A 72,089-nucleotide genomic window follows, 5' to 3' on the forward strand; every position below is an offset into this window, starting at 1 on the left:
TTCCCAATACATTACCTTCTCAATCTGAAAGTTGTGTTATATGGTAAGGGATGAACTGGGAGAAAGTGCAAGTGACTTCTAAAGAATGCAATCCTGATGACATGAAACTATAAATCAACACCCCAGAATCAACAGCAAAACAAGAAATGCAAGACTTCACGCCCTAGTTACGAATCCAACGGCATCATACGAAACGTAATGATTGGCTGAAAAGGTTCAGAATGTTTTTAGATTATCATTTATAGCAAGAGTCAGGAAAAGGAATGAACAACACTGGCTTCAACTATATTATTCTAGGATACTCCTGCCTCACAAGAAGCAGTATTTCTTATCTGTTTCAAAATGTTGTCCACTTTCTCCAAAAGAGAAACTTAAACTACATCTATTAAGCTCTCTTGCATTCTTGCCCACCTTCACTAGTTTATTGAAGAATTAGTGACTCTGGTCAACCAATTTCACATCTACACAAGAATGGGCAGCGCAATCTGATGATGCTACTTCACTATTTGAAACTGAAACAGATGTAACCACTGCTCCTGGTGTAGAAGGCACAGTCTCGCTAGCAGCATTCCTTAATGGTTCTTCAACCGACATAACTTTTGTCTCAAATTGTAAGTTCACATTTTCATGTTTGATATCAGTGTTCTTTTCTGGTTTAGACCCAGTGTTCTGTAAAACAGAAAGGTCACAATTTCTTCCATCCACCGTAGCAGCATTCTCTCTCGTTTTTTCTGATACTGAACCTTGTAATATGGAACCTTGGTGGTCTTGAGCCTCCAAATCTGAAGATGGAGGCAATGCCGAATTGGCCACTATTCCAATACCTAATACTTGATCTTGAGGTATAGCAGAAAGGGCTTGTTGAGTCAACATTCCCAGTATTTCATGAAGGTTGGGCTGATGACCTTGAGGAGCCATGGAAGTTGATGCACCAGTATTAGGTTGGCATAGTGCCTGAAGTGCTGGGTAAAGAGCCTGCAAAGCAGGATATAGTGCTTGGAGAGCAGCTTCGCCAACCATTGCTTGTTGGCCTTGGAAGTCCTTCACATTTGAAAGGTGTTTCTTTCCTGCCAGATGGCTTTGGAAAACAACTACTGATTCACACGTCACATTACAGAGTTCACATATTAAAGGAACCATTTTTTTGGGCTTAGGAGGCACAGCAGGTTTTCTTGAGCCATTGTGCAATTTCATCAATTTACCGCCTCGCCCGCCTCTTAGCATGCGCTTGAGTCCACGCCCTTGACCTTGAACACGATCCATCCCCAAATCTCTTGCTAATTCTTCCACCGGAGCTGCCTCTTCAACCTTTTGCTTCCCTGTTATACTACCATCTTCTAAAACAGCATGAGACGGAAAATTCTCTTGGGGCTGCGACTGTCTGTTTCCAGTTACTACCTCAAAAGGCAAATGACCCTGTGGCAGCTGCCCAGCCCCCCCAACTTCAGGCTGGTAATAAACATTTGGCTTAAAGTTGAAATTTGCTGTCTGGTGACCTTGCCCTCCATCCATCGATTTGTTCCGTTTCTTTAGCTCTTCATTGGCTTTTAGATTCTTTTTATGTTTCTTTCCATTCTTATGTTGTTCAAGAACTTCAGGCGTGTTGCATTCTACCCTACAGAGTTCGCAAACAGCCATACGTGGAGGTGGCTGAACAGAACCTGAATTACCTGAGGCAGATGATGAAGGTTTAACTTGGGATGGGCCTCCTTGGATCTGTGATGCTCCTTGAAAAGAATTTGGTTGGTCATAGCTAGGTTGTAGCTTCCCACCACCAAGATGGGCATGGGCACCTCCTCTATATGATCTGCCACCCCTTTTACCTCTACCTCTATATGGAGATTGTACATTCTGCAGAATACAAATAATGTTCAAAGATTTGGTATCTTCACATCAATGGATCAGATGGAGAGCTCAATGCCGATTGTAAGTTAAAACAGTCATTATACACCAAAAGAACCAGTTTCATCATCTCAAATAAGAAAACACCAAAATTAGACGAAAGCAAATTGAAAAGCATGATATTATATGAGCAGCAGAAGACATGAAGCAACCAAGAAGAGCTGTTTGAAGGAATGGTAGAGTAATTGACAAAATAAATAAATGGAATCAGTATCTCAGAAGGCAGGCCCTGCCATGATGTAAAACCAATTAATACAAGTGGATTCCTGGAACAGAAAAAAAAAAGTCTATAATAATGGAAAGTATAAATTCATTGGCATCATAAACAAAGTTTTGACTGACCCGATCATGAGACCGACCACAGAGATACCATTTCTAGATGTTACACGCTTGACATAGTGTTGTGTATAAGCAAAGAGAGCCTTGATAATATATGAGCTTGTGCATGCATCTTCTTTTTCCCAGCCCCCCAGAAGAAAAATGAACAAAAATGAAATACTGATCCAGAGATAATGATGGACTAACTAGCAGTTAAGGAATTTAACATAGCCACAAGTGTTTCTAATCGCTAATGAGAAAGTTAAAAGGCCAAGGGAAGCAGAAAACAGAAACCAGATCCCAAATGCTAGCCATCTCCAGCAATTGCAAGATAATTTCACCATGGTAAAGGATGGAGAGCAACATTCTCTTCCATTTTCTTATTCCTCTATTATATAATATGCATATCATATTCCAGCAGCCATCACTAGCATCCATTGAAAACTTAAGGCTACACCGTCAAGCAACTCTTTATCAGAATAATCTTTTAAATTTCACCCCAAACCGTCTGCTCTTTGAACGCAATGTGGAAGTACAATATCTGACTCCATATTGCAAATGATAAAAGACCCAAAAAGAATACGTTTATGAACATATCAAATGGCAATCTCTTAAGAGCTTAAAAATAGTTAACATATTTCCCCCGCCATACTAATTAACACATCTGCTAATAAATTGACAAAACCAGCAAGGGTGTCGACCAAAAGCTAAACTATGGAGAAACACTTTAGAGAGTAAGGATTTTTGGATAAGTAGAAATAAGACTGAATATATACACCGGAAGTTTAGTCAGTATGAGAAGAGCAAAGTTGAAGTGAGATTAGACCGGACTGCGGTGCCAAAATACAAACAACTTAGATATCTAAGCTCGTTGTTTAAAGAAAATGGAATGATAGATAAAGATGCTACTCATAGAATTGAACCGGATAGTTGAAAAGGTAAACACCTTCATTAACCATGGTTACCCACCTATTACCGATTTATCTTAAGGTCAACGTAGGACATGACCAGCTCATCTCAAGAGACCTTTCTCTTATTTTTATCCTAATGTGTGATACTTGCACCTTCTGCCGAATATGGACATTTTTAATCTTACTAATCTTGTATGACCACACATCAATCTTAGCACCCACATCTCTGCAACACTCTATGTTAGACTTTGGTAACCAACATTCACTCCCATATAACATTGTTAGTCTTACAATTATTCTATGGAACTTACCTTTCACTTTGGGACAAAAACTTGGGAGCAGTTGAAAGAAAATTTGAGCACTCGACAATCAATTTTGGAAGGAGAAAGTGATATGTTAAATTAGATGGTCACATTTGACTAGTGGAAACTTATTATATTGGAGGGAATTGTGGCCTATTAACTGTTAAAATAGATGAAAATTGTCTATGAAATGCTGCATCAACTTTTCAAAAACATAGATACAGTTAAGGTACATTAGTTTGATATAAAAAAATTTTAAATAGTAAGTAAGGATCTTATTTTTAATACAAACAGCCAAAAAAAGGTGGTGCTTGTCAATTACATAGTTTGATCCTCCTATAAAAAAACAAAAAGAAGGGACCTCATCTGTAAAAAAAATCTCCGTTTTCTATAGCGAGTTAATGAGCTTTAAGTTATTGTCTTCATCCTTCACATCTTGTATGTTGCACCGAAAAGCCAAAAGTACTTTATCAACTGTTCAGGGTTATTAAAACTTCTCATTGTCATGGATTTAAAGGTGGCAATGAAAATTATGAGAGTGCTTGATATTAGGTATGATAAATTTTATTATGGTTTAAAAGTTTTAAGATCCAGGGGCTAACCTAATGAAATCTCCTCTTATTCATTCAGGAGGGACCTAACTAGAGGTGAAAATCACCCAAAAACACACAAAGCACCCAACAAAATTATGAGTTGGGAAGGAGGAAATATAAAAGGAATAAAAAAAGGTGTGTACTTCTCTCGAATTAGAGAGATCTTGTACCATATCAAACACCAGCAAAATCTTCAGGGGATCCCAACTCTTGTGACTAAGCATTTCTGCAAAGGAGAAGAGCAACTTTAAGTAGAAAGATAGTTATCCATGTTAAATTGAGCCATCATAACAGGCTGTTCGAGCTTGGTTTGATTGACACTGTAACAATCCGTAAGCTGGTTTGAGCTCGAATGCAACCTTGAGCAAATTCCATGATATGTAGTTGAAGCTCAAGGTCACCTTTTTTTATAAAGAAGGTGTGTGTGACCAGGCTGTTTGCTCAGCTAATTATATCCTTTAAAGATGCTGGTTTATACCTTCTTTGACAGGAAACTGTTGTTTCTCAATCAAGAGATGATCTTACCCATTTCCTAAACAAAGCAGGTATAAGCCAGGTGAAGTACAATAGAGATCTTGTATAATTAGCTGAGCACAATGTCATAGCAGACCTGCTCACATTCCACTTCTTCTGGCAGGAAGCTTAGCCTTGTTATCAATTTCAAATGTACCAAGCTCAAGCAGTTCAGTTAAATAATCAGAGTGTTTTCATTTGTAACCAAATAGCTAGTGCTATGAAGGTCTAAGCAAAACTTGCGGGCAAAAATGCTTAGATAATCATAGTATAGCTTGTGTTTTACATAAAAAGTAATAACAAAACGAAGTTTACTATGTTACAGAGGAAAATTCACATATAGATTTACTGTCCTTCGGTCCCTGTCTTTTTGATAAAAATAAAAGAGCTACAATTTCAACAAGTAAAACTACTCCGATCATCCCAAATTAATCAATCAAGCTGACTATTCATATAACTGAAAGAGAACAGGCCTAACGAGCTATTATCAGAGTTTGATTGAGATATAAGCGAACAATAATTAGACAATGTGGAAATTGCAAAAATCGTCATATCAAATTTAAGACAATGTTAAGGTGCTCCCTCCATACTAATTCATGCAAAACAATTTTATTTTCTCATGGAGTTTAAGGTATTAGTTGACTTTATTGACTCAACTGCATGATGAGATAAAGGCAACAACCTCTTATAAATCACTTACACCCTTTAGTCCTTCAATCAATTACACTTCGATGGATTCTTAGTCACGAAATGAATTTTCAAATGCATAGACATTAGACAATGACGGCCACAAGAGTACTTGTACCAGACATAGTACTGGAAATCTTCTATGGGTTTGACATTAATGGCGAGAAAAAAACTCGAAAGACAACCAATCATACCAACTGAAAAGGATTCCATTTAATGATGCCGCCAATGGTTTTATCGATATAGTCCACAGTTAGTCATTTGAAAATTTGGCAAGAAAAAAATTATTGATCAGTAACATCACTCAACTATCTCCAAGGTGTTTAGCCTTATCTTGTTCAAACAATTCCTAATTTTTTGAATAACATTTTCTATAACGTAAAATTCTAAATGGGGCACAAGAGAATTGCCTTATGCCGACTTTGAAATGACTCAAATGAAACGAAAACTGTTACATAACTAGCAGTGATATAACCTCCTAATTTGAAATATGAACATTCGGAACCAATCCAAAAAGTATTGTGCTTGAGCTCCAGCAAAATGTAGTTATTTTAAAACGAAAATTCGTGCTCTGAAAATGATAATACAAACAATTAACTCCAGAGTCTCTTTGCATATAGGAAACAACAAAAGGAACAATATTCACAATTAACAGCCTTTTACCCTAGCATGATTAATTGGTATTTGATCTAACAATGTCAATGTCTAGTAAAAGCAGCAAAATTATAAGCAACCCCGCAATAACATTATCATTTTTGGCATCATTTGAATCTTGTAAAGTTGATAAAATGCTAGATTTTTTAAGTACCACTGGACTAGCAACATGACTCATATATAATTGTAACCAGCTTTTGTACATATCAAGCACAATCTTATACTTTGTTTTTCTGGCTACAACAACAACAACCCAGTGGAATCCAACAAGTGGGGTCTGAGGAGGGTAGTGTGTAAGCAGGCGTTACCCCTACTCTTGGCTATTTTTTTTGCTATACTTAAAATAGCAAGTTTACCAATCAAAATAAGAAAAAGCTAAAATCAAATATACTCAGATTGCATTCAAAGAAAACTAAAAGGAAATTCATACCGCAGGTGTGTGGGACACAATGGGCATTGACACAGTAGCAACCTCGCCGTAGTTAATTCCTTGTTGCTGTTGTTGAGGATAATACGAATACTGCGGTTGGGGTTGCTGCTGCTGCTGCTGCTGCTGCTGCTGTATGGAGGCATAAGGATCCGAAGAAGATGGTGGTGGAATTGGAACCCCAGGTGGGTGAATTGAAGTGGGTTCGGATTCGGGTTCAGGCTGTTGTTGTTGATAAGCAGCATTTGAATAATAGTCTTGTTGAGGATAATATGAGTATTGGTATTGTTGTTGATTGTAATCTTGATTGTATTGATATGATGGATAGTAAGGAGCTTGTGTTGTTGATTGATCATATGCTTGTTGGAATTGAGAAGGATCTGCAGATTGAGATGCCCCTTGATGTTGATTGATCATATGCATATGCTTGGATTTGAGAAGGATCAGTAGATTGAGAAACCGCTGGCTCTTGGTACTGGTATTGAGCGGAGTAATCCATGGCTGCGTTTCTTCAATTTCCGTTTCACTTCTTGCTTGTGCATTATATACAGGGTTTTCGAAGGGTAATTGGATGCTGTTTCCTCTAATTTTGGTATTTCTTTTCTTTTTCGATTTTTTTTGCCATATTTTTACTTCAAGAAATAGAAGAATTATAGTTAAATCAACCTATTTTCTTATGAATATCTACTTTAATAGGATACTAGTATTAGTACCCGCGCAGATATGCGGACACTAATTATATCAAATATTTAAGTTATTTGGATTGTACGTAAATAATCTTAAAATTTATACTTTCTCAGTAAATATAGATAATTATTGGATATTAACTACATGAAAAAATTTAACTATTTTTTCTTTTTTATATCATTTTTGCCGGTGTCATTGGATCCTAAAAATAGTTAGGAAGCAAAATAGTAACACATATTTATGGCAAAACAATCAAATGTTGAGACAATGAATGACTCTTTGGATAAGACTTAACTCTTTTACTACTATTTGAACTCTTATTTGGTATATTGATATCTCTTAAAAAATATTTCTTTCTTAAAATTTCAGTTTCTAAAGCATTATTTTTCAATAATAATTATTTTTATAATAATGTAATTGAAAATATGATTCTTAATTCAAAACTCATTTTAATTGGTTATCTAAAAATATAAAAAAATCTTTAGCTAGTGAATTTTTTTATTCCATTTTGATATTTGACATTAACCATTTTAAATATCTGAGTTTTTTGAATTATATGTAAATAACCTTAACATTTAAACCTTCTAAATAATTATAGATAATCGTCATATGTTAATTGAGAAATACTACATGAAAAAAGACTAATATTTTCTCAATTCTCGTAGTGATAATTTTATTTTTGCACTATTCTCATAGGTGTCATTGGAACCTAAAATAGCCACAAAGTGAAATAATAGCTCATATTTATGGCAAAGCACAAAAGTTAACACGATATAAACGATTCTTTCATTACGACGTGACTCGTATACTATGACTTGAACTCTTATTTAGTATGATTTTATCTTTCAAAAAATATTTCTATTTTGAAATTTCAAGATCTAAAACTTTATATATATTATAACAATAATTATCTTTATAATGATGCAAGTGAAGATATTATCCTTAATTTAAAATTCACTTTAATCGGTTATCTAAAAATTTAAATGATTCTTTGGCCGAATTTATTTCAGTATGACTCCACTTTAAGTTTATCGATATCTCTAGCCCCGGAATTTGAATTTTTAATACCCTATATATACAAAAAATTTGTTCTTTGAATCATTAAATGTTAAATTAGTTGATTATTATTATAAAACGTTGCATATATTGTTTTAAAATTGTCAAGTAGTTTATTTTTCGACACCATACTTGGCTTAACCTCGATGCAAACTACTCAAATTGCATTCCAATTCAAATTCGAATATCATATCAGTTTGTTAGTAATAGTGATTCTTAAAAAATGACACATAATGTAAATTAAAAAAATATTCTAAGATATCCTTATCTTATAATCTATGTATTTTAGTTTTAAAAAAAAAAATTGAAATCGATGAGATTAACTTTCAAATTTTTTATACTCAACAAAGATGAAACATAAGAAGAAATTTATTGTCATCTTTTATTTCTGGTTTTTAGATCTTTCTAACATTTTTTTTCAATATTTATTTTCTTTTATCTTATTTTTATGTCGTTATTTCTTTTGTTACAAAAATTAATTTATTTCACTATAAAATGATGAGTTTTAATAAAAATTGCCTGCATATAAACTTTAATTATATTTTTAGTCTTTTCTTGAAATTATTTCATATTTTTCTTTTGGTTTTATCTAATCAGCCTAAATAGGTGCTCACTCAACCACTTAAATTAAAAAATTGAATGATGTGTAATTTATATATAATCCATATATAATATGTGTATAATCATGTGTTGTCGATATATCATCTATTTATATTACCTATAAAAATTAAACAATAAATATGGCCGGATATTATGTAAATATTCCATAAGATTCCGGTTTTTTGAGTTTATCCATGATATAACTTCTATTATAATAATTTTAAAACTCTCTACTAATGTTCAAAAATATCTTATCTTTTTATTATCTTTGAATTAAAAAAAGTAAAAAGTTTTTTCGAAATAATTTATTTATATTTAAAAAATATATATTTCTCATCATACCAATTTTTTTTTTATATATACTTTTTGTTACATTTAAAAGTCGCTATAGAAACTATCAATTAAAAACCTATTTCTCTCTTGTCGCGTTTGAAAAAAAAAATCTTTCACATAATCTAATGATTCAAAACTAATATTCTTCAATGAAAAAAATATTATACCCTTCCAATATTGACTTGACTATAGCTAAATGAAGGGGTTTCAGCTTATACCCTTCAATTCCTTGAATGTGCTAAATTGAAATTAATGATAGCAATTGTATAGCCAAAGTTTTGTTATTTGTTTGATGTCCATTTATATAAATTTACTCTTCAAACAAATATTCTTCAAGAAGAAAAAAGATTTTTTTTTTAATACTGACTGATTTTGTGATGTTTCTTTCTCCAACATGTATGTTTACTTTATTATATATGTAAGTAAACTTTTATTTGGTTTTGTAACTCTTTTTTGTTATTTAGATAAACATAGACGTGTACCCTATATATTACATTTATTTTAAAAGAATTTCATTTTATTCAAATCTAGCTACAGTCAAAGAACTATACTTATAGGATTTTAAGAGAAAGAGTTTTATAGTTATATGGAGTAGTTTTTTTTTCTTTCTATAGACGAAGTAATATTTAATAATTAGAAAAAATAACAAAAGTTCCTAACATGATTAAAAAAAGATAAATTTTATTTTTAATTTAAATTTGAATTTTAGAACTTTATCTATAAATTTAAAATTTTTTTTTAGATCTACATATGAACTTTAATTATATTTTTAGTCTTTGGTTGAAATTATTTCATATTTTTCTTTTGGATTTATCTAATCAACGTAAATAGGTGCTCACCCGACCACTTAAATTAAAAAATTGAATGATGTGTAATTTATATATAATCTATATATAATATGTGTATAATTGTGTGTTATCGGCATATCATCTATTTATATTAGCTATAAAAAGTAAACAATAAATATGGCAGATATTATGTAAATATTCCATAAGATTTCGATTTTTTGAGTTTATCCATGATATAACTTCTATTATAATAATTTTAAAACTCTCTACTAATGTTCAAAAATATCTTATCTTTTTATTATCTTTGAATTAAAAAAAGTAAAGAGTTTTTTCGAAATAATTTATTTATATTTAAGAAAATATTTCACGTCATACCAATTTTTTCTTTATATATACTCTTTGTTACACTTAAAAATCGCTATAGAAACTATCAATTAGAAACCTATTTCTCTCTTGTTGAGTTTGAAAAAAAAAATCTTTCACATAATCTAATGATTCAAAACTAATATTCTTCAATGAAAAAAATATTATACCCTTGCAATATAGGCTTGATTATAACTAAATGAAGGGGTTTAAGCTTATACCCTTCAATTCCTTGAATGTGCTAAATTGAAATTAAATGATAGCAATTGTATACCAAAGTTTTGTTATTTGTTTGATGTCCATTTATACAAATTGACTCTTCAAACAAATATTCTTCAAGAAAAAAAAGAAACAACTTTTTTTTAATACTGACTGATTTTGTGATGTGTCTTTCTCCAGCATGTATGTTTACTTTATTATATATGTAAGTAAACTTTTATTTGGTTTTGTAAACTCTTTTTTGTTATTTAGATAAACATAGGCGTGTACCCTATATATTACATTTATTTTAAAAGAATTTCGTTGTATTCAAATCTAGCTACAGTCAAAGAAATATACTTATAGGATTTTAAGTGTGAAAGAGTTTATAGTTATATAGAGTAGTTTTTTTTTGCTAGAGGTGAAGTAGTATTTAAATAATTAGAAAAAATAACAAAAATTCGTAACATAATTGCATATTATCATTAACCGAATTACTTATGATAACATGATAAAAAAAGATAAATTTTATTTTTAATTTAAATTCGAATTTTAGAACTTTAGCTATAAATTCAAATTTATCTTTTAATTTAAATTCCGTGCGTATATATATATTATATTTGTATTTAACTAAAATAGTCAAATATAGAATAAAGTTACCATATACTATTGATATTTATTAGCTTGCCACTTGGCTTAACCATAATGTCAATTATATATGGTAACTTTCTTGCTTTAATATATATATATATATATAGATTTAATTTAAATTTAAATTTTAGAACTTTATGAATATAAGGCTTCGAATATAATTCAATTCTTTTCCTTACAAGAACCTGATCAATCACCCAATCTAAATGAATGAAAGAAATGTATAGAAGAACCATTGAAACATTTGATTCAAAAGATAAAGTATACTTGCCTTTCTAGCTTGTAGACCTGCGGAACTAATTAATCCTTGTTCATTAATTTGGAACCGGTTGATCCAAGACAATTTTCGTCTGAACTAATTGAGAAATCTCAAGATATTAATCTACTTAAACTGAAACAACAAATTTTAAAATCTCATATATAAAATAGAGGCGAATTAAAATTACAAAATTAGTGTTCGTAAAATCTCGTAAAAGTTCATTATCGATTTTAATTTCAATTTAAAGTGAAGTTTACTTGATGGATAGTGATATCAATCAATCTATCTATCTATATAAATATATAAAGCTGGGAATTGACCAACTGATGTGGTATCCCTATATGACCAACTTTCATATTTATCTTTTCTAGATTTTTGAGATTTTTTTCGTAATTTTAATACAAAAAAATTATTTACTACCTAGAACTAATGACGACACTAATGAGGCTAATGGATGAGGAGATTTCAGTTATGGAATATACAAAAAAGTGTAATTACTACTTTCTTTCGGTTATGGAATACAAAAAGAGAGAAACTAATTAATTAACTTGCAACTGAAGTGCACATTGGTCATATGGGCTACCATGTGGCAATTCATAATATGAGATGTAATAGTGACGGGCTACATCATCCCATCAGTTGCCTTGCCCGTTCTTTTTTATTTATTTATTTATTTGCAGATAGAAATGTAAAATCTATAAAATAATCATCACATGACATCACCTACACTCACAAATCTTTATCTTTACCTCCTTTTTTAGAATCCTATACCTTTTTTATACCTTTTTATTTTTTAATAGGTACTCTTGAAAAAAAAAACTCTTTCAATTAATTTTGAGTAGTTATTTCTGAAACTTTTACTATTCATTTTGAGGAGTTATTTCCCTTTTAACTTCTCATTAATTACGCTCTGAAATGTAACCTCCATCCCCTCTAAAACGTTGTCTTGAAAAGTGTAAATCTAAAATCTAAACCAACAAACAAATGTTAGTATTTTTCTCCTTTTTTGCTCTCTCTTCAATTTTGCATGGGATACAGTTATCTTTAATCCTTCTTCGTTTGATGTGGCTTTGGATCAGTTAAGGCGAAATCATCATAATCAGTGTGACGACCCGACTAGTCATCTCATGAGTTACTACTTCATTTTTCCTATTTCTGCTTCTTTATACTTCGTTATCCGTATTTTGTGGTATCGGGTTGGTCGGATCGAGCCCGGAATGATTTTGGTAAGGTTTGAGACACTCAGTCTCTTTTAAGGAAGTTTAAGTTGGAAAAGTCAACCGCATGTTGACTTATGTGTTAGAGAGCTCGGATGTGAGTTCTGATAGTTCGGTTAGCTTCGGGAGGTGATTTATGACTTAGAAGTGTGATCGGAATAGGTTTTGGAGGTTTGGAGTAGATTTAGCCTTGAATTGGCAGAGTTGATATTTTAGCGATTTCCGGTTGGTAGCGAGATTTTGATATAGGAGTCGGAATGGAATTCCGAGAGTTGCAGTAGTTCCGTTGTATCATTTAGGATGTGTGTGCAAAATTTCAGGTTATTCGGACGTGGTTTGGTTGGGTTTTTGATCAAAAGCGTAATTCGGAAGATTTTAGAAAGTTTGGCTTGAATCTGATGTGTTTTGGGTGATTTGATGTTGTTTGAGGTGTTTTGGTGATTGTAACAAGTTTGAATAAGGTTTTAGGATATGTTGGTGCCTTTGATTGAGGCACCGGGGGACTCGGGTAAGTTTCGGGTGGTCAATCGGATCATTTTGAAGTTGGAAAAATTGCAGAAGTTGCAGGTTCAGCTGTTGCAGGCTTTTATTCTTCGCGTTCGCGAGTGGACCCTCGCGTTCGCAAAGAGTCAGTGGAGGTCAGTGGAAGTTTAGCCTTCGCATTCGCGAGGGAGGCTCCGCGTTCGCGAAGGGGCTGGATGCTCGTGCATCGTGTTCGCGAGATGTAAGTCGCGTTCGCGTAGGGTCGTTTTGGTCAGCCGGTCTGAGGTCGTGTTTGTTCTTCGCGTTCGCGAGAGAGGGTGTGCATTCGCGAAGTGTAAGGTTCAGGAACTATCCCGTTCGCGATGGTCATGTCGCATTCGCATATAGGAAAAATTGGTTAAAGTAAGATTGTGCTTCGCGAACGCGAGGGTTTGACCACGCTCGCGAAGAAGGAAATAAGGCCTGGGTTGAATGTTTTAAACCGTATTGTCTGCGAGGATTGGATTTTTATCCTCCATAGTTAGTCATTTTGGAGATTTTTGAAGGAGATTGAAGAGGGATTCAAGGGGAATCGTTGGGAGGTAAGATTCTTGGACTTAAACTCGATTATTATGTGAATTCCACCTAGAAAATCATAGAAATTAAGCTAAAAATTGAGCTAGGGCTTGAAAATTTGGACTTTTGATTGGGAATTTGGAGGACTATTTAGGGTCGTGACAAGTTGGTATCAGAGCCTAGATTACAAAGGTCACACGAGTCATGACCAGGTTTAGTAGAGTCTGGCGGATCAGTTTGAAAACGTCTGTATTTATCCTCGAGAGGCTGCAGAACCTTTAGGAAAGCTTCATATTCTTTGAATTCTTGTCGTGCGAATTTGTTGATCCGATTACTAAACTTCTATCATTCTATTCTCTCACAGATGGTGAGGACACGCACTACCGGTCAGGATGGACGATCACCAGTACCACTAGTTGTGGCCACCATAAGCCGAGGACGCGGCCGTGGTCGTGGTAGGGGCAAAGCAGCTAAGGCAACACCTGCAGATCCACCAGCTGCCCCAGTTCAGGACCAGGTCCCAGCTATGGACGCTCTAGCAGCACCAGCTCAGGCACCAGCTGTGCCCATCGTGATTCCGGGTCTTCAAGAGGCCTTGGCTCAGATCTTATCGGTTTGCACTGGCCTAGCTCACACGGTTTCAGCCACTACAGCCACAGCTACTTCGCAGGCCGGGGGAGGCAATCAGACTCCCGCCGCTTGCACACCTGAGTAGGTCGTGTAGGGGCTTCAGACGCCGGGGGCACATCCAGCCCAGCCGGTTGCAGCTGCTCAGGATTATGTAGTTCCTATCATGCCGAAGGACGAGCAGCGTAGGTTGGAGAGGTTTGGTAGACTTCAGCCTCCGTTATTCAGTGGTGCAGAGGGAGAGGATACCCAGGGCTTTTTGGACAAGTATTAGAGGATGCTTCGTATAGCGGGTATTCTGGAGACCAGCGGGGTAGCTTTTACCACCTATCAGTTTTCAGGAGCTGCTTTCACATGGTGGGAGGATTTTGAGAGGCATAGGCCTATTGGTGCAGCACCCCTTTCCTGGCAGCAGTTCTCCATTCTCTTCCTGTAGAAGTATGTGCCGCAGTCCCGTAGAGAGGAGTTGCGTAAGCAGTTTGAGTGGTTGCGACAGGGGGAGATGACCATGTCGCAGTATAAGTTGAGGTTCTCTGAGTTGGCTCGTCATGCCATCTGGTTGGTTCCGACAGATCGAGAGAGGATCAGGAGATTTGTTAATGGTCTTACTTATCAGCTCCTTATTCTTATGACCAGGGAGAGGGTATCTGGTGCTATGTTCGAGGAGGTTGTTGATATCGCCCGTGAGATTGAGTCTGTTCGCCGTCAGGAGCGAGAGGAAAGGGAGGCCAAGAGGCCTCGAGGATATGGCAACTATAGTGGTACTCCTTTGAAGGGTCAGTTTCAGCACAGCAGAGGCCGTTCATTCAAGTCTGCTCAGCCAGCTCGCCCAGGTTATCGTGGGGAATCTTCGGGTCATGGTTATCACGAATCTCAGCAGGGCCAGTCATCACTCAACGCCTTTCTAGCTTAGAGTTCGACCCTGCTCTATCAACTCAGGGCTCTTCTATGCCGAGTTTATCTGCTAGTCACTCTGGTGCGAAGGGTTCCCTTCAGTCCCCTTCTCCAGCACCTGGGTGTTGTTATGAGTGTGGCGAGATGGGCCACATGTGGAGGCAGTGTCCTCGTTGTGTTGCTAGTTCGTCCTAGCAGGGGGTCAGCCATCGGCTTCAGCGCTAGTTTCTTCACCATCACCCGCTCAGCCAGCTAGGGGTGGAGTTCAGTCAGCCAGGGGTCGCCCCAGAGGGGGAGGTCGATCAGGGGGCGGTCAGGCCTGTTTCTATGCACTTCCAGGCAGACCCGATGCTATTGCTTCAGACGCTGTTATTACATGTATTGTTTCAGTCTGCCACAGAGATGCCTCTATATTATTTGATCCCGGTTACACCTTTTCTTATGTTTCATCATACTTTTCTCGTTATTTGGGTACGCCCCATGAGTTTCTTGCTTCACATGTTCATGTATCTACCCCGGTGGGCGATACTGTTGTTGTAGACCGTGTGTACCAGTCGTGTGTGATGACTATTGAGGGTATAGAGACCCGTATGGATCTTTTATTATTATGTATGGTGGATTTTGATGTCATTTTGGGTATGGATTGGCTATCTCCGTGTCGTGTTATTCTGGACTGGCATGCTAAGACAATTACATTGGCTATACTGGGTGTGCCACGGATTGAGTGGCAAGGTGTGATTGATTATGTTCATAGTAGAGTTATCTTTTTCTTGAAGGCCCAGCGTATGGTTGGGAAGGGTTGTCTTTCATATCTAGCGTTTGTAAGGAATGTTGGAGCTGAGATTCCCAGTATTGATTCTGTTCCAGTTGTGAGGGATTTTCCCGATGTGTTTCCTGTAGACCTGTCGGGCATGCCACCGGACAAGGATATTGATTTTGGTATTGACCTGGTGCCGGGCACTCAGCCCATTTCTATTCCGCTGTATCGTATGGCACCAGCGTAGTTGAAGGAATTAAAGGAGCAGTTTCAGGAACTCCTAGATAAGGGGTTCATTCGGCCTAGTGTGTCACCTTGGGATGCGCCAGTTCTGTTTGTGAAGAAGAAGGATGGCACAATGAGAATGTGCATTGATTATATGCAATTGAACAAGGTAACAATTAGGAACAAGTATCCTTTGCCTTGCATTGATGATCTATTCGACCAACTTCAGGGAGCGAGGGTGTTCTCCAAGATTGATCTCCGATCGGGTTATCACCAGTTAAAGATCAGGGATTCGGATATTCTTAAGACGGCTTTCGGGACCCGATATGATAATTATGAGTTCTTAGTAATGTCTTTTGGGCTGACTAATGCCCCACCAACGTTCATGCATTTGATGAACAGCGTGTTCCGACCTTATCTCGATTCGTTTGTCATAGTCATTGATGACATTCTGGTGTACTCATGTAGTCAGGAGGAGCACGTGGAGCATTTGAGAGTTGTGTTGCAGAGATTGAAGGAGGAGAAGTTTTATGCAAAATTCTCCAAGTGTGAGTTTTGGCTCAGTTTAGTGGCTTTCTTAGGGCACGTGGTGTCCAGCGAGGGTATTTAGGTTGATTCGAAGAAGATAGATGCGGTTCAGATTTGGCCCAGACCGCTCTCAGCCACAGAGATTCGCAGCTTTCTTGGTTTGGCGGGTTATTATCGCCGGTTTGTTCAGGGATTATCATCTATCGCATCGCCTTTGACCAAGTTGACTTAGAAGGGTGCTTCGTTTGTATGGTCGGACGAGTATGAGGAGAGCTTTCAGAAGCTCAAGACAGCTTTGACCACAGCTCCCGTGTTGGTTTTGCCACCAGCTTCAGGTTCATATACCATGTATTGTGATGCTTCGAGAGTTGGGATTTGTTGTGTGCTGATATAGGAGGGTAGAGTTATTGTTTATGCTTCTCGTCAGTTGAATCCCTATGAGAAGAAATACCCCGTTCATGATTTGGAGTTGGCTGCCATAGTTCACGCGTTGAAGATTTGGAGGCATTATTTGTATGGCGTATCTTGTGAGGTGTTCACTGATCATCGCAGTCTTCAACATTTGTTCAAGCAGAAGGATCTCAATTTGAGGCAGCGGAGATGGTTGGAGTTGCTTAAGGATTATGATATCACTATATTGTACCATCTGGGAAGGGCCAATGTGGTAGCCGATGCCTTGAGCCGAAAGGCGGTGAGTATGGGTAGTTTGGCATATATTCCAGTTGGGGAGAAACCTCTCGTAGTTGATGTTCAGGTTTTGGCCAATCGGTTTGTGAGACTAGATGTTTTAAAGCCCAGTCGGGTATTGGCTTATGTGGTGTCTCGGTCTTCCTTATATGATTGCATCAGAGAGAGCCAGTATGATGATCCGCACTTGCTTGTCCTTAAGGACAAAGTTCAGCATGACGATACTAGAGATGTGACCATTGGAGATGATGGAGTGTTGAGGATGCAGGGCCGAATTTGTGTGCCCAATGTGGATGGGCTTTGTAAGCACGTAATTTTTGACCCGCGCAAATTTTAAAATTAGTTTTAGTATTTTTATATTTTTAAAATATTTACTTGACTTTATTTTAATATAATTTTAATCTTTTTTTTACTTTTAGTCCTAAGACATAAAAAAAACATAAATTAGTCCATTTATGTGCAAGATTTAATCTTAGCCATCTATTTCCTTCTAATCCGATGGTCATCACCCCTTCCCACTTTCATATAAAATACCCAATTATAGAAACCCTAACCCAAGTTTTCAACTCCTAGTCTTGAAAAAAGGACCAGCTGCAAGCCACCCTCCATCGTTGGATCTCTCGCCGGAAAACACAGCCCCCTATCCATCGAGCAGCCACCCCCTCACACGACAATTCACAACTTTGATCTCACAACACAAAATCGCCAACAAGCTCGCAGCCACCCCAAACGACCACCCCGTACACAGCCAAACGACCCCTGCTCCTTCATCTTCTTCTTCATCTTCAACCTGAAACTCGCCGGAAAATGACCCCTACCTCTCTCTCTCTCTCGTTTCTGTCTCACTTCCGTCGCCAGCATACACACTGGAAACGAGAGAGCAGCAGCTGCTCAGGAACGCACACACATGTAGAGCAGTAGGGGGACGAACAAAAGTGGAGGAGAGCCAGTCCATGAAACTCCATTGAAATCGTCTTTTGAGGCTCCATGAAAATTTACTAAAGAACAGCTCAAAAATACCAAAACAGATCTAACGTCCATCGTCAACCAAAGAGGTTCGAATGAGTTGAGGTTCGAATGAGTTGAGGTTCGTCGAGGACGCCGGCGCAGTTCACTTTTCCAGTCAGCGTAAGCAGTAGGATTCTCTCGACGTTTATCTGTTAACGTTATAAGTTTGTTCTCTGTGAGTTCCAATCCCTTTTCTTTTTTCTTAAATCCTTTAATTCTATTATGTGATTATTTGTTGGTATGTTTCTATTGATGCTCTCTTTGAAGTAATCAAAGTTCGTATATGATTCATTAATGGGAATGTGACATTTATCTTAATTAGTGTTTGGAATCTAATTTGCTTGTCATGATTGAATTGGACTATTTCATGAATCAATTAAGGGAGGAAGTTGAGTTAATTAGTCGAGTTGAATTAAAGGGGCCACAGAAGTGAAAGTTGAAAGATGACGGAATTGTGTTTAATGTGACTCGCTTTAATATTTCTATTTAGTTATTGTAAGCTCTTTCATTGAACGTTAGGAGCATGCTTTAGGCCGACCACACCTGGGTAGGCATTCTTTAGGATTTGTTCGTTCGAGGCGAAAGGTCGTCCCTTTAGTTAGTTAATTCATCAGGGGAATGCCCATAGAGTTTGTATATATATTTTTGTGTTCTTTTATCAGGGGTATGGCCCTAAGTGAATGTAATTGAAGGCTGTGACGGACATGGTAGAGTGAACATAGTATGGGCTATTATTATTTTCTTGTTTTGTTTAATCTAGGTGGGGACGACCTCGAGCCTCTTGTGTGTTTATTTTTCTTTTTTTTTTGTGTGTTTTTCGCCTCAATTCGAATATTTTAAAAGCCAACTTGATCATGTACGCAACTGTACTAGCTACGGGACTCGGGGAATGCCTAACACCTTCTTCCCGAGTCAAATGAATCCCCTTACCCTAATCTCTGGTGCAGACTTATGTTTTGGAGTCTAAAGTGTTTTAAAGGATTTTTTTTTTAAAAAAACGGTGACCTGGCACACCGAAATCAATGTCAGGTGGCGACTCTGAGTTATTTCCTTTTAAACACAATGTTTTGTCACTTTTTTTTAATTAAAACCCATTTTGAGCTTTACAAATTTCTTTTATTTTTAAGAGGGTTAGTGAGTTTGTTAAAAAGGGAGTGTGATATCTCTGACGACTCTGCTGGGGAACTCGCAGATTCGAGCTAGTACTTGATCTTGATGGTTTTTAGGATATTCAGTTGAGGTTTTTATGTGTTTTGTTTGCTTTTTATTTTGTTTATATCGTTTTTATTTGCTAGTTGCATATTTGTTTACAGTTTTCCTTTATGTGTTACTGCTTTATAAACTGTCATCATGTGCATAACCATGGGTTTTCTTTCTACAACAAGTCTCGGAGTACGCGTCACGTGCACGAACTCTTTGTTGAGTCACCCTTAATTTAGGAGGGGGGCCGTCGGACGTATGGAGTGGGTGGAAAGCTTGAGCAGCCACCATCGACCATACGCTCCCCCGAATTGCCTTGTTAGTGAACCCCAAACTTAGGTCAGCCTTTAGGTCATTTTTATTTGCATCATGTCATTTAGACCTAAAAGGGCTCGGTCCCAGGTACCGTGTCCCTTTGTAGGAAGCCTATCCAAATTTTGTCAAAATGGGCCAGTGGCCCAAAAAGACATTCAATCATCCCTATGTGATACATGTTGCATCTTTGAGGGTAAAAAGGTCATTTGGCGGACCGATGCTTGGGAAAGAAGGGTAAAGGACGAAGCAAGTAGGGACCAGTTATATTTTTCTTTCACTACTTTTTTTAAAAAAAAATGAAAATGAAAAATCCAAAAAAGATTTTACATTTTCCCATTATTTTCCAAAAATTCAAAAAAGAAAAAAAGAAAAAAAAGAAGAAAATCCAAAAGATTTTACATTTTCCATCATTTTCCAAAAATTCAAAAAAAGGAGAAAAGAAAATCCAAACAGAGTTTACATTTTCCATCATTTCTCAAAAAGACAAAAAATATGATTTTTCCAAATTAGTTGCATTTTTAAAAAAGGCTTTCTCCCATGACCAATCTTCCCGAACTACGCGAACCTGATTCTCGTCTTCTGGGGCGGGATACGTAGACAACCCACATAGGGTCCGGTCTTCCTATTAGGTCCTAGGTTCTTGGCTTCCGGGGTCGTAGCCAAATCTTGCATGTATATCCATATTTGGCCACTTTGGCCGTTTTTGCAAAAATAGAAGTGTTTTCTCAAAGTAGTTTGTTATCGCTTGTCTTAGGATCTTGAGTCTACAATAAAGTGTCCTCTTAATTGTAAGGTTCATTCCTGTCAAATTTGCATGTCTAGCCACTTTTGGCCACATCAGCCATTCTTGCAAAATAGGGTTATTTTCGCAAGAGTGGCTCAATTACCCATGTCTTAGAATCTTGAGTTTATAACTCGGTGTCATATCGCTTTAAGGTCCATCCATGTCGTGTTTGCGTCCCTAGCCACATTTGGCCACATCAACCATTTTTGCAAAAAGGGTCCATTTCCGCAAAGTAATTTTTTAAGACCATGATTGTCGGGATATTAGAGTCATATAAGCTTTAAATGTAGTATTTCTCATGCATTAGGGGTCAACTTTGTCAAGTTTGCGCTAATAGCCACTTTCAGCCACTTAGGCCATTTTGCAAATATAGCCCAGTTGTGTCCTGCATTTGTCCACTAGGAAATGTGGTGGGGTCACGTAGTGTCCCGAGTCGCTAACCATGTTTGCTTCATTCAGGTATGGACCCGCTGATTCGATCCAAAGTGCTGATGGTAGTAAAGATTCCTAGGAAGTTGATCAAGTGGTGGAAAACGTTTTCATCGTTAGAGCAGCATGAGTTAATGCATAAACTGGGCACCCTAACTTCCCTTCTTGATATCACACCCCGCCCAGACTTAGTGGAGGTGATGCTGACTTATTGGGATCTGCAAAATTTGATTTTCAGATTTGGAGAGTGTGAGATGACTCCTACCTTGGCGGAAATGTCTGGTCTCACTCGTTTAAGCTATATAGGCAAGGACATGATACTTCCCCGAGACCACTCTAGGACAAGATTCCTCAGCGACCTAGGCCTGAAAGATAATAAGCATTTAAAATGTCTCGAGCAGTCCTGGATATCCTTGGATTATTTGTTTGCTAGATTTGGACCACAGGATCGTTTTGATATCTTTTAGGATGAGTTCTGCACAACCAAGGCAAAGTGGAAAAGATGTCGCCTCGAAGCTTTCAGCCTTGCTTTGTTGGGATTATTGATTTTTCCATTAGATGAGAGGCACATTAGCACCCGTCTACAGTCAGTGGTAATGGCACTATTTCATGAAAAGCAACGCAAAACCGTTACCGTTCTGCCGATGATCTTAGCAGAGTTGTACCGAGCCCTGAGTGAGGCTAGGGGAGGTGTCAGATATTTTGAGGGAAGTAACCTTTTGCTACAGCTATGGATGATGGAGCATTTGCACACCGCTTCCTTACTTTGTCCCATCGACCGTGCCTTGAGGGATCGGGTGGTATGCATCGAACGCAGGATGAAATCTCCTAAGTTTACGTACCCAGTAGGCGTCACGGCTTGGATTGAGTTCCTTGCTTTGAGGACAAATGGGAATGTTTTGTGGGCTTACCTTTGGCTACCTTTGAATGATATCTTGGTAGGGTGCCTCATGCAGCCTTTCCTGATGCTGATAGGACTCAAGTGTGTCAGGCCGTACACTCCCGTTAGGGTAATGCGACAATTGGGCAGAAGTCAAGAGGAGCCTCCAACTTTGAACCTTCGGAGGCACATCATAAATTTTAGCAAAAAGGTGACTGATGAAATCAAGTATGTGCAATACTGGAACAATGCAAAGAGGATGAAGAAAAATACATTAGTAGAGGACGTTGGCAGGCCCGAGTGTACTCATGAGTACTTGATTTGGTTACAGTCCGTCCCGCCAGGGGTCAGCATCCCATTTCCAGCACAACTTAGGGGTCGGGCAGTTCAGACAAATGATTTTGAGGAGGCATCGGACCAAGATCCCTGGGATAAGCTTGAGTTGATAAAGTCTCAGTTAGCGGGATTGGCAGCAAACGTGGAGCAGCATAGCCAGTATTTGTTTAGGGTCGGCCTTCAGGATGCGGGGGCACACGCCAGGGCCTTTATTCCCAGCATCGGTGTTTCTTTACGAGCCATGTTCCAGAGTTTGAGCATGACGGACAACCCAGGACCATCCCAGTCAGGACAGTCGCATTCAGGAGCAGCTTGAGGAGTCATTCTATTTAGGTGTTTTGAGATTGTCTTATGTTATCTTTTACTTTCGTGTCTTGTTTAGAAGTACTGAGTCATTTAGGTAATGTCAGAGTCTATCGTAGTGTAGTTGAGTCTGTCATGTCTTTCATTATCGTATTTCCCTTTGTATTTTAATATCGAAAAGTTTTAAATGAAAAATCCCCAAAAGATTTTGTTTTCAGTTTATTTTCCACCACTTCTCCAGAACTACGCTTGATCTGATTCATGAGGGACATGATACGTAGGCAACCTACATCGGGTTCGATCAAATCATTTTTTGTTCAAAATAAAAAGAGAAAGAAAAAGAAAAGAGTGATAAGAGGTGTTGGAAAAGAAAGAGAAGAAAGGATTGAAATAAGCAAATTGGGATGATGCCATATGACCCTGCGACCCTCAAAGCCATTTTAGAACCGTTAATCGTTGCTAGGTGCATTGTATGTAAGGTGATATTATTATTTGATAAATGCTCTAACGCTAACATGGTGGTTTTGTGTTGTTGTCTGCTGTTATCTCTATTAAGTTTCAGGAAGGTGGTTAGTTTGTTGGCATCCTGGCAAGTTATCCATACAACACCCGATCAAAGCGTCAAACAGTTATGGCTAGCAGGGAAACAGACACTGGAGTTGTATACCACCAAGGGAGATTGTTGAGCCAGAGTCGGAACTGCAAGAGGAGGTCCGGAGGTTGAGGCATCAGATGGCAGAAATGTATCAAGCCTGGATTAAGGGACACCCTCCACCCTCGTTCCCTACCAACTACACAGAAAACCTTGCTTCCATTCCACCACTCTCTCAATCCCAGATGCCCAATACCATTGATCTTTTCCCACAACACGCACCTGGCTTTACCCCTTACCACAACTACCCCGGCACTTCAACCCAAACTGTTCATGCTCCGCCAGCCAAAACAACCTCATACCCTGCTCCGACATCTGCTCCTATTTTTGTACCCCTCCACAAGATACCCTCCACCGATCCTCTAGTGAGCCCGCATTCCCCGCTACAGATGCCCACTACTATGCACCGGAGCCCACATTCAAAGTCCCAGATCCTTACTCTTACACTCCCTAATTTGAGCCTCATATTGAAACTTACAAACCACCCAAGAACGAAGACAAAAAGAGATATTTAGGAAGGTACAGAGTCTAGAGCAATCATTGAGAAATATGCAAGGATTGGGAAACCAAGTGAGTGTGGCTTATAAGGATTTGTGTTTGTTCCCCGATGTCCAATTGCCTACCGGGTTCAAGATGCCCAAGTTTGACTTGTATGACAGACACGGGGATCCTGTAGCTCATCTGAGAGGTTATTGCAGTAAAATCAGAGGCGATGAGGGTAAAGATGAATTACTAATGGCATACTTCAGCCAAAGTCTGAGTGAGGCAGCTTTAGAATAGTACACTCGCCAGGACGCCAGCAGGTGGTACACTTGGGACGATATGACTCAGGCCTTTGCCCGGCACTTTCAGTATAATATAGACATTGTTCCAGACCGCCTATCTTTGACCAAGGTGGAAAAGAAACCCAGTGAAAGCTTTAGAGAATATGGGTTCCGATGGAGGGAGCAAGCTTCATGAGTCAATCCTCCGATGGAAGAAGACGAGATGGTTAAATACTTTCTTTAAGCCTTGGAGCCCACTTACTATGGCCACTTGATCTCAACCATTGGTAAGTCTTTCAATGATGTGGTAAAGATAGGAGAAATGGTGGAAGATGGGCTCAAGTCGAGTAAGATCATGAGCTATTCTTCTATAAAAGCAACCACCCAGGCAATCCAGAGTGGTACCGGAAGTTTGCTAGGCAAGAAGAAGAAGGAAGATGTCGCTATGGTTGTCTCCAGATCATGGCATGGCCAGAGGGGTTCACCTCATCAATACACCCATCCTCGACCCCGACCTCAAGCCTACGCCCAAGCTCCATATAATCCACCTCAACATTACTTTTCCCCGCAAAACCCCCAATACTCAGCCAGGCCATCCCAATACCTTGTTCACCACGCACAGTCATATGCTCAACCCCCTCCTTAGCCACAATGGCGTGCTCCAGCTCCGCATAATATCTAACCAGCTCCACAAAATACCTATCCACCCCCACAACCCTATCAAAACCCCACTGGTTCAAATTTTCGATCAAGGCCAGAGTATAGGAGAGAGAGGCAGCAACGGAAATAAACTTTTACCCCGCTTGGAGAGTCCTATGCTAGTCTGTTTCAAAGGTTAAGGTAGTTGGACGTCTTGAGGCTGATTGAGTCAAAGATACCAAATCCCCCTCCAAAGAACCTCAATTATTCCCTAAGATGCGCCCATTGTTCTGATGCTCCAGGGCATGACATAGAGAAGTGTTGGCATTTGAAACGGGAAATCCAGGAGCTCATTGATACAAACCAAATTGTAGTTCAAAGCCCAGATGTGTCAAACATCAACCAAAACTCTTTGCCAGCCCATGCAGAGACGCACATGATTGAAATAGTTCACAAGGATGGGGAGCCCAAAAAGTCTTCTAAGTCCGTCATGATGATTCGGGCCAGTGAAAGCAATTTGGTTAAAGCTCCAGACTCTACCAAAGCAACGCCCTTGATAGTTGAAGGGATGATAGAAAAACCGAGCTCACTCAATTCGAAACCACCAGTGTTGGTCGTGAAAGGGCTGTTGAAAGATATCGGGGCAAGGCCGGAAAGTTCAAAAGTGGTAGTACCAGGGATTTCAAGTAAGCCTGTCATAGTTGTGAAGGGAGGTCCTACTACCTCTATCATCATTAAACCAGTAACCCAGCTTCCAGTGGTGGATGCCAAGGCTGTTCCATGGAATTATAAACAAGTGATAGTGACATACAAAGGAAAAGAAATAGAGGAAGAAGTCAATGAAACTGGAGGATTGACTCGTTCTGGGAGATGTTTCACCCCAGAAGAATTAAGGAAAGCCAAGCCATTTAAGGATAGCCCAATGCCAGTAAAAAATCGGTCACTAAGGAAGAGGCTGAGGAGTTCCTGAAAAGATGAGAGTGTAGGATTATTCCATTGTGGAGCAGTTAAGGAAAACACCAGCTCAGATTTCTCTTTTGTCTTTGTTGATATATTCAGTGAACATCGCAGGGTCTTGATGAAGATTTTAAATGAGGCACACGTTCCTGATATGATCACAGTGAACCACTTGGAAAAGATAGCTAGCAAGATATTCGAAGCAAATAGGATCACTTTCTCGGACGATGAACTTCTATGAAGGGTACAGAACACAACCGAGCTCTTTATCTCATAGTGAAGTGTGAAGATTCTGTTGTCTCAAGGGTTTTGGTTGATAATGGCTCTAGTGCGAATATTTGTCCCCTGTCTACTCTGCAAAAACTGAAGATTGGCACCGAAAGAATCCACTTGAACAGTGTGTGTGTTCGAGGCTTTGATGGGGGAGGTAAAGATTCTGTTGGAGATATAATGCTCGAATTGTCGATAGGTCCTGTTGAGTTTACTATGAAATTCCAAGTGTTAGATGTGGTTGTCTCCTACAATCTGTTATTAGGCAAGCCCTGGATACATGCTGCTAAGGCAGTCCCATCTTCTCTGCACCAAATGGTGAAGTTTGAATGGGACACGCAGGAAATAGTTGTGCACGGTGATGAGGACTTGTCAGCCTGTAATGATACAATTGTTCCGTTCATCGAAGCTGAAGATGATAAGGGACCTTGGGTCTATCAGACTTTCGAAACAATGTCTGTTGAGAAAATTCCCGAAGGAAAATGCATTCCGGGTCCTAAGCTATCCTCCGCGTCCGTCATGGTTGCGAATGAAACGTTGAAGAATGGTTTTGTGTCGGGCAAGGGTCTGGGCTTATCTCTGCAGGGTATTGTGCATCCAGTGCGCCCCAGTGGGATTCTTGGTACATTTGGTTTGGGATTTATGCCCACAGAGAAGGACGTGAAAAGGGTTAAAAATCTGAAATAGAAGGTATGGTCGCTCCCCAAGCTCGTGCCACACATCTCTAAGTCTTTTGTCAAGCCAGGGGCCGAAAAGCCTCCAACCTCCTCAATCCCAAAACCTGTGGTCGATGTTGATGAAGAGCTGATCAAGAGGTTCCAAAGTCTGTTCGAAGAGATCAATATGGTAGAAGTTGGTGAAAGCTCTAGTAAAGCAGATGTGCAGCTCGTTGGCCCAAACGTGAAGCTTAGCAATTGAGAAGCTACTCCTCTCCCCACCAGGAAAGAGTTTTGGTAGTTTGCTTTGTGTTCCTTTCTGTTATCTGGGTTATTCCAGGGTTGTAATCCAGATTTTTAGTTTTTGCTTGTTTTGATGTTCAAACCCTTATATCCTTTTATTTTCAATGAATTGCAATTTTTCGTTTTCCATTATTTTTAATAGTGTTTATTTTGTTCTTTTTTCTTTTGTACAATTCTTTTTATGCTGGTTACAGTGACATGACATGCATGAAGAGTTTTTAGCAGAGTCTTAAAAGCCAATCTAATTCTGAAATAACAATCCAAGAAGTAGAATATGATGAAGAAGCAGCATTTGAGGAAATCAATAAAGAGCTAAAACAATTTGAAGAAAAACCAAAGCCTAACTTGAGTGAGACTGAAACAATCAATTTAGGGGACCAGGATGATGTTAGAGAAACCAAGATAAGTGTGCATTTAGAACCGCGAATTAAGGAGGAAATAATCAAAACATTGTTTGAGTACAAAGATGTCTTTGCATGGTCATATGACGATATGCTGGGCCTGAGCACTGATCTGGTAGTTCATAAATTGCCAACTGATCCAGCATCCCCTCCCGTCAAGCAATAGTTGCGAAAGATCAAGACTGATATGAGTGTGAAGATCAAAGAAGAAATCACAAAGCAGTTTACTGCAAAGGTCATTCGGGTCACTTGATATCCTACTTGGTTAGCCAATGTTGTGCCAGTACCGAAGAAGGATGGTAAGACCAGGGTCTGTGTTGATTACCGTGATCTTAACAAAGCAAGCCCAAAGGATGATTTTCCATTGCCGAACATTCACATTCTGATCGATAATTGTGCCAAGCATGAGATTGGGTCTTTTATGGACTGTTATGCGGGATATCACCAGATCTTGATGGATGAGGAAGATGCAGAAAAGACAGCGTTCATCACACCATGGGGAACATATTGTTATCGGGTAATGCCATTTGGTTTGAAGAATACTGGGGCAACTTACATGAGGGCGATGACCACCATATTTCATGACATGATACACAGGGAGATCGAGGTTTATGTAGATGATGTGATCATAAAGTCAAAGAAGCAGTCGGACCATGTCAAGGACTTGAGAAAGTTTTTCCAAAGGCTCCGCAGATACAACCTCAAGCTCAATCTAGCGAAATGTGCATTTGGTATCCCGTCTAGAAAACTACTGGGATTCGTGGTTAGTAGACGCGACATTGATTTAGATCCGTCAACTGCTGGGATTCGTGGTTAGTAGACGCGGCATTGAGTTAGATCCGTCAAAGAACAAAGCCATTCAAGAGTTACCGCCGCCAAAGAACAAAACAGAGGTGATGAGTTTGCTTGGAAGGTTAAATTACATTAGCAGGTTCATTGCTCAGCTCACGACAACCTTGTGAGTACGTGATTTTTGCCTCACAAGAACTACTCCAAAAGAAATCACAAATAATTTTTCTTTGTATGCAATTTTTAGAATTTATGGGGCATTTTTGGATAATTATTTGTGTTTTGTCTGTAAATGTTTACCTTGTTATAGTTAATTGAAAAATTAAATAAAAAAACATGCTGCATGCATATCTACGATTTAAATATGCATTTAAGAATTAATTAAACCATTATGTGGCTCTAAAAGGAAAATCATAAAAATATGCGTGTTATTCTATTTGTTGTCGTTGTGTGATTTTATTTTAAGCTTTTAATTTGTGTGTTAATTGTTGTAAGTGTTAATTAATATTAGTGTTAGTTTTATTTTGATTTTACAAATCAATTAGGAATTGTGTTTAAAATTAGAAAATTAAAGAAGGAAAAGGAAAAGAGTTAAAAAATATGAAGAAATTCGGATTGGGTCAGTTTTTAAAAGAGAAGTCAGGCCCAATATCACACCCAACCCAGGCCCAACTGACCAGTCTCAGAATCCAACCAAACGACGCCGTTTTTGGGTCAAAGCTTTTGGGCCGTTGATCTCACGTATCCAACGGTCAGGATCACCAATCCATTACCCGTATAATCTTATCTGACCCGCTTCCATACCCGTCCTCCCCACCAAACGACTCCGTATTCAATTAAAAGGGTTGATCGAGGTCGTTGATCTCACGTATCCAACGACCCGATTAATTCAATCATTTTAATATAACAAATCCCATCAGACCCCCCCTCCCAAACCAAATCCCACACCCCTCTTCGTCTTTAACGACCCCAATCCCTCCCCAAACCCTAGAGCCGCCACACCACTCCTTCACCTGAAACCCGGCAGAAACAACGCCGCTCGCCACCCAAATAACACCCCTGAACCCCCGAGCCTTCCTCAATCCAAATCTATGACCCTTGTTCCTCGACTCGTTACAGAACTCTTCGAATCTAAGATCGAAGAGTCGACCCCAAAACCCTAGGTCGTCCAATCCGGACCAAATCTACACCCAATAATTCCCTGACCTCCCTCATGCGTAAACCGCCATTAATCCCATTCGAATCATACGAGAACTGCTCGAATCCCAAATTGAACAAAGAAAAGAACCCTAGATTCCAAGAAGTCGGAGTTCGTCGAGATTGGGGGAAAAACTTGAGGTCTCGACTGACCTTAGTCGAGTGTTCTCAGTCAGAACATTCGATTAAGGTCCGTTCGGCCTCAAAAAGGTCAAAACTAGTTCAAGACTGGGACAATTTTTTTTTAAAATCAAAGGTATTTTTCCTTTCTTTCTTTCCTTTTGTTCATGTATTCTATGTGTATGTCGTTGCCTATTTTATTATTTTGTGTGATTTTTCTATTTTTTTTAGATCAGTTCTATTTCATCATTAGACCTCTTCATTTTTGTCCAATTCTGTCATTTGTTTGTGTTTGATGTAATTGTGGTGAGTTATAATGCGTATAATCGATTCGAATAAGTTCGTCGATTAGTTGTTTTATTATAAATCCTTGCCTCTGTTAATGTTGATTTAGGCAGCCTGTTTACTATTTTAGACCGATCATTAACATTTGTTGTAAGTAATTAGTTACTTAATTCCTGTCGATTAATTCGTTTTGTTTGTTCAATAAGCAGATTAGTCAAATGTTGTTAGGTGTGTTTGATCTGGGGCCATTAGATCTCGGGGCATTGTCATTGAACTGACAATGAACCTGCCCTCATATTACCTTCATTCATGTGCATATTAATTCAAGTTTCAATTTCAGTTTAATTGATTCTATTAGAATCTTTGTAAATTCAGTTTGTTTGTTTCAACTGAGATTCGACCTCAGTCATTTAGCTGTCAATAAGTGTGTTTATAGCTGTTAGTCAGAGTTAATGTTCACATCTTTGATAGTTGGAACAAGTTGCAAAATAAAAGGTTGCCAGACAATAATATCAAGGGGTTTGCAGGGTTAGTTTGGGAATTAGCATACCCACCAATTAAACTAGGATCCTATTAGACTAAGTGAAAACATTTCTTAATGGGAAAGACACTTTTGCTGATTTTAAGGGGCTGAAAGGGGCACTAATAATCAGCACTAGATAATGGGTTAATTAAGAAATAAAAAGTAGGATACTAAGTGGACAAGGCACTAGCTGAAATGCTTATTTAAGATAACTGGAAATCTGAAAAATGGGGGGACATATTTGAGAAGAAAAGAAAAAGACTGAAAAAGAGAAAAAAAAACTGGATTAAAAAGAAAGAAAAGATCTGAAAAAAAAGTAGGACAGATTTTAGAAAAATCAGACAGGGATCAGAAAAAACATATACTGAAAAAGAGATAGTTTAAGAGAAAAGGATACTAGTCCGTTGGAGTTTTATGCAGAACATAAATTCCAAACACTGGTTTTGCCCCTTTTTGATTGCTGAATCTATTTAGCAATCCATTTGTTCTGCTTCTGACCTTATCCGAGATTATTACTGGGTGTTTATATTGTTATTGGGTATTGCTGGAATTCTGTTGGTCCTTTTAAGTCTGTTATTGGTTTACTTTTGCGGGTTATTGTTGGTTTATTGCTGCTGTTGCTGGGCTGCATATTACTCTGCTGATATTCTTCTTCTTGTACTGACTATACCAGGTACACATTCTGTATAATTCTCGGTTATTGGGATGAAATGAAGCAAGTTTTCTGCTGCATAGTTATAGTAGAAATTTCTTCTACACATGTAAAAATAAATTTGCTTATGAAGTATGTATTTATCCTATGAAATTCATGTGTTCTGAGCTCCGGTAGACTGATGGGCTGTTTATTTAAACTTAAGGGCTAACATTGGACAGATTATATTAAGATTCTGGAACCAAGATTTTGTTAAGTTAATTAGATGCGTGATTCATGGAAGCACGATAGTTCTATAACTAACAAAATGATTTAATGGGTATTGGTTAATGGAATCTCAATTTGCTTTCATATGTATATTCCCTTAAATCATTTTTCTAGGATATAATTGATTTTGAAATCAGCATGATCCATTTTAAGTTTTATGGTCTTGGATTCATTGTTATGAAATGAGTATTAATACTGGGTTAATAATTCATGGGCGTAGTTAATCAAATGAAACATGATGTATTATAAGATGGCTTTGAATTTTGCTCGCAAATATTATTAAAATCCAAATAGTCAGATCGTTTAGTCAAAATTCAAATCCCTATTAGGAATTATCATTAGTTAAATAGTTAGAATAAGCCAAGTTTTTTTTTAATTTGACAAACTGAGAACATGCCTAATATAATGTAACTAGGTAGTAGCATGTAAATAAATTAAGACTTTTTCTCTTTCATTTGGTAGAGACAAATTTAATAAACAAAAATGTAGGCATTTTATGATTGTCCTTCTAAAATAAATGAGATGAGCCTCGCCGAATAAAAATACAAAATTGCAGGGCCCTTAGTAAATATTCGCTTTAAAATTGCTTAGACTTCGGGATGGACTGTTTAGCAAAATTTCACGGCCCTACCCAAAGTAATTGATACGTTAGTCGTTTTAGGCGCGTCTTCAATAATTTAATTTTCTTAAACTCGGGTGCACATTTATGTGACCCAAATCCAAATCTCGACGGAGTAAAAGGTGTCGACAACCACGGGTACATTGATTGTGACACGGTTCGAGATATATTTTCACAACGTTGCAATTCCCTGTAAAATAGTAATAATAATAATAATGAAAGCGGTAAAAAGTTAAAATTTGCACATGAGCTCATAATTGTATAAAATCAGAAAAACAAGCCAAATATGACAGTTGAACGACCGTGCTAGAACCACGGAACTCGGGAATGCCTAACACCTTCTCCCGAGTTAACAGAATTCCTTATCCGGATTTCTGGTTCGCGAACTGTAATACAGAGTCATTCTTTTCCTCGATTCGGGATTAAATTGGTGACTTGGGACACCCTAAATCTCCCATGTGGCGACTCTGAAATAAATAAACAAATCCCGTCTCAATTGTCCTTTAATTGGAAAAAACTCCTTCACCCCTCGCGGGGCGGAAAAAGGAGGTGTGATAACTCTGGCGACTCTGCTGGGGATTAGAGTTGAACCCAGAATCTCTGGTTCAGGGTTCAAGAAGTCGAGCTTAGAATAATTGTTATTATTTGGCTTTATTTATTATTTAATTTTATTACATGTTTTGGCTTAAATGTGCTAATTGATTGTCTTTACCGCTTTGATATTATGTGAACTGTATATAAACTGTGCCGAAACCCTTCTCTTCTTGCCTCCGGGGAGAAGCTCGCTGGTCGAGACTCCCTATTCTGTTAGTCTCAATACCTGAAATAAGAAAGAGGCTCGGATAAGTCAGGTCTAGAACAAAGCCCAGTTTAAAGCTTAGTAAAACATGACTTCATGCTGGATCCCTAGTAGGAAAATGCTTATTTGCATCACGTTGCATCTGACTTAGGGGACTCAACACAGGGGTTGGGTCCGTCTAGGACTAGCAACCTGAAATGTAAAGACAATCCTGCTGCATCCTGTTTGCTTTATGCATTTATTTGCTTTAGACTTGCATGCTGACTGGCTTTGGAAAATCAGGAATATTGAAAATTGTGTAAAAGGGACGAAGTAACAGTGTAGAGAATTAATTGCCTATTTTAGAAAAAAAAATAGTTTGTATTACCATGAAAAATAAATAAAAAAAGGTCTTGTTTTAAATGTTTTTTTATTTATTTATTTATCTACAAAAATGCCAAAAAAATAAATAAAGAGTCAGGCTATGCCATGTTGCAAAAATAGCCGAACATTCCCTAAAGGGGCGCTGAAAGGCTGACTCTGCATAAGCAGCCACCTTTGGTTTTTTTTACCTTTCGGCTGGTTAAATCTCTACAGCCTTAAAATCTTCATCCCTGAAGAGTCAGAAGGCCGTATTTAAAGAATCAATTTTTCTTTTCCTCAAAATTAGGAAAAAATAGGAAAATTAGTTTATGAGTCAAATAAAGATTTTTGCTTTTGTCTAATCCCTTAATAAATGTGCAGAATGAGCACGAGTAGGAATTCATTTGAGGCCATTGTAAATGGGATCCCTTTAGGCTTACGCATGTGGTGGAACGACTTAGAAGAATCAGGGCGAGATACAGTCAAGATGTACTTAGGAAACTTAGTTGGGTTACTGGACATTGTTCCAAGAGGGGACATTATAAGGGCGCTAATCTCATTCTGGGACCCAGCACACAATGTATTTCATTTCTCAGACTTTGAGCTCACATCGACCCTGGAAGAGCTGGCAGGGTACATCGAGAGTCCCAAAGTCCCTATGAGAGAGCAGTATCTTATCGCACTAAGGACCGTGACCATACACAAATTTTTAGACACCGTGAAGATCCGTAGAGTTATACACAACCTAGAATTATCTGAAGGTTTTTGTAGTTTTGCATTCTTGTACGACAGATACGGTCATTTTGGAGGGTTCAACAATCCCGAGGGAAAGATCTGCAGCGGAGAAAACCAGCTGAAATGGGAAGGACATAGGTGTATTGCTTTCATGGTAGCCTTTCTGGGCCTTCTGGTATTCCCTAAAAAAGACGCGAAAATTAACATACAAGTCGCTGGGGTCGTCAGCACTTTGCTCAAGCAAAACAACAGCACTCTGGCGCCAATGATTATAGCAAACATCTTCGCGCTCTCACTGTTTGCAAAACCGAAGGAGGTTTCTTTGAGGGTTGCAATGTACTACTGCAAATGTGGATGATAGAACACCTATGTCATCGCCCTCAGTTCCTAAAATATGAGTCGTCACAAAAGACTTGTATAGAAGAGTTTTCCACAAGGGTCAATGGGTTTAGCCTGCCAGAAGGGGTCGCCGAATGGGTCACTTTGTTGCGTTCAGTCTCAGCAAACCAGATAGAATGGGCATTTGGGTGGCTACCCATAGATGAAGTCGTACACATGTCAGCCACCGAATCTCATTTGTTGTTGATGGGCCTCCAAAGTATCCAGCCTTACGCACCATACAGAGTGTTGAGACAGTTGGGGCGATACCAAATAGTCCCAAAGGAAGAGGATCTCAGTGGCCAGGTAATCGAAATCGGGCCTGGTGGGCAGTTCCCTGAAGCAGTCGTTCGGAGAATCTGGAATGAATGTCAAACCCTGAAAGTAGATACTCGTGTATAAGACCGGGCCAAAGGCGAAGTGTCGCCAAAATACCTCACATGGTACAGAAGAGAGCTTGAGCACCAGAGACCAACTAAGAGAGCTCACGTCCAAGACTTTGTAGAATCATCGCAAGCACAATGGGGTTGGCTAGCAAAAGAGAAAGAATATCAGGTCGAGATTGGCAAGCTAAAACAGCAAATTGAGGGGCTAAAATACCAAAGCAGCTTGCAAATTGATGCTGATGCATGAGAGAAAAGCAAGTTGATTCAAAAGAACAAGGCACTGAAAGCCCGAATTCGCCAAGTCCATAAGGGTGATAGCAACCGACAGAAATGTCGCTCTGATGAAAGGTTGATAGCAGAATTGAGAGATCAAGTCAGCAAAAGCCGAGAAGACTTGGAGAGATCTGAGGCTTGTATAGCAAGAATGCGGGTCAGGTGGGCAAAAGTTACAGCAGCGCGGAGAGAGAACCTATGGCAAGTGAAAAGGGACTACGAAATGAGTGTTACAACATTGAGAGAAATAAACTCCATTCTCAATAATCGGGTCCTTAAACAAACCCAGGATGCTAGAATAGATAGAGAATGCTGCTATGAGTCGATAGCCCAGATGGAAGAACAAATGAAGAGGTTCCAATATCATCTCATTGACAATACTCGAATATTGGGACTAAAGAATCAACGGATAGAACAGCTGTGCATAGAGAGGGATAGAATCAGGGGTAGGATCAATGAGATAGGGCGCTATATCACCACGAAGTGCCTAACATGTGAAGAGATGCCTCGTGATATCCTTTTTGCCTCAGTCATGGGTTATGTCCACCGGATCATGGAGGAACTAAAAAGCTTGCAAAGAGGACTGGCACCAAAGCCCGCGGAAAGGCCGAACGATGCCTCGCGGGCACCAAAATTCAAAGCTTTAATGTATCCCTAGTTCAATCTTGCACTTGTTTGAGTCTGTTGTCTACCCTTATGTTCTCTTCAAAAGAAAAGTATGGAGTTTGTATTTTTGTTTTTTTTAATGATGGCTTGTAATATCATATTTGAATAATAAAAGTTAAAATTGAGTCTTTATTTTTATGGCACGAACTACGCTTGGCCTGATTCGTGCGGGGTCACGATACGTAGGCAATCTCTATAGGATTCGACCGTAATTATGAAGAAAAAAATAAGGAGGAAAAAAAATTAATTATATATATATATATGTATATATATATATCTGTCAGAACAAAATAAGCCGGGATGATGCATGCGGTCAGAGCAAAAGCATGTTAGAAATGATTAACTGCCTAAGAGCATTGCATCCCCCCAACGTGCAATTACAATATCTGTTAAGACTCTAACACTGACAAGTTTGTTGTTTTTCCAATCAATACCAGTTAGTTGTTAGAGCGTACTGGTACCGTACCATTATCAAACAATATCGAAAGGTCCTATACTAGAAAGCAAGACAGGATCAGACAACAGTGTTGAGTCGAAAAAGACGGCAAATCAGATGTTGAAGGAAGCCATGGAAAAAATGGAAAAAATGAGGCTGGAAATGAATAAAATGCAGATAGCCTTTGCTAGAGCCCAAAAAGGGCAGGAACTACCTGTTACTCCTACTCTCCAACCAGGACACACGTCAGAATATCCCTCTCCCAGTCCTTCAACAAGTTTCCCAAGCCATCACTATTATCAGGGAAGAGAGACTTATGATCCCCAAGCTCCACCACCCAATCAAACCCCTCCTCCACCAAATGTTCCCATCTTTGTGGCACCTCCCCCAGCCCCATTGCACAGATCATCCAGTGAGCCACTGTTTCAGGCTCATGACACACAATATTACCCCCCTGAACTCATATTTAAAGCACCCGAGCCACATACCTATAATCCCAACTTTGAAGTCCCGGCGGAGATTGAAAAGCCGGCTAAGAGCCCAGAGCAGGACGAGGTGATGCGGAAATTTAAAAGCCTGGAGCAGTCCTTCAGGAATATACACGGGTTAGACAACCAGGTCAGCATGGCCTACAAGGATCTATGCCTTTTCCCTGACGTTCAATTACCAGTAGGGTTCAAAATGCCCAAGTTCGATTTGTACGAAGGGCATGGCGATCCTATGGCACATCTACGGGGCTTTTGTAGCAAAATGAGGGGAGTAGGGGGAAAAGATGAGCTACTGATAGCTTACTTTGGCCAGAGTTTGAGCGGGTCGGCATTAGAGTGGTATACAAGACAAGATCCGAGCAGGTGGTACACCTGGGATGACTTGGCACAGGCTTTCGCAGGACACTTCCAATACAACCTTGAGATAGTCCCAGACCGTCTCACATTGCTAAAGCTTGAGAAGAAACCCGGAGAGAGCTTCCGTGAATTTGGGATCCGATGGAGAGAGCAGGCAGCCAGAGTTGATCCTCTAATGAGAGAAGGAGAAATGATAGATTACTTTCTACAAACACTAGAGCCGACTTACTTCGGTCAGTTGGTGACGTCAGTTGACAAATCCTTCAATGAAGTGGTGAAAATGAGAAGTATGATAGAAGAGGGACTTAAGTCCAACAAGATCCTGAGTTACTCGGCAATTAAGGCAACAACTCAGGCCATTCAGAGAGACACGGGAGGTGCGCTTGGAAAGAAAAGGAGAGAGGAGGTCACAACAATAGAGGCGGGCAATTGGTCCAGATCTAAAGGCCCTTTCCCTCATTACCAACCCATACCCCATCATCTAAACTACCCATCCAATCCATATAACCCTCCACAACCCTACTACCCACCACAAGAACAAAATTTTTCCGTCCATCACGCCCAAACTTACACCCAGCCTCCGGCTCGTCCGCAATGGCGTGCACCGGCTCCCCAACATACGTATCTACCTCCACAGAACATATATCCACCACCGAGGGCCTACAGGAATCCTTCAGGGACAAACTTCCGTGGAAATCAGGCTTTCAGGAACGAAAGGATGAAGAAGCCAAGAACATTCACTCCGTTGGGAGAAACCTATACTACTCTGTTTCACAAGTTGAAGCAGATAGGCCTACTAAGTCCTGTTGAAACCAAATTGCCAAATCCCCTTCCCAGAAATCTGGACCATTCAGTTAGCTGTGAATATTGTTCGGGTGCTCCCGGGCACGATACTGAGAAATGTTGGAAGTTGAAGACTGCCATACAAGATCTTATTGACACAAATAGGATCGAGGTTCAGGCACCAGGGGCCCCCAACATCAATGAAAATCCGTTACCGGTGCACCATAAAGCCCACATGATCGAATTAGTGCACGAGGGAGGGAAACCAAAAACACCCTCACAAATGGTAATGATAATTCACGCCAGTACTAATGAAGAGTCAACCAGTGGAAAGGCAGTGGTACAGTCGGGAAAGGTATATGACAAGCATTTTGTGATAGCAGGGAAAGGGCCATCTATTACTGCGAAGAGGCCAGAGTCAGTCAAAGCAGTGTTGCAGAGAATAGCAAACAAACCAAGGTTGGTAGTAAAAGGGGTCCATGTGGGACCGGTTGTTATCAAACCGGTCATACAGTTGCCGATAACAAGTGAGAAGGCTGTGCCGTGGAGCTACAGTCAAGTGACGGTAACACATAAGGGGAAGGAGGTTGTAGAAGACGTATGCGAGGCACAAGGGTTAACTCGACCGGGAAGGTGTTTTGCTCCCACAGAGTTGAGAAGGGTCAATCCTAAAACAATAAAGAAACCTGTAACAGAGGAAGAAGCAGAGGAATTTTTGAACAAGATAAAGGCGCAGGATTACTCAATTATAGAGCAATTGAGAAAGACCTCAGCCCAGATTTCGTTGCTATCCTTGTTAATCCATTCAAATGATCACTGTCAGGCCTTAATGAAGATTCTGAACGAGGCCTATGTCCCCGACAAACTCTCAGTGAACAACTTGGAGAAAGTGGCGCACAAGATCTTTGAAGTAAACCGAGTGACATTCTCTGACGATGAGTTACCAGTAGAGGGTACTGAACACAACAGAGCACTCTATCTGACGGTAAAATGCGAAGAATCGGTGGTCACTCGAGCATTAATTGATAACGGGTCAAGTGCCAATATCTGTCCTTTGGCCACTTTCAACAAGCTAAAGGTTGCTGATGACAGGATCCACTAGAACAGTGTCTACGTCCGAGGATTTGATGGGGGCGGCGTTAACACAGTAGGTGATAACGTACTGGAACTAACCATTGGCCCAGTCGAGTTCACCATGGAATTTCAAGTAATAGATGTGGCAGTGTCATACAATATTTTGTTGGGGCGACCATGGATACATGCAGCTAAGGCAATACCTTCTACACTACATCAAATGGTCAAATTTGAATGGGATAGACAAGAAATTATGATACACGGGGATGATGGCACACATGCCATCAGTGATGCTATTGTGCCCTTCATAGAAACCGACGATGATAAGGGCCCGTGGGTTTATCAAGTTTTTGATACAATCTCGGTAGACAAAATTCCTGAGGGCGAGAGCCTTCCCCTTCCCAGAATCACAGCTGCAACCTTCATGGTAGCATCAGAAATGCTGAATAACGGGTTTGTACCAGGGAAAGGTCTGGGGGTTGATTTGCAGGGAATGATCCAGCCAGTTTCTTTGCCCAAAAACCTGGAAACTTTTGGGTTAGGATTCAAGCCTACCACAGCGGATGTGAAGCGAGCCTGCGAATTGAAGAAAAGAGTTTGGGTCCTTCCTAAACCAGTCCCACGCCTGTCCAGATCATTTGTCAAAGCAGGATGCAGAAAGTTGCCAATCCCGGAAGTTCTTGGACCTCTGATGGGGCCAAACGGAGATTTGAGTGAAAGCTTTGGAAGAGTGTTTGCCGACGTCAACATGATAGAAGCTGGAGAGGGTTCCAGTAAGGCAGACATACAGTTTGTGGGTCCCAAAGTCAAGGTCAACAATTGGATGGCTACTCCTCTTCCTACTTGGAGGGAGTCTTGGTAGTTGATTCTGATTTTCCTTTTCTGTTTTCTGGATTATTCCAAGGTTGTAATTCAGATTTCTTTTTATTATATCGAATACAGTATGAAACCTTGTTATCCCATAAATAAAATGAAAAGTTTCTTCTTTATTATTTTCTATTATTTTAATTTTGTTTCTTTCGTTTCTTTTTCTGAACAGTTCTTTTCATACCGGTTCTAATGACATGGCATGCACAACAGATCTTCAACCTAGTCTAAAAGATCAATCTGATTCCGAGCTAACCATACAAGAGGTCGATTATGATAATGAATCGGAATACGATGAGGATGAAGCATTCGAGGAGATAAACAGGGAGTTAAGCCAGTTTGAAGAAAAATACAAACCCAACTTAAATGACACAGAAGCCATCAATTTAGGGGATGCCGGCGATATCAGAGAAACTAAAATAAGCATCCACATTGCACCAAATATCAGGGAGGAATTGATCAAAACACTTATTGAGTTCAAAGATGTTTTTGCATGGTCATATGATGACATGCCGGGGTTAAGCACAGATTTAGTGGTTCATAAATTGCCCACTGACCCGGCATGCCCTCCTATCAAGCAAAAATTGAGGAAGTTCAAAATGGATATGAGTGTAAAGATTAAAGAAGAAGTAACCAAGCAGCTGCAAGCAAAGGTTATTCGTGTCACTCGATATCCTGATTGGTTGGCTAATGTGGTGCCTGTACCAAAGAAAGATGGAAAGATCAGGGTGTGTGTCGATTACCGCAATTTAAATAGGACAAGCCCTAAAGACAACTTTCCTTTACCCAACATCCATATCTTGATCGACAATTGTGCCGGACGTGAGATCGGATCTTTTGTGGATTGCTATGCTGGGTATCATCAGATTCTGATGGATGAGGAAGATGCGGAAAAGATAGCCTTCATTACGCCGTGGGGAACTTATTGCTACCGGGTAATGCTATTTGGTTTGAAGAATACTGGGGCAACGTACATGAGAGCAATGACCACTGTGTTTCATGATATGATCCACAAAGAAATTGAAGTGTACGTAGACGATGTATCATAAAGTCCAAGCATCAGGAAGACCACGTAGTTGACCTAAGGAAGTTCTTTCAAAGACTGCGAAGGTATGGTATTAAGCTCAACCCGGCCAAATGCGCATTTGGTGTTCCATCTGGGAAGCTTTTGGGATTCATTGTCAGTCGGCGAGGTATTGAACTGGATCCATCAAAAATTAAATCTATCCAAGAGTTGCCACCATCGAAGAACAAGACAGAAGTAATGAGTCTGTTGGGAAGGTTGAATTACATCAGCAGATTTATTGCTCAACTCACGGCAACCTGTGAACCCATTTTTTGGCTGTTGAAGAAGGATGCTGCAATAGGATGGACGGCGGAATGCCAGGAGGCGTTCGACCAGATCAAAGAATATTTATCAAATCCACCTGTATTGGTTCCCCCTGAGCCGAGAATACCATTAATTCTTTATCTAACGGTCTTGGAGAATTCTTTTGGTTGCGTGTTGGGGCAACACGACATTACAGGAAGAAAAGAGCAAGCCATCTATTATCTCAGAAAGAAGTTTACAGTATATGAGGTTAAGTACACTCAACTCGAGAAGACATGTTGCGCCCTAACCTGGGTGTCCCAGAAGTTAAAACATTATTTATCCTCATATACTACTTATCTCATTTCCCATTTGGATCCGTTAAAGTATATTTTCTAGAAGCCTATGCCCACATGAAGGTTAGTAAAATGGCAAATATTACTCACGGAGTTTGACATCGTCTATGTGACGAGGACAGCCATGAAGGCCCAAACGTTAGCAGATCACTTGGCTGAGAATCCTGTTGATGAAGAATATGAGCCATTGAGGACGTATTTTCCTGACGAGGAAGTAATGAATATAGATGAGTTGGACTTACCTGAGGAACCAGGTTGGAAGTTTTTCTTTGATGGAGCCGCAAATGCGAAGGGAGTTGGAATATGAGCAGTGCTTATTTTTGAAACAGGACATCATTATCCTGTTACAGCTCAACTGTGTTTCTATTGCACCAACAACATGGATGAGTATGAGGCATGCATTTTGGGTTTGCGATTAGCGGCAGACATGGATGTCCAGGACGTCTTGGTCTTGGGGGACTCAGACCTTCTGGTGCATCAGATTCAGGGTGAATGGGAAACACGGGATTTGAAACTCATACCATATTGACAATGTTTGCACGATCTGAGCAAGCGATTTCGATCAGTGGAGTTCAGACACATCCCAAGAGTTCACAATGAGGTTGCCGATGCATTGGCCACTTTAGCATCAATGTTGCATCACCCAGACAAAATTCATGTTGACCCGTTACACTTCCAGGTTCGTGATCAGCATGCCTATTGCAACATGATAGAGGAAGAAGTGGATGGCGAGCCATGGTTTTATGACATCAAAGAGTACCTCAGGATGGGGGTATACCCAGAGCAGGCCATCGGAGATCAAAAAAGAGCCATTCGGCGATTATCAAATGGTTTCTTCCTCAGTGGGGGAGTGTTGTACAAAAGAACCCCAAATTTGGGATTGCTGAGATGTATAGATGCCAGTCAAACCACGACAGTTATGACAGAGGTACATGCTGGAGTTTGTGGGCCACATATGAGTGGATATGTATTGGCGAAGAAGATTCTTTGAGCAGGATATTATTGGCTCACTATGGAGCATGATTGTATCAGTTTCGTACGAAAATGCCATCAGTGTCAGATACACGGCGATCTGATTCATTCTCCACCAACGGAATTGCACACAATGTCAGCACCATGGCCATTTGTGACATGGGGCATGGATGTCATTGGGCCTATTGAGCCGGCAGCTTCGAACGGTCACAGGTTTATTCTGGTGGCCATCGACTATTTTACTAAGTGGGTTGAAGCCAAAACTTTCAAGTCAGTAACCAAGAAGGCAGTCGTGGATTTTGTCCATTCCCATATCATCTGTAGATTTGGGATCCCGAAAGTGATAATCACGGACAATGGTGCTAATATTAACAGCAATTTGATGAGAGAAGTATGTGAACAGTTTAAGATTATACACCATAATTCCACACCATATCGTCCCAAAGCAAATGGAGCTGTTGAAGCAGCCAACAAGAACATCAAGAAGATACTGAGGAAGATGGTAGAAGGATCCAGACAATGGCATGGAAAATTACCATTTGCATTGTTGGGTTATCGCACTACCGTCCGGACCTCAGTAGGTGCAACCCCTTATTTGTTGGTCTATAGGACTGAAGCAGTAATACCTACGGAAGTGGAAATTCCATCCCTTCGGATTGTCGCCGAGGCTGAGATTAATGATGATGAATGAGTCAAAACCCGTTTGGAGCTGTTGAACTTGATTGATGAAAAGAGATTGACAGCTGTGTGTCATGGCCAGTTATATCAAGGAGAATGGCAAGAGCCTACAACAAGAGGGTGCGCCCCAGAAAATTTGAAGTGGGGCAACAAGTGTTGAAACGAATCCTGCCACACCAAGCAGAAGCAAAGGGCAAGTTCGACCCGAATTGGCAAGGACCATTCATTGAAACCAGAGTATTGTCCAATGGCGCTTTATGTTTAACAGATATCGAAGGAAAATGCGTCGACATGGCTATCAATTCCGACACAGTTAAGAGATATTATGTATGATCTCTTTTGATTGTAATTGACATTTGTTTGTGGTTGGCATTTATCGGAGAATGAAATGACGAAGGCAATTCTTTCTTCTATCAAAACACTTTAACCTTTGCTTACCCTTTTGAGCCTTATTTATTCTTTTATATCCCTCTTTTGGATTCAGTAATTAAAAATAAAAGATAAAAGAAAGAAAAACAATAATAAAGACAAAAGAAAATCACAAGAAAAACAAAGGAGTTGGGAACTACGTTTGACCTGATTTCTCAAAGAAGGATACGTAGGCGCCTCACGGCTCGGTCATAGTGTAACAAAAAAATAAGAATCCCCAAGCAAGAAAAACTGGGGCAGAAGTTGTGTTTGTAATTTTGGGAAGAAATTTTGATTCCAAGAGTTGTAATGTTTTACCCATCAAAATGATTTTAAACCCTTTTGATACCACTTTCTTTTAGCCATACACAAAAACCCATATTGATGTCCAAAAAAGACCTCCCGATCAGTATTGGAGAAGTGCCAAGTCACGCAAATGGAAGTCGGGAATAACACTCTAATCTCCAACAGAGAAGAGGATCATAAGTTGGAAGTGAATTGATAGCCGAAAGAATCTCCAGCAGAGAGAGTCATATCGGTAACACTCCAATCCCTAGCTGAAAAAAAATGAGAGAGTCTTATCGGTGAAAACCTCCACAGGCACCATAAGGCAATGTGAGTTGAGAGAAATAAAATGAGAGAGTTTTATCGGTGAAAACCTTCACAAGCACCATAAGGCGACGGGAGTTGAGAGAAACGAGAGAGTCTTATTAGTGAAAACCCCTCGAAGGGCACTATGAGGCGACAAGACAAGATGGGCGGAAAGGATCCGCATTTGGCAAAGAGCTGAGTGCTTGTTTATCCCCAGCAAGATGACGTCGTCCGAAAGATGGATTGATACAAATAGACTGGGTTGGTTAATCCGGAATGCATGACATGATCATTGGGATCGGTTATATCATTCAGATAAATTCTTTTCTTTCCTTTTCCCCGGCATTTGTTCAGAAAAATTTCTTCTTTTATCTTTTGAAATCATCACTTTTTCATTTCTTGGTTTAAAGACTTTACACCCCCCCAGCCGTTTGTTTTTGAAAAGGATTTTCAGAGCTAATTACCAGTTGTCAAAATGGTGCAAAAGCACAATGTGGATAGGACGGGCCAAAGATAATGCAATGGAAAGAGAAAGACGTTCGTTGCAAGACAAAATGATGGATTGGTCAAGGATTCTAGGGGAAGTTGGAGAAAAACAAAAAAACAACAACAGTGGAAAAGTTATGGATCAAACTACAAGAGGATCCCCAGCAGACTTGCGAGATGCAGGAACAACTCCGACAAATTATCGACCAAGTTCCGCGATGGTCGGACAACACAGAGCGGGGAAGGAAGAGAAAAGAAAAACCATCCCCGGCAGGAATATCATCCCCAACAAGTTTTGTAGCAAAGCAGGGAAAAGAAAAAGGGAAAAACCATCTCCAGCAGAAGTGGCGCGACCACTCGCCCTATTTTAAACTAACAAATTTTTCTTTGATTTGAAACATGGTAAGGAAATATTATTGACCGCAGGAAGACAGGGTCACAAGGAAGATTATCAAACTGGGGCAGAAATTTTCTCTCATTACGAAAATTTTCTTAAAATCAAATAGTCATTTGGGAAAGAGAGAAGATAACACAAGTGTTGAAGGAAGAAAAATCCCCCAGCAGTATACGAGAAGGGAAAAACAAGTTTTAAGAGAAAATCAATCTTGGAAGAAGCAAGATAATCAGTATCATCCTCACCATTGTTAAAAGAAGAAAGATAATTCCCCAGCAGTGCTATTCCCGACAGGTTTCAGGGAAGTGAAAACACCAGCTTTAAAGGAAATAGTCTTTGAAGAAGGAAAATGACACATTGATGAAATAAAATATCAGTGTTATCCCCAACAATTTTCAGAGGAATAAAACACCAGATTTAAAGCAGTTGTTGAAGTCAGGAGCTCGCCTGTAGAACGAAGGTTGTTAAAATTTAAGTTGTTGAAGTCAGGAGCCCGCCTGGAGAACGGAGGTTGTTAAATTTTAATTTGGAGAAGTCAGGAGCCCGCCTGTAGAACGGAGGTTGTTATATCTTTAAGTCGGAGAAGTCAGGAGCCTGCCTGGAGAATGAAGGCTGAATTATTTTAAGAAAGTTGCTGAAGTCAGGAGCCCGCCTGGAAAATGGAGGTGTTACATTTAAGTTGTTGTTGAAGTCAGGAGCCCGCCTGGAGAATGGAGGCTGAATTATTTTGAGAAAGTTGTTGAAGTCAGGAGCCCGCTGGAGAATGGAGGCTGATTTATTTTTCAAAATTGAAGTCAGGAGCCCGCCTGGAGAATGGAGGCTGATTTATTTTTTCAAAGTTAGAGAAGTCAGGAGCCCGCCTGGAGAATAAAGGTGATAAAATTTAAGAAGTTATTGAAGTCAGGAGCCTGACTGGAGAATGGAGGCTGAATTATTTTAAGCAGTTATTGAAGTCAGGAGCCCGCCTGTAGAACGGAGGTTGTTAAAATTTAAGTTGTTGAAGTCAGGAGCCCGCCTGAAGAACAGAGGTTGTTAAATTTTAATTTGGAGAAGTCAGGAGCCCGCCTGTAGAACGGAGGTTGTTATATCTTTAAGTCGGAGAAGTCAGGAGCCCGCCTGGAGAATGAAGGCTGAATTATTTTAAGAAAGTTGCTGAAGTCAGGAGCCCGCCTGGAAAATGGAGGTGTTACATTTAAGTTGTTGTTGAAGTCAGGAGCCCGCCTGGAGAATGGAGGCTGAATTATTTTGAGAAAGTTGTTGAAGTCAGGAGCCCGCCTGGAGAATGGAGGCTGATTTATTTTTCGAAATTGAAGTCAGGAGCCCGCCTGGAGAATGAAGGCTGATTTATTTTTTCAAAGTTAGAGAAGTCAGGAGCCCGCCTGGAGAATGGAGGTGATAAAATTTAAGAAGTGGAAGAAGTCAGGAGCCCGCCTGGAGAATGGAGGTGATAAAATTTTGAACAGTTGTTGAAGTCAGGAGCCCGCCTGTAGAACGGAGGTTGTTATATTTTAAGTTGAAGAAGTGAGGAGCCCGTCTGGAAAATGGAGGTGTTAGAATTTAAGAAGTTATTGCAGTCAGGAGCCCGACTGGAGAATGGAGGCTGGATTATTTTGGGAAGTTGAAGAAGTCAGGAGCCCGCCTGGAGAATGGAGGTCTTAAGATTTTGAGGAGGATGTTGAAGTTAGGAGCCCGCCTGCAGAATAGAGGAGTGCATTTCAAGATCAAATAGAAGTCAGTAATGAGGGGAGTGCAATAAAGATCCCCAGCATAACAAGCTTTAATGTAGGAAGTGGTGTCCGCAGCAGACAGAACGGAATAATAAAATTTATGCTCAAAACGGCAAAAGGCTAGTGTTATCCCCAGCAGTTTTCGAAAGGAAGGCACCAGAGGAAACGCAAGCCGACAAGAGCGAGGCAACCAGAGCAAGGGGAAGACAGATAAGATTTTGTAATTCCTAGCTTAGTCTAGCTTCTTATTTTCTTTTGGCACGGTGTAATAAGGAGATCGGTTAGCAGTAGCAACAGCGAGCAACAACAGTAACAACAATCCCATGGTAGTCCCAGCTACCAAAACTTTCCGAACTACATTGACCTGATTCCCTTTTAGCCAGGGATATGTAGGAAACCTTTAAAGCAAGGTTCGGTCAAATCTTTCAAAAATGCTTCACATAGAATAGTCAAACAGGCAAAAATCGCTCGTATCCGCTCACTTTATCTTTGTACGAAAACTCTTCGTATTTTCGGACAAAGAGGGGCAGCTGTGAGCACGTGATTTTTGCCTCACAAGAACTACTCCAAAAGAAATCACAAATAATTTTTCTTTGTATGCAATTTTTAGAATTTATGTGGCATTTTTGGATAATTATTTGTGTTTTGTCCGTAAATGTTTACCTTGTTATAGTTAATTGAAAAATAAAATGAGAAAAAACATGCTGCATGCATATCTACGATTTAAATATGCATTTAAGAATTAATTAAACCATTATGTGGCTCTAAAAGGAAAATCATAAAAATATGCGTGTTATTCTATTTGTTGTCGTTGTGTGATTTTATTTTAAGGTTTTAATTTGTGTGTTAATTGTTGTAAGTGTTAATTAATATTAGTGTTAGTTTTATTTTGATTTTACAAATCAATTAGGAATTGTGTTTAAAATTAGAAAATTAAAGAAGAAAAAGGAAAAGAGTTCAAAAATATGAAGAAATTCGAACTGGGCCAGTTTTTAAAAGAGAAGTCAGGCCCAATATCACACCCAACCCAGGCCCAACTGACCAGTCTCAGAATCCAACCAAACGATGCCGTTTTTGGGTCAAAGCTTCTGGGCCGTTGATCTCACGTATCCAACGGTCAGGATCACCAATCCATTACCCGTATAATCTTATCCGACCCGCTTCCATACCCGTCCTCCCCACCAAACGACCCCGTATTCAATTAAAAGGGTTGATCGAGGCCGTTGATCTCACGTATCCAATGGCCCCGATTAATTCAATCATTTTAATATAACAAATCCCATCAGACCCCCCCTCCCAAACCAAATTCCCCACCCCTCTTCGTCTTTAACGACCCCAATCCCTCCCCAAACCCTAGAGCCGCCACACCACCCCTTCGCCTAAAACCCGGCGGAAACAACGCCGCCCGCCACCCAAATAACATCCCTGAACCCTCGAGCCTTCCTCAATCCAAATCTATGACCCTTGTTCCTCGACTCGTTATAGAACTCTTCGAATCTAAGATCGAAGAGTCGACCCCAAAACCCTAGGTCGTCCAATCCGGACCAAATCTACACCCAATAATCCCCTGACCTCCCTCATGCGTAAACCACTATTAATCCCGTTCGAATCTCACGAGAACTGCTCGAATCCCAAATAGAACAAAGAAAAGAACCCTAGATTCCAAGAAGTCGGAGTTCGTCGAGATTGGGGAAAAAACTTGAGGTCTCGACTGACCTTAGTCGAGTGTTCTCAGTCAGAACAATCGATTAAGGTTCGTTCGGCCTCAAAAAGGTCAAAACTGGTTCAAGACTGGGACAATTTTTTTAAAATCAGAGGTATTTTTCCTTCTTTCTTTCCCTTTATTCATGTATTCTATGTGTATGTCATTGCCTATTTTATTAATTTGTGTGATTTTTCTATTTTTTTAGATCAGTTCTGTTTCATCATTAGACCTTTTCATTTTTGTCCAATTTTGTCATTTGTTTGTGTTTGATGTAATTGTGGTGAGTTATAATGCGTATAATCGATTCGAATAAGTTCGTCGATTAGTTGTTTTATTATAAATCCTTGCCTCTGTTAATGTTGATTTAGGCAGCCTGTTTACTATTTTAGACCGATCATTAACATTTGTTGTAAGTAATTAGTTACTTAATTCCTGTCGATTAATTCGTTTTGTTTGTTCAATAAGCAGATTAGTCAAATGTTGTTAGGTGTGTTTGATCTGGGGCCATTAGATCTCGGGGCATTGTCATTGAACTGACAATGAACCTGCCCTCATATTACCTTCATTCATGTGCATATTAATTCAAGTTTCAATTTCAGTTTAATTGATTTTATTAGAATCTTTGTAAATTCAGTTTGTTTGTTTCAACTGAGATTCGACCTCAGTCATTTAGCTGTCAATAAGTGTGTTTATAGCTGTTAGTCAGAGTTAATGTTCACATCTTTGATAGTTGGAACAAGTTGCAAAATAAAAGGTTGCCAGGCAATAATATCAAGGGGTTTGCAGGGTTAGTTTGGGAATTAGCATACCCACCAATTAAACTAGGATCCTATTAGACTAAGAGGAAATATTTCTTAATGGGAAAGACACTTTTGCTGATTTTAAGGGGCTGGAAGGGGCACTAATAATCAGCACTAGATAATGGGTTAATTAAGAAATAAAAAGTAGGATACTAAGTGGACAAGGCACTAGCTGAAAGGCTTATTTAAGATAACTGGAAATCTGAAAAATGGGGGGACAGATTTGAGAAGAAAAGAAAAAGACTGAAAAAGAGAAAAAAAAAACTGGATTAAAAAGAAAGAAAAGATCTGGAAAAAAAAAGTAGGACAGATTTTAGAAAAATCAGACACGGATCAGAAAAAACATATACTGAAAAAGAGAGAGTTTAAGAGAAAAGGATACTAGTCCGTTGGAGTTTTATGCAGAACATAAATTCCAAACACTGGTTTTGCCCCTTTTTGATTGCTGAATCTATTTAGCAATCCATTTGTTCTGCTTCTGATCTTATCCGAGATTATTACTGGGTGTTTATATTGTTATTGGGTATTGCTGGAATTCTGTTGGTCCTTTTAAATCTGTTATTGGTTTACTTTTGCGGGTTATTGTTAGTTTATTGCTGCTGTTGCTGGGCTGCATATTACTCTGCTGATATTCTTCTTCTTGTACTGACTATACTAGGTACACATTCTGTATAATTCTCGGTTATTGGGATGAAATGAAGCAAGTTTTCTGCTGCATAGTTATAGTAGAAATTTCTTCTACACATGTAAAAATAAATTTGCTTATGAAGTATGTATTTATCCTATGAAATTCATGTGTTCTGAGCTCCGGTAGACTGATGGGCTGTTTATTTAAACTTAAGGGCTAACATTGGACATATTATATTAAGATTCTGGAACCAAGATTTTGTTAAGTTAATTAGATGCGTGATTCATGGAAGCACGATAGTTCTATAACTAACAAAATGATTTAATGGGTATTGGTTAATGGAATCTTAATTTGCTTTCATATGTATATTCCCTTAAATCATTTTTCTAGGATATAATTGATTTTGAAATCAGCATGATGTCCATTTTAAGTTTTATGGTCTTGGATTCATTGTTATGAAATGAGTATTAATACTGGGTTAATAATTCATGGGCGTAGTTAATCAAATGAAACATGATGTATTATAAGATGGCTTTGAATTTTGCTCGCAAATATTATTAAAATCCAAATAGTCAGATCGTTTAGTCAAAATTCAAATCCCTATTAGGAATCATCATTAGTTAAATAGTTAGAATAAGCCAAGTTTTTTTTTTAATTTGACAAACTGAGAACATGCCTAGTATAATGTAACTAGGTAGTAGCATGTAAATAAATTGAGACTTTTTCTCTTTCATTTTGTAGAGACAAATTTAATAAATAAAAATGTAGGCATTTTAGGATTGTCTTTCTAAAATAAATGAGATGAGCCTCGCCGAATAAAAATACAAAATTGCAGGGCCCTTAGTAAATATTCTCTTTAAAATTGCTTAGACTTCGGGATGGACTGTTTAGCAAAATTCCACGGCCCTACCCAAAGTAATTGATACGTTAGTCGTTTTAGGCGCGTCTTCAATAATTTAATTTTCTTAAACTCAGGTGCACATTTATGTGACCCAAATCCAAATCTCGACGGAGTAAAAGGTGTCGACAACCACGAGTACATTGATTGTGACGCGGTTCGAGATACATTTTCACAACGTTGCAATTCCCTGTAAAATAGTAATTATAATAATAATAATAATGAAAGCAGTAAAAAGTTAAAATTTGCACATGAGCTCATAATTGTAAAAAATCAGAAAAACAAGCCAAATATGACAGTTGAGCGACCGTGCTAGAACCACGGAACTCGGGAATGCCTAACACCTTCTCCCGGGTTAGCAGAATTCTTTATCCGGATTTCTGATTCGCGGACTGTAATACAGAGTCATTCTTCTCCTCGATTCGGGATTAAATTGGTGACTTGGGACACCCTAAATCTCCCATGTGGCGACTCTGAAATAAATAAACAAATCCCGTCTCGATTGTCCTTTAATTGGAAAAAACTCCTTCACCCCTCGCGGGGCGGAAAAGGAGGTGTGACAAACCTGTGAGCCCATCTTTAAGCTGCTGAAGAAGAATGCTGCGGTCAAGTGGACTGACGACTGTCAAGAAGCATTTGATAAGATTAAGAGGTACATGTCGAATCCACCTGTGCTGGTCCCACCAGAGCCTGAAAGACCTTTAATTCTCTATTTGATAGTCTTGGATAATTCTTTTGGCTGTGTATTGGGTCAACATGACATCACGGGAAAGAAGAAGCAAGCAATCTATTATCTCAGTAAGAAGTTCACTCCCTATGAGGTTAAGTACACTTTGCTTGAGAGGACATGTTGTGCCCTGACTTGGGTTGCACAAAAGTTGAAGTATGGATCCTCTAAAGTATATCTTTCAGAAGCCTATGCCCATGGTAATACTGGCGAAGTGGCAGATTTTACTTACTGAGTTTGACATCATCTATGTGACTCGGACCACGATGAAGGCTCAAGCCTTGGCCGACCACTTGGCCGAGAATTCGGTGGATGATGAATATGAGCCACTGAAGACTTATTTTCTTGATGAAGAGGTAATGTGTGTTGACGAGGTTGACCAAGATGAAAATCCAGGTTGGAAACTCTTTTTTGATGGAGCTGCTACCATGAAAGGGGTCGGAATATGGGCTGTACTTATCTCTGAAACAGGGAAACACTACCCTATAACAGCTCAGCTTCGATTTTATTGCACCAACAATATGGATGAGTACGAAGCATGCATTCTAGGTTTGAGGTTAGCTGTAGACATGGGAGTCCAGGAAATACTGGTTCTGGGAGATTCAGATTTGTTGGTTCATCAGATTCAAGGAGAATGGGAGACTCGAGATTTGAAGCTCATACTGTATCGATAGTGTCTACATGATCTTTGTCAACGGTTCAGGTCGGTTGAATTTAGACATATTCCCAGGATTCATAATGAGATTGTTGATGCCTTGGCCACTCTGGCGTCAATGTTACATCATCCGGACAAGGCTTATGTCGACCCTGTGCACATCCAAATCCATGATCAACATGCTTATTGTAATGTGGTGGAGGAGGAAATCGATGGCGAACCTTGGTTCCACGATGTCAAAGAATACATCAGGTCGGGGGTATATCCAGTACATGCTACAGGTGACCAAAAGAGGACCATTCGATGTCTGGCTAGTGGATTTTTCTTGAGTGGAGGAATCTTGTACAAGGAGGACTCCAGATTTAGGACTGCTGAGGTGCATAGATGCTAAAGAAGCTTCAACTATCATGGCCGAAGTGCATTCTGGAGTTTGTGGGCCGCACATGAACGAGAATGTCTTGGCAAAGAAGATACTTCGAGCAGGTTATTATTGGCTCACCATGGAACGGGACTGTATCAGTTTTGTTCGCAAGTGTCATCAATGCTAGGTACATGGTGATTTGATTCATTCTCCCCTATCTGAGTTACACACAATGTCTGCACCTTGGCCCTTTGTTGCTTGGGGCATGGATGTCATTGGACCAGTTGAGCCGGCAGCGTCAAACGGGCATAGGTTTATTCTGATGGCCATTAATTACTTTACCAAGTGGGTCGAAGCTGTAACTTTCAAGTCCGTGACCAAGAAGGTGGTGGTGGATTTTGGTCATTCAAATATCATTTGTTGGTTCGGAATTCCCAAGGTGATCATCATAGACAATGCTGCTAATCTCAACAGTCATTTGATGAAAGAGGTATGCCAACAGTTCAAGATCATGCATCGAAACTCCACTCCGTATCGCCCCAAGGCAAATGGAGCTGTTGAGGCTGCTAACAAGAACATAAAGAAGATACTTCGTAAGATGGTTCAAGGTTTTAGGCAGTGGCATGAAAGGTTGCCTTTTGCCTTACTGGGTTATCGCACTACTATTCGCACTTCAATAGGTGCAACTCCTTATCTATTGGTATATGGAACTGAGGCAGTTATACCTGCAGAAGTTGAGATCCCATCCCTTCGGATCATTGCAGAAGCTGAAATTGATGATGATGAGTGGGTCAAAACCCAGCTAGAGTAGTTGAGTTTGATTGATGAGAAAAGGTTGGCTGCAGTATGTCATGGTCAATTGTATCAAAAGAGAATGGCAATGACATACAACAAAAAGGTGCGTCCTTGGAAATTCGAAATGGGCCAGATGGTATTGAAACGTATCCTTCCTCATCAGGCTGAAGCTAAAGGCAAGTTCGCCCCAAACTGGCAGGGGCCGTTCATAGTGACAAGAGTGTTGCCCAATGGTGCTTTGTATTTAACAGACATAGAAGGCAAATGTGTAGATATGACTATTAATTCTGATGCAGTTAAGAGGTACTATGTATGATTTCTTTGCTTACCGTCAGTTGTATTTTGTACTTGGCATGTTCAAAGTTGAAATGACGAGGACATTTTGTTCTGCTACCCGAACACTTTTATCCTTGTTATCCTTTTTGAGCCTTATTTATTATCTTTCATACCCCTCTTTTGGAATCGGTAGTAGAAGTAGAGAATGAAAAAATGATGACGAATGAGTGAAAATAAGAAAAACGAAAAAGAAAAGAAAAAAAGAAAAAGAAAGAAAAAAGAAAAAAAGAAAAAAAGAAAAAAAAAGAAGAAAAAAGAAAAAAGAAAAAAGAAAAGAAAAGCAACAAAAACAAATAACTTCCTTTTGAACTACATTCGACCTGATTCCTTTTAAGGATACGTAGGCAGCCATACGGTTCGGTCCCATCAAAATAGAAATTAAAATTCCCCAGCCCAAAGAAACTGGGCCAGAAGTTTGGGTTTTGAAAAGATCTGATTCCAAAAGTTGTAATTTTAACCCCTTTTTTCATCTTAAATTAGTTTGAGCCTTCATGCCACCCTTTCTTTCTAACCCTGTCCAAAAGCCTACATTACGGTCCAAAAAAAAAAGGACTTATGATCAATCTTTGAGGATGCCAGGTCAAGAGAGACAGAGGAATGATTTACATCATGGGTAACACTTTGATCATGGGCACAAAGGATAATTGAATAAATGAGAGAGCCTTATTGGTGAAAACCCTCACGGGCACCGTAAGGCGATGGTGAGCTGAGAGAAAATTTAAAATGAGAGATTCTTATTGGTGAAAACCCTGGAGGGCACCATAAGGCGATGGTGAGTTGAGAGATGAACAAATAAAAGAGGCTTGTTGGTGAAAAACCCTTTGGGGCACTACAAGTCGAATGAGGCTCATGACTTTACAGAGAATTTGGATCGGTGAAAGCCCGGTTTTGAAGTATGAAGACAGGACATGAACTGAAAGTATGATTGGTTGGACAGATTAGACTGATCAATCCTAAATGCATGTCATGATCATTGAAGCCGGCTGCTTCCCTCAGATAAGTCTTCTTTTCTCATTCTTCTTCATATAGTCATCTGTGCTCAAAATTTTCCTTTGTTCCTTTTGTCAATAAACATTTTACTTTGCTCTTTGAGTCTATCTTTATGGGTCTCTTTTGAGTCAGCCCTTGTTGAACAAGCAGGAAAGGATTTCAAAGCCTACTACCAGCTTTTAAATTGCATAAAGCGGAGTCCGGCCCGACACATCACAATTGACTTGATTTAGAGTAAGCAGTATGGTGATAACTGAGGTTCAAGCAATCAAGTGATTCTTGAATTTTGAGAAAATGCAAGGGTTCAACAACTTTCAAAATGAAAACACAATGCAACAAATGAGTGTGAGAGATTCAGGTCATGTAGAGGTTTTGTGGTCCAGTTACAATCAAAAGGTCAAACAACTTCTTGCTAGCCCGAAGCAGCTAATCAGAATGAAGCATGGCAGTGGTGGAAGCAGACACTCAACAAGGATGCCACAAACTAAACACCACATTTTCAAACTAACAAGATTTTATTTGTCTGAAACAGGGGCGAGAAAATTTGTTAATCCACAGGAACCTCCCATGAAAAAGGCATGGTTCGTGGAGCAAGAAATCCTGTTCAGATTCCTCCAAGATGAGAGCATGGCTCAGGTAAGTTCATTCTCAGGACCCTCTTGGATAATGAGATTTAATTTTAAAAAGTTCTCAGGACCCTCCTGGATAATGGAATTTAGTTTTTAAATTTTTAGGACCCTCCTGTATAATGGGATTTAATTTTAAAAAGTTCTCAGGACCCTCCTGGATAATGGGATTTAATTTAAATTTTCAGGACCCTCCTAGATAATGGGATTTAATTTTAAAAAGTTTTCAGGATCCTCCTGGATAACGGGATTTAGTTTTTAAATTCTCAGGACCCTCCTGGATAATGAGATTTAGTTTTTAAATTCTCAGGACCCTCCTGGATAATGTAATTTAATTTTAAAAAGTTCTTAGGACCCTCCTGGATAATGAAATTTAGTTTTTAAATTTTAAGGACCCTCTTGGATAATGTGATTTAATTTAAATTTTCAGGACCCTCCTGGATAATGGGATTTAATTTAAATTTTCAGGACCCTCCTGGATAATTGGATTTAGTTTTTAAATTTTCAGGACCCTCCTGGATAATGAGATTTAATTTTAAAAAGTTCTCAGGACCCTCCTGGATAATGAGATTTATTTTTTAAATTCTCAGGACCCTCCTGGATAATAGGATTTAGTTTTAAATTCTCAGGACCCTCCTGGATAATGGGATTTAATTTTAAAAAGTTCTCAGGACCCTCCTGGATAATGGGATTTAGTTTTTAAATTCTCAGGACCCTCCTGGATAATGGGATTTAATTTTAAAAAGTTCTCAGGACCCTCCTGGATAATGAGATTTAGTTTTTAAATTTTCAGGACCCTCCTGGATAATGGGATTTAATCTAAATCTTTCAGGACCCTCCTGGATAATGAGATTTAGTTTTTAAATTTTCAGGACCCTCCTGGATAATGGGATTTAATTTAAATTTTTAGGACCCTCCTGAATAATGGATTTAATTTAAATCTTTAAGGACCCTCCCGGATAATGGGATTTGGTTTTTAAATTTTCAGGACCCTCATGGATAATGGGATTTAGTTTTTAAATTTTCATGACCCTCCTGGATAATGGGATTTAATTTAAATCTGTCAGGACCCTCTCGGATAATGGGATTTGGTTTTTAAATTTTCAGGGCCCTCCTGGATAATGGGATTTAGTTTTTAAATTTTTCAGGACCCTCTTGGATAATGAGACTTAGTTTTAAAGCTTTCAGGACCCTCCTGGATAATGGAATTTAGTTTTAATTTAGAGGAGGTTTAATTCGATGTTTTCAGGGCCCTCCTGGATATTGGGATTTAGCTTTTGAATTCTTAGAGCTCTATAGGTAACATGATCCGATTAACACTCACAAATATGCCCAGATCCCAAACTGGGGCATAAAAATTTCTTTTGTTTTGTCTGTTTTGTTGCAATATCAGGCGCCCACCTGGATAACGAGGGAATACAATTCAAGTTTCTGGTAATCATGCGCCCACATCGATAACGAGGGAATACAATTCAAGTTGTTGGTAATCAGGCACCCACCTGGATAACGAGGGAAAACAGTTTCAAGTTTTAGTAATCAGTCACCCACTTGGATAACAAGGAAATTCATTTCAAACTTACTTCAATTCGCAAATTTAAGAAGCATCAGGAGCCCGCCTGAAGAACAGGGTCCACTTTTCAGTCTCATGTTAAAGATCAAATAGAGATTCAAGGAAGATTCAATACAAGAAGTAGATAGGATCTTGTATTTTTCTTTCACTTTGCTATAATTTTTTCTTTTATTTTTGATGTAATGGCAGGAACCACGGACCAGAACCTCGACGACACTTCACTCGACTCTCCACCTCGGTACTCCATCATCCTTCTCACTTCTGAACTACACGTGACCTGATTCCTTTATAGCCAAGGATATGTAGGCAGCTCAGATACCAGGGCTCGGTCACAATTTTTTTAGCCATTTTTATTTTCTTTTGAATAAGCGTCGGGTCATAAATCAATTACGTTGCTTATTGTTCTTTTCTCCGGAAACTCTTCGTGTTTACAAGCAAAGAGGGGCAGTTGTAAGCACGTAATTTTTGACCCGCACAAATTTTAAAATTAGTTTTAGTATTTTTATATTTTTAAAATATTTACTTGACTTTATTTTAATATAATTTTAATCTCTTTTTTTTACTTTTAGTCCTAAGACATAAAAAAAACATAAAATAGTTTTATTTATCGTATTTATCGCTTTTCTATATTTTTATCTTTAGTTTAAGATCAATTAGTATATTTTTATTCATGGTCTTAATTTTATCCTGACTTTAACCTATTTTCTTTACTTTTTACTTTATTTTTATAACACTCGAAAATACAAAAAAAGTAGTTTCATTTTAAAATTTTGTTTATTTACTTAACTAAGTTTAATTAATATTTTGGTAGGATTTTTGAGTTTGTCTTTGTCCGACAAGAAAATTTGTAGGCCCAAGGGTGTGAGTCCATTTCTTTTAACTTAAACCCAATTGTTCTTAACCCATTCTTCCCAGCCCATTAGCCCATTTATGTGCAAGATTTAATCCTAGCCATCTATTTCCTTCTACTCCGATGGCTATCACCCCTTCCCACCTTCATATAAAATACCCAATTATAGAACCCTAACCCAAGTTTTCAACTTCTAGTCTTGAAAAAGGGACTAACCGCAAGCCACCCTCTATCGTTGGATCTCTCGCCGGAAAAAACAGCCCCCATCCATCGAGCAGCCACCCCCTCACACGACAATTCACAGTTTTGATCTCACAACACAAAATTGCCAACAAGCTCGCAGCCACCCCAAACGACCACCCCGTACACAGCCAAACGACCCCTGCTCCTTCATCTTCTTCTTCATCTTCAACCCGAAACTCGCCGAAAAATGACCCCTACCTCTCTCTCTCTCTCATTTCTGTCTCACTTCCGTCACCAGCATACTCGCCGGAAACGAGGGAGCAGCAACTGCTCAGGAACGCACACACATGTAGAGCAGTAGGGGGACGGACAAAAGTGGAGGAGAGCCAGTCCATGTAACTCCATTGAAATCGTCTTTTGAGGCTCCATGAAAATTTACTAAAGAACAGCTCAAAAATACCAAAACAGATCCAACGTCCGTCGTCGACCAAAGAGGTTCGAATGAGTTGAGGTTCGTCGAGGACGCCGGCGCAGTTCACTTTTCCAGTCAGCGTAAGCAGTAGGATTCTCTCGACGTTTATCTGTTAACGTTATAAGTTTGTTCTCTGTGAGTTCCAATCCCTTTTCTCTTTTCTTAAGTCCTTTAATTCTATTATGTGATTATTTGTTGGTATGTTTCTATTGATGCTCTCTTTGAAGTAATCAAAGTTCGTATATGATTCATTAATGGGAATGTGACATTTATCTTAATTAGTGTTTGGAATCTAATTTGCTTGCCGTGATTGAATTGGACTATTTCATGAATCAATTAAGGGAGGAAGTTGAGTTAATTAGTCGAGTTAAATTAAAAGGGCCACAAAAGTGAAAGTTGAAAGATGACGGAATTGTGTTTAATGTGACTCGCTTTAATATTTCTATTTAGTTATTGTTAGCTCTTTCATTGAATGTTAGGAGCATGCTTTAGGACGACCACACCTGGGTAGGCATTCTTTAGGATTTGTTCATTCTAGGCGAAAGGTCGTCCCTTTTAGTTAGTTAATTCATCAGGGGAATGCCCCGTAGAGTTTGTATATATATTTTTGTGTTTCTTTATTAGGGGTATGCCCCTAAGTGAATGTAATTGAAGGCCGTGACGGACATGGTAGAGTGAACATAGTATGGGCTATTATTATTTTCTTGTTTTGTTTAATCTAGGTGGGGACAACCTCGAGCCTCTTGTGTGTTTATTTTTCTTTTTCTGTGTTTTTTACCTCAATTCGAATATTTTAAAAGCTAACTTGATCATGTACGCAACCGTACTAGCTACGAGACTCGGGGAATGCCTAACACCTTCTCCCCGAGTCAAATGAATCCCCTTACCCTAATCTCTGGTGCGGACTTATGTTTTGGAATCTAAAGTGTTTTAAAGGAAAAAGATATATTTTTTTTAAAAAAAACGGTGACCTGGCACACCGAAATCAATGTCAGGTGGCGACTCTGAGTTATTTCCTTTTAAACACAATGTTTTGTCACTTTTTTAAATTAAAAACCCTTTTGAGCTTTACAAATTTCTTTTATTTTTAAGAGGGTTAGTGAGTTTGTTAAAAAGGGGGTGTGACAGGCTTTGAGAGTTGGTTTTGGAGGAGGCCTATAGCTCGCGGTATTCCATTTCTCCATGTGCCGCGAAGATGTATCAGGATTTGAGGCAACACTACTGGTGGAGAAGAATGAAGAAAGATATTGTAAGATTTGTTGCTCAGTATCTCAATTGTCAGCAGGTGAAATATGAGCATCAAAGACCGGGTGGCTTGCTTCGGCAGATAGATATTCCCAAGTGGAAATGGGAGAGGATCACTATGGACTTTGTTGTTGGACTTCCACAGACTTTGAGGAAGTTCGATGCTATTTGGGTGATTGTGGATCGGCTGACCAAGTCCGCGCACTTCATTCCTGTGTGTACTACCTATTCTTTAGAGAGGTTGGCAGAGATCTATATCTGGGAGATTGTTCATTTGCATGGTGTCCCAGTTTCCATCATTTTAGATTGGGGCACTCAGTTTACCTCGCAGTTTTGGAGGTCTGTGCAGCGAGAGTTGGGTACTCGGGTTGAGTTGAGCACAATTTTTCATCCTCAGACGGATGGAGCGTACTATTCAGATATTGGAGGACATGTTGCGTGCTTGTGCCATTGATTTCGGAGGATCATGGGATCAGTTTATACCACTTGCAGAGTTTGCTTATAACAACAACTACCAGTCGAGCATTCGGCTGGCTCCATATGAGGCTTTGTATGGGAGACGGTGTAGATCTCCAGTTGGTTGGTTCGAGCTCGGTAAGGCTAGGCTATTGGGGACTGATTTGGTGCAGGATGCGTTGGATAAGGTGAAGGTGATTCAAGAGAGGATTTGTACAGCGCAGTCGAGGCAAAAGAGTTATGTGGACAGGAAGGTTCGAGATGTGTCCTACATGGTTGGTGAGAAGGTTTTGTTGAAGGTTTCGCCCATGAAGGGTGTTATTAGATTTGGAAAGAAAGGGAAATTGAGTCCGCGGTTCATTGGGCCTTTTGAGGTGCTTCGGAGGATTGAGGAAGTGGCTTATGAGCTTGCTTTGCTACCCAGCTTGTCTAGCGTGCATCCAGTATTTCATGTTTCTATGCTCCGGAAGTATATTAGAGACCCGTCTCATGTTGTAGATTTCAGCACGGTTCAGTTGGATGATGATTTGACCTATGATGTGGAGCCAGTAGCTATTTTGGGTCATCAGGTTCGGAAGTTGAGGTCAAAGAATATAGTTTAAGTGAAAGTGTAGTGGAGAGGTCGGCCCGTGGAGGAGGCTACCTGGGAGACCGAGCGGGAGATGTAGAGAAGGTATTCTCACCTGCTTGAGACTTCAGGTATGTTTCTTGATTCGTTCGCGGACGAACGTTTGTTTAAGTTGGGGAGGATGTGACGACCCGGCCAGTCATCTCATGAGTTACCACTCCGTTTTCCCTATGTCTGCTTCTTTATGCTTTGTTATCTGTATTTTGTGATATCGGGTTGGTCGGATCGAGCCTGGAATAATTTTGGTAAGGTTTGAGACACTCAGTTTCTTTTAAGGAAGTTTAAGCTGGAAAGGTCAACCATATGTTGACTTATGTGTTAGAGAGCTCGGATGTGAGTTCCGATGGTTCAGTTAGCTTCGGGAGGTGATTTATGACTTAGGAGTGTGATCGGAATGGGTTTTGGAGGTTTGGAGTATATTTAGGCTTGAATTGGCAGAGTTGATATTTTAGCGATTTCCGGTTGGTAGACGAGATTTTGATATAGGAGTCGGAATGGAATTCCGAGAGTTGCAGTAGTTCCGTTGTGTCATTTGGGATGTGTGTGCAAAATTTCAGGTCATTCGGATGTGATTTGGTTGGGTTTTTGATCAAAAGCGTAATTCAGAAGATTTTAGAAAGTTTGGCTTGAATCCGGTGTGTTTTGGGTGATTTGATGTTGTTTGAGGTATTTTAGTGATTGGAACAAGTTTGAATAAGGTTTTAGGACATGTTGGTGCCTTTGGTTGAGGTGCCGGGGGCCTCGGGTGAGTTTCGGCTGGTCAATCGGATCATTTTGAAGTTGGAAAAATTGCAGAAGTTGCAGGTTCTGTTGTTGCAGGCTTTTATTCTTCGCGTTCACGAGTAGACCCTCACGTTCGCGAAGAGTCAGTGGAGGTCAGTGGAAGTTTAGCCTTCGCATTCGTGAGGGAGGCTCCGCGTTCGCGAAAGGGCTGGATGCTCGTGCATCGCGTTCGCGAGATGTAAGTCATGTTCGCGTAGTGTCTTTTTGGTCAGCTGATCTAAGGTCGTGTTTGTTCTTCGCGTTCGCGAGAGAGGGTGTGCGTTCGCGAAGGGTAAGGTTGAGGAACTATTGCATTCGCGATGGTCATGTCGCGTTCGCATATAGGAAAGATTGGTCAAAGTAAGATTGTGCTTCGCGAACGTGAGGGTTTGACCGCGTTCGCGAAGAAGGAAATAAGACCTGGGTAGAATGTTTTTAAACTCGTCTTGTCCGCGAGGATTGAGTTTATTTCCTCCATAGTTGGTCATTTTGGGAGATGTTTGAGGGAGATTGAAGAGGAATTCAAGAAGAATCGTTGGGAGGTAAGATTCTTAGACTTAAAACTCGATTATTATGTGAATTCCACCTAGAAAATTATGGAAATTAAGCTAAAAATTGAAGAGCTATGACTTGGAAATTTGGACTTTTGATTGGGGATTTGGAGGACCATTTAGGGGCGTGACAATCAGCTTCAAATATTTTTTTGTTGGCTTCTTTAACACTAACAGTATAACAATGTGAGAAAGCACTACTCCCTTATTTCTCCTTTCAGTTCATGTAATGATATTTCTTACACGCATTTGCCATGACAAGGTAAGACCGTTTTATTCAGTTCTAATTCATTCATTGTTTTTGAAATTTTTATTTGAAAACTAACAATTCCATGCGATTTGGTATGTCCTATGTATATGGTAGTTCTTTGCCTAGAGAATATGAAATTTGAGTTCATCAGAGTTATTCTCTCTTTAATTTTGTTATAAAAAATGTATGCCTATTATAGCAAGGTGTTAATACATTAGGTTCGCGCTTGATGGTCGTGGGATTGTATTTGGTGTAGAAGATAGTATGGTAAATCTCAAAGCTTATATCTTTTATTTTTCTCATTTAGTAATATATGTTTAAGAGAACTTACCTCAATCTTAATATTATTGTTCATAAAGTGAAGTTTCGTGATACTGTGTTATTTCTTACATCAATTCAATATGAGTAGTTGTTGAATTTTTCATAGTTCAAAGCAAAGACTCTTTTATTCATTTCTCATTTTTCTGTTGATCTATGTATTTTCTTTTTATTAGACTTATAGGTTATATTATATCATGGGACATTAAAGAAAATTGCCATACTAGACCATGAGAAAAAGAAAATCTATGTACTCCTGAAAGAAGGTATGCCATATGCTGGTATGGTATTATTCCTTTTTTCTTAAATATTTATGGGTCTCTTTTGTTATCAATCTTATTGTGTTCGGTTTCTCAATTGTTTCCTGGAGTTTTTTTATTTGATTTCTACCTCTTTGTTATGGCAAAGCACTGGAGTAGTTTCCCTCAGATTTAATAGTAGCTATAGTCATTTAGTAGATTGATAACTTTTATTTTTACTTGAATGACAGTTAAATTGGAAATTTATAATCTTAGGCGAATGCTGTCGCTTCTCCTTCAATTTATGTGTATTAATTTCACTTTGTATGTTGGATTGCAAATCTTTCTCGAATGTTTGTCTTTACTGATCCCCCATTGATTTAGATTCTTCTTTTGGCCTTTAGGCCTATATAATGTTACATCAGTTTGTTATTGGTGAAAGCTTTTATATGGAGTAATTTGGGGAATTTACTTACTGTGGTTGTATAAGGAAAGCTTGAAAGTAGTTTGATGAGATACTATGATCCGGAAGATCGTAAGTTATTTGTGTAATATATTTAAAAAGTTTTGTTTAAAACAATGATGTAAAGGAAGTTGTAAATTTTCTTCAAGAAATGACTTCCTCTTTATATTTTAGAAATGGCTTGCTCTATTTATTAATGGACGTGGTTAGTTTCTCCTGCTTAGTGTGACGACCCGGCCAGTCGTCTTACGAGTTATTCCGTGAAATCAAATAGAAAAACTCCAGGAAAAACTCAATTAGTTTCTCCTGGAGTTTTTTTATTTGATTTCTACCTCTTTGTTATGGCAAAGCACTGGAGTACTTTCTACCTCGTTCCTATGGCATTATTTCACGGATTAAAGCTATAATTAATGGAATTTAAGGATCAAAGTTTGGGAAAACTAGGGCTTGGTATTGGAGACCTAGACTTGGGGATTTGAGGGACCATTTGTGGTCGGATTTTGGTACTTTTGATATGTATGAACTCGTGGGGAGATAAGGAACCTATTGATGTGAATTTTATCAAATTTCGAGATGGGGGTCCGGGGTCGGGTTTTGGTAATTTCGGGATTTATGTTGTAAATTGATTATTTTCGCTTGGACTTCGTTCCCTTAGCATATTTTGACGTCGTGATTCTGATTTTGGATAGATTCGACGTGAGTGGAGGCCGATTCGAGGGGCAAAGGCGTCACGGGCTAGAGTTTGGACCAAATTGAGGTGAGTAATGATTGTAAATGTTGTCGTGAGGGTATGAAACCCCGGATTTGCACATCGTTGTACTATATTGAGGTGATGCACACGCTAGATGACGAGTGTGAGGTCGTGCACTGTTGGGGATTGTGACTTAGTCCATCCCGAATGATTATTTTACCGCATATTTGACTGAAAACTATTTGCTATCATCATGTTTTACGCTGAATGCCATATTTGGGCCTTGTGCCAACTATTTGAACCTTTAGGTGATCTTTACTTATATTTCCTTACTGTTTTGACTTTATACTTGAACACAGTCATGCTACATTCTACTCTGTTTTAACACTTAAATAATATTCTGGGCTGAGCATCATTTTTTACTGTTGTCCGAGTGGCTTGTGAGATTCGACTGAGTAAGGCTAAGGGCATATGTTTGTGAGGAAACACTGATTATGATTATGAGGCCGAGGGCCTGAGATTTGTACACCACGAGGTGACTTGTTGATATGAGGCCGAGAGCCTAGTGATGATGCCACGAGATGACTTGATATTGCGCTTGGGTCGTAAGGGGCCCCTTCAGGAGTCTGCACACCCCCAGTGAGCACGGGTATCCATTGTGATGTGAGATATAGCCCGAGGGGCTGGTTTTGTTTCTAAGATATTACCCAAGGGGCGGATTTGTTGACATTTTGCCCGAGGGGCGATCCTTTATGTGTTTATCTTTCCTATTTACCTCTCATTTGCTTGCTTAATCATTAAAAAGGCATTTCATGAAGTTTAAACTGAACTAAAATGACTTTACATATCTTCTTTGGTTTAGTGTTTTTACTGGCTTTTACTGCTTCATTATAACCTGTAATGTGCCTTACGTGATTTCATATTTCTCAGTCTTTATTTATGATTATTACTCACTGAGTTGGAGTACTCACTTTACTCCTTGCACCCCGTGTGCAAATTCAGGCACTGCTGATTCTGCTTGCGAGGGTTGAGAGCTCCTGGCAGATTTCGGAGTTTACGAGGTAGCTGCTCGGCGTCCGCAACCCCGTGCTTCTCCCCCTTTATCTCATTTCCTTTCCCTTATTAGTGATTCTGTAGTAGCTTTGTAGACTCTTCAGACTTGTATTAAATTGATAGATGCTCATGACTGGTGACACCCCGGTATCGGACTGTGTTGGGCTTATTTTTCGCAACTTTACTGTTTCATCTTATCTATCTAGGATAGTTAATGTGTTTAAGATTTACTTGCATTATCTTAACTGTTTAAAAATGAATGTGTCGGCTGACCTTGTCTTCACGAGAGGCGTCATCACGACCAAGTTCGGGTTTAGGGTCGTGACACTAAGTCACAGAGTTTACCCAATATCATCAACTGCAAGTTCCATATGTTACTTTTCTAAAGGCTGAATCATATTCTTGGCAAGGAAAAAGCTTGATTTTACTAGGATTAAATCTGGTATAATCAGAAGTTGAAGATTTATTTTATTCAAACTCCTAATAGTGCTCTTCAAAAACAACACATCTGTGTCTTTCTATTCCTTCTTTAACCTTTTTTTAGTTTGAATTGAGCTTATTCAGTTTAAGCATTCTATTGCTAATTTATATTTGATTGTATGTTATGAAAATCAGCGATGCCTTTCGCTCCTTTCCTCCTCTCCTCCATTGTTAGTTTTTTCAGAATTAAATTTTCTTGACAATTGCTTTTGCTCTCCTCTTGGTCTTATGCACTCTAAGTCATCTGTATAAAGAAAGCCTAATTTCGTATATTGATATTTTTGCTATTACTACTATTGAATCTTTCTGTTTCTTGCACAATGTACATTTTTTGAGTTATGGTTTAGCTGCGGTTACTCTCTATTGGAGTATATATGGTCTAAAAAGAGATGTGTTGGCACCTCTCTTTAGCCACCAATAGTATTACTTATATGCTAAGTGCATTACAGATTATGAAAGTTTTGTGCTTGATAATACACTTGAAAATTAAAAAAGAGGTAATATTTGAGAAAGAACAAGCAACCTTGAGAAAACATCAAGGCCTACTGATAGTGTTATGACCAATGAATATACAAACAATAAAATTGGCCAAAGGGTGTGAAAAACGGCATGTACTATAATAGAGAAACAGATGAAGCACAAACTTTACACCATTATATGTCGCAACAATGCAAAATTTCAGGAGGTCCTTGGGGACGTTTTATTGGTCTTAGAAGGAGATTTAGGCCTCATTTGTTTGTACTTAATGGAGGTGTGAATCGTAATCATTCATATCTCAGGCATTAAGTGCATTTATATTTGGCAGAATGACCTAAGGGCATTTATATTTATTATTTTGCTATATAAATGTGATGACCCAAAAGGTCATCTTATGTTTTAGAACTCGATTCCTTGTTTCGAAGCCTTTAAAACCTCATTTTATTCCTCCTCGATTTGCGTATGCAGTCCGGACGTATTTCCGTAAAGCTTTTATGTGGAAAGTTGATGAAAATAATAATTTTTGACTTTAAAAGTTGATTTAGTTGACTTTGGTCAACGTTTTGAGTAAACAGATCCGGACTCATATTTTGACAATCCCGGTGGGTCCGTATCGAAATACGGGATCTTGATGTATGCTCAGAATCGAATTTCGAGGTCCCTAGCTTGAGATATGAATTTTTGATGAAAATTAAAAAACTGAAAATTAAATGGTTTTAAGAATCTCGTTAATGTTTGATCTTATTGGTATTGGGCCCGTATTTTAGTTCCGGAGCCCGATACATGTCCAAAATAATATTTATATCTTATTTGTGAAATTTGGTGAGAAACGGAACTGATTTGACGTGATTCGGACGTTCGGTTGTAAAAATAGGAATTTCAAATTGTTCTTAAGAATTTCATGTGATTTGGTACTAAATTCGTAGTTCTAGGTATTTTTTTGCGATTCGATCGCACGAGCAAGTCCGTATGATATTTTTAGACTTGTGTGCATGTTTGGTTTGGAGTCCCGAGGGGTCGGGTGAGTTTCGGATAGGCTACGGGATGTTTTGGACTTGGAAAATCTGGTGTAAATTGCTGAATCTGGTTTCTGATATGTTGTTCTTCACGATCGCATAGTCACTCTCGCGATCGCGAAGGAGAACTAGGTTGGGAGAGAATTTTACTCTACGCGAATGCGTAGACTAGGTCGCGAACGCGAAGCAATGAGGGCATTACCCTTCACGAACGCAACCTGTCTATCGCAAACGCGAAGAAATGGGACTTGGGGGTAGGGAACTGACCATACTCATCGCGATTGGCTCGCGAACGTGTAGGCTAGAAGGGAGTAAGCCTTCGTGAACGCGAAGAGTATCTCGCGAACGCGTAGACTAATAGAGCCGTAGCTTCGCGATCGCGGCAGGCCCTTCGCGAACGCGAAGAAAGCCTATCCAGTGAATTAAAACCAGACCAGTAAACAGGAATTCTTCAAAATTTCATATCTCTTTCGTTAGAACTCGACCTAGAGCGATTTTTGAAAGGGGAATTCAACACCAAATCATAAGTTTGTACTCTTTAACTTATTTCCTTCAATTTCCATCATCACTCATTAGATTCCTAGTCTTAAACCTTGTTCTTTCATAGTAGAAATTAGGGATTTTTGGAAGAATTGGGAGGTTTTTGCAAATTGGGGATTTAAACCTCGATTTGGGGTCGGATTCCAGAACTAATTACATATTCGGGCTCGAGGGTGAATGGATGAATGAGTTTTGGTTCGAACCTCGAGTTTTGACCGAGCAGGCCCGGGGTCGATTTTTGACTTTTAGGGGGAAATGTTAGGAAACCTAAATTTATGTATTGAAATTGATTCCTTTAGCAATATTTGATGTTATTAAGTTAATTATGGCTAGATACGAGCGGTTTGGAGGTGGAATCTAGAGGAAAAGCAGTAATTGAGCTGTGAGTGACCTGTGGATAGAGGTAAGTATCTTGTCTAACTTTGACTAGAGCGATTAAGAACCCTTGACTTTTGGTGTCAAAATGAGATTATTTATTTAATTCAGAGTCGCCACTTGGGAAAGGTTTGGCTTTTGGTGTCCCAAGTCACCGGTTTATCTTGAATCCCAAATCGAGGAAAATATTCGACTTTCCAAATGAAGTCTGCGATCCAGAAATTCTAAGTAAGGAATTCTGTTGACCCGAGGGAAGGTGTTAGGCACCCTCGAATCCCGTGGTTCTAGCACGGTCGCTTAAATTGTTATAATGGCTAGATATCTGATTTATTACATGTTATTACTTATGTGCTTTCATTAAGTTTAAAACCGCTTTTATTATTATTTATTTTTTATGGAATTGCAACATTGTAAAAATGCATTTCGAACCATGTCACAATCAATGCGCCCATGGTTGTTAATACATTCCGACTCCGTTGAGATTTGGATTTGGGTCACATAAATGCACACCCGAATTTAAGAAGGTAAGATTATTAAAATGCACGCCTGAAGCAATTATCGTATTATTATTTCTAGGTAAGGCCGTGGAATTTTGCTAAACGGCTCATCCCGAAGTCTAAGTAATTTTAATTAAATATTTATCGAGGGCCCCGCAATTTGTGTGTTTTATTTGGCGAGGCTCATCTCATTTATTTTTATCACGATAATCCTAAAGTGCCTACATTTTCTATTAAAATTGTCTCTACAAAAATGAAAGAGAAAAGGTCTTAATTTATTTACATGCTTGAGTTATTATAGTTGAGTTTCGAATATGATTCGTAAATTCTGAAAAAATGATACAAGCAAGGCAGTCCGTTGCCAATACGGGCACAGGCTCACGTATTACTACCTAATTATATTATACTAGGCATGTTCTCAGTTTGTCAAATTAAAAAAAACTTGGCAATCTAATTTTAATCCTAAAACAATTACATGTTGGAATTAACCAATATTATTTAACTAAACAATTTTCTTACAAGTTCCGAAATGGTCTATTCGTTTGATTTTTAACTTAGATGGAGTTACTACACCATTTATTTATTTACTTGGCAATCTAATTTTAATCTAAAACAATTATATGCTGGAATTAACCAATATTATTTAACTAAACAATTTTCTTACAAGTTCCGAAATGGTCTATTCGTTTTATTTTTAACTTAGACGGAGTTACTACACCATTTATTTATTTTTAAGCAATATATAGATAGTTCATCCGTTAAGCTATCGTTGGATGTTCCACTATATATACATTAAATAGCTACATGATTCTGATTTTTGTAAGCTAAATAATTTATATATACAAATAAAATTAAGAATATAATTCAAAATAAATTTAGAACTTCAATTCTTCATTTTTCGTATTCATGCTTCCTGTTTCAGTTTACAATAATCAGCGTGTCAGTTGTGTACCTGATATTGGAAGCAAAAGAAAAGTGAGAGATCAGCAGAAATTCAGTAGCATACAACAACAGCAATCCCAGCAACTAGTAACAACCAGCGACGAGAAACTTAGTGACAGATTTTAAAATCAAGACAAAATCCGGAAACAACAACAACCAACGGACAGAAGCAAAGGGAAACTTTTCAGATTTTTGAAAGACTAGTTAGTGTTTAACCCTTAATTTCTCAATCCGTATCTCAGAATATTTGGACTATATATCAGGTGTATATTCTTCTTCTTTTGAATTTCCAGAATGTTTTTTTCTTTTTGTTTTTCTAAAGTCTTAGTATTTTTTTTTCCGGAATTTTCTCTCTTAAATTTTTTTTTTCTCTCCCTTAAATCTGATTCAAGACCTCCCTATATATCCCCCAACCCATAAATCTTTTAATCAATTAAAATCAACCCATTTTCTCTACCAAACCCATTATCTTCCCACTCATCCCCATTACATTAAATAAATATATCACACCACCCCATTATATTTTGTCCCCCATGCCTAACATAAATAAATACAAGATTCCCCCCACTAAATTTTGTCTTGTCCCCCCTTTATATTAAACAACTATATCACAACCCACCCCATTTCATTTTGTCCCCCATGCTTCATATAAACAATTACAAAATGTACAATTCCTAAACTACCCCTCCGACCCTATTACAAATTACTATTTTACCCCCGAAAGTACTATAAATTACCAAACTACCCATCAGCTATAACACATCAATTAATCAAACTTAACCAAAATATAGACAATATGATTAATTTCTAACAATGTTCAAACAACAAATTTCATGAACATGATTTCTTCAACATTTCAACAACAAATCACATGAACATGATTTCTTCAATATTTCAACAACAAATCATATGAACACAAATTGAACAACAAAGAACAACTAAAATTTGATTGAACAATATTTTAGCAACAAACAATCCTATTTTCGGATTCAACAACAACAACAAACAAGTATATTTAGATTTCTAAATTCAATAATATTGAACTTAAAATCAACTACTCTAACAACATTATAACAAACAATTCCTATCTTAAACTTAAACAAGATTATGAGAAAAATTCAAGAAATAATCATAAATGATAAACAAGAAATCAAACTATACAAAATTCGGATTCAAGATCATCCAATCAAAGTATGAACATGAATGAATCTATTTTAACACAACAAACATGACGGATTAAAACGATTAAATCAATATAATATTTCTGGAAAAATTCATAACAACATGAAACAAATTGAAGAAATAATTAATTAAATTTCAATTTGAATCTAAAAAATATTAAACCAACAAATATTCACTTAAACAACAATACAAACATGAAATAAACATGAAAAACAATTAATTAATCTTTCATTTGAAATATGAAAAATTAATTTAACAAACAACACATGAATATGAACTAAAAATTAATTCAAACGATAAACAAAACAAACATTTGCCGATTTTAGATTCGAAAATATCAAAACAAAAATACGAAAAAAAAAATAAAACTCAACAATCTACTAACCGGAGATGAGCAACGATGAATTCGATCGTATGGACTGTTTCGACGAACCTCAAACATGGGAATAAATCTGTCCGGACTCAACGACGAACTCACCTTTCTTGTAAACTTGAACGAACTCAAAACGATGCTCGACGACCTCGACTAAAACTCGACCGAACGAAAAGGTGGAAGCAGCTTCGTCTGAAGATACATCAGCTGGAAGTGTGCTTGGTTTGTTCGCGCGAAGAAGATGAGGGCAGCAACAGTAGTGTGAAGACAGCTTGGCCATGGTGATGTCCAAGCTCGAAGAGAACGAAACAGTAACGGAGGTCGTTTGGCCATGGAAACGAATGGTCGACGAGGGTAATGACAGCAGTGGCATGATGGGTCTGTTTGGTTCGAACTGGATGAAGAGCAGCTATTCGTCGAGGAGGAGGAAGGTGGTCGACGCAGCAAGCAGAAAACTCGAGCTTGAAGCAGCGTCAATGGCGTGAAGGCAGCTTGGCCATGGCGATGCTTGAGCTTTGAAGAAGACGAAACGAGGCAGCAACTCGTCGATGATAGAAGCAGTTGTTCGTCGAGCTCCGACTCGAGCAGCCATGGACGTTGCAAGCAGAAGCAGGAACGAGGTGAAGGGGTTAGCCATGGATGTCGAGCTCAAGCTCGAGCTTGACGAAGGACGAAGAAGATGAAGTGACGACGCCGAGACAGCTACGCGGACAACAGTAGCTATGGTTCTTGGGGTCGTTTGGTCATGACGAACTGTTTGTTGATGGTTCTTGGGGTCGTTTGGTCATGACAAACAAATGTTTTATTTTTTGTTGCATTATGCTCTACTTGGCTACAGAGAACTGGCCATGTTGAAATTAATTACCTAAAAGAGATGACAAATCTACCCGAGCAATTTGTTAAAGGGCTAGCAACAGCTGCTTTACAAGGCCGTGCACAAATTGTGCCTGACCAACTTATAGAGAGTGAAGGCTCAGGGGACCTTGTGTTCTACCTCGATGGTGCCCATAGCCCTGAAAGCATGGATGTATGTGCCAAATGGTTTTCTCTGGCAATCCAAGGAGATTACAAGAAGCACAATTCCTATGGGAGTAATCGAGGACATAATGAATCGGGGGCTTCACATGATTCAGTAGAGATGGGCCATCATGAAGCATCCAAGAAAAGTTCAACTCAATTCTTACTCTTCAACTGTATGTCGGTGAGGGATCCTCAACTATTTCTTCCAAGACTGATGAGGGCGTGTGCTAATCATGGAGTACACTTCCAGAAAGCACTCTTTGTACCTAACGTATTAGTATATTACAAGGTAGGTACCTCAATGCCAACTGATACTCAAGTTGATCTCTCATGGCAGTTGACTCTACAAAGAATATGGGAAAACCTCGTTCATAGGGAAAAAGGAAATGATGTGAAGAATACAAACCAAATATACTCTAATGATGCCTAAAGGATAGTGCCCGTAGGGTCAAGGGCAGCCATGGTTGTGCTTTGGAGTTTTGAGGAAGAAGAAGGAGAATAGGGGGGGGATGCTTTAGGCATTTTTAGGGTTTTCTTACTCTTTTTTTTTGTTTTATTTTGTTTGTACAATAATAGGGGTGTTGGGTTATGGACTGGGTCGACCCAGTTCGAAATGGACTGGGTCATAGGGAAGGTTGGACCATTTTTTGGGCCTGTGGCTTGAAATCGAAGAAGAGGCCCAATTCCTACTTTCTTTATATTTTCGCTCTCTTTTCTTCTTTTATTTTCTAAAACTAAATTATAAAAATACTTAAACTATTATTAAGAACTAAATTAAGTCATAAAAGCGCAAATTAACTCCCAATATCAATTAACGCACAATTAAATAATAATTAAGCATAAAATTGTATATTTGGACATTAAAT

At 39.0% G+C, this 72,089-nt stretch overlaps 2 protein-coding genes and 1 long non-coding RNA gene across 3 annotated transcripts; 2 read left to right on the forward strand and 1 right to left on the reverse strand.

Annotated features, from left to right (window-relative positions):
• Positions 1-202: 202 nt before the first annotated feature.
• Positions 203-6,908, reverse strand: LOC107791443 (uncharacterized). Its single transcript, XM_016613521.2, has 2 exons — positions 6,311-6,908; positions 203-1,851 (listed from the first exon to the last, which is right to left on the reverse strand). Exons 1-2 carry the CDS (start codon positions 6,728-6,730, stop codon positions 433-435), a joined length of 1,839 nt encoding a protein of 612 aa, XP_016469007.2. The 5' UTR covers positions 6,731-6,908; the 3' UTR covers positions 203-432.
• A 50,275-nt stretch (positions 6,909-57,183) lies between these two features.
• LOC142161909 (uncharacterized) lies at positions 57,184-64,543 on the forward strand. The gene is made up of 3 exons (XR_012693634.1): positions 57,184-57,800; positions 63,267-63,334; positions 64,271-64,543. It is a non-coding gene; the product is annotated as an uncharacterized LOC142161909 (long non-coding RNA).
• A 6,534-nt stretch (positions 64,544-71,077) lies between these two features.
• LOC142162391 (folylpolyglutamate synthase-like) lies at positions 71,078-71,653 on the forward strand. The gene has a single exon (XM_075218740.1). The coding sequence runs from the start codon at positions 71,078-71,080 to the stop codon at positions 71,651-71,653; it is 576 nt and encodes a 191-aa protein (XP_075074841.1).
• The last annotated feature ends 436 nt before the right edge of the window (positions 71,654-72,089 follow it).

The sequence above is a fragment of the Nicotiana tabacum genome, chromosome 7 (genome assembly GCF_000715075.1).
Source record: "Nicotiana tabacum cultivar K326 chromosome 7, ASM71507v2, whole genome shotgun sequence".
NCBI classification, from domain to species: domain Eukaryota; kingdom Viridiplantae; phylum Streptophyta; class Magnoliopsida; order Solanales; family Solanaceae; genus Nicotiana; species Nicotiana tabacum.

Coding starts and splice junctions, on each gene's coding strand:
- LOC107791443 (XM_016613521.2), bottom strand. CDS start 6,730: ATGCATATGATCAATCAACATCAAGGGGCATCTCAATCTGCAGATCCT. Junction 1,852..6,310: donor TTGTGTCCCACACACCTGCG/GTATGAATTTCC, acceptor TGTATTCTGCAG/AATGTACAATCTCCATATAG.
- LOC142162391 (XM_075218740.1), top strand. CDS start 71,078: ATGACAAATCTACCCGAGCAATTTGTTAAAGGGCTAGCAACAGCTGCT.